At 44.1% G+C, this 72,089-nt stretch overlaps 1 protein-coding gene across 1 annotated transcript; it reads left to right on the forward strand.

The window, feature by feature from the left end:
* Nucleotides 1–19,418: 19,418 nt before the first annotated feature.
* Nucleotides 19,419–42,655, forward strand: LOC140905811 (uncharacterized). Its single transcript, XM_073329316.1, has 8 exons — nt 19,419–19,485; nt 22,911–23,006; nt 25,186–25,284; nt 28,637–28,780; nt 35,164–35,307; nt 36,917–37,068; nt 40,344–40,447; nt 42,514–42,655. The coding sequence occupies exons 1-8, from the start codon at nt 19,419–19,421 to the stop codon at nt 42,653–42,655; spliced, it is 948 nt and encodes a 315-aa protein (XP_073185417.1).
* Nucleotides 42,656–72,089: the final 29,434 nt, after the last annotated feature.

The raw sequence follows: 72,089 nt of genomic DNA on the forward strand, positions 1-72,089 counted from the left end.
CAACTTAACAGTCACTTGCACGACAGCAAATCTCATCTAACAGAAAAAAATGTAGGAATCCACTGATAATGCTCTAATTCAGCACAACTGCACCTATTCAATACCAGTTACAACTAAACATTTCCTGTTTGATGTCCTTTGAAAAGTCTGTATTTCCTGACTAAAGCAATACTTAAGGTTAATTAGTTTACTTAGTGGAAAATGAACACATTTTTTTGCTTTTGTTTTCTTCCCCCCATTAATTACACAATAAGCATGGGAAACTCAAACAGTGACAGCAGGGGACAGGAGACAGAATTTATATTCTAACCATGAAGAATTGATGTAAAATGTCCTACACTTTGATTTCATCTTCATTTTGTGTGAGGTCAGATCATTTTGTTGGAAAACCCTGGATGCTGTCAATTATAATCACAATGGCTCTGATTCTGTTACACTTCTTGAATGGAATAACTCACTCCATGACTTGACTCAATTCAATCAACGGGACAAACTGTCGATGAAAAGACTGTGCTTTCATCATGGAGCTCGTATTGCGGGTTTAGTCATGGTTCGCTAACACAGTGCTGAACGTGGTTTGTTCTTCTCCATACAATTCCAGAAACTTCTAGTTGTTGAGTGTTACTTATGCATCTACCTAGCAACAATGACCCAGACGCAACTCACTCCCCAATAGATCTCTTAAAGAGATATCTCCCGATTAGGCATGTGGGTTACAATAGCACAGCTTGCTAATTCAGCACACCTCAATGTTACTCATAAAGAAAGACCACAGGTACGGTTAATTGACAAAGGCACTCGGCCAGGTTTATTGTCCTCATGGCACAGTTCTAGTGCCCTGCCTCCGTGGTTACAGGTACACTAACACACGAGTTCTCCATTGCAAGGAATGGCTCAGTCAGCAGCATGAATCTCTGCTGTCCCCTAGGCCACACAAAGGGTTATACTGAAGTACCCTGACATTTATAGACTACAACTTAGGTACCCCCTCATGTCTTTCATGATGTCTGCTTGTTACCTCCTCTTGTATCTTGCTCCAGGTGTCTTGGGCTAAATATCCCTAGTCATCACTTCAGTGAAACCATATTATTTTGTGTTAGGTCAGGAGGTACCTGGGCTAATCTTTTGGAGTGTGTTCACACACATACCCAATGTCTGTTGCTTTTTAGGAGCACCTGCATTTTGGCAACACTAGCAAGACCTTTGTCAAGGTCATGTAAAATTGTAAGCATCTGCTTTAATACATGCCCTGACTTTGGTTCATGGCATGACCTGATTTTGCTGATATGCTTCAGGCCTCAGATCTTTCCGCAGGCCTAGTGCTCCAGGCGCCTCTCTCTCTTTACTACAGTAGTGAAGACAAAGTCCACAAACAAGTCCTTGTCTCTGCACTGAAGAGCATGGTATTGCTCTTACAAACCATGTCGTCCAACAATATGACAATCCCATTGTGACATACCAGGCTACAGTCTAGACTAATGAGCAGCTGCGTCACCCTTCCCCTGCAATCTTGGGTGCCTTACAATGTCTTGTTGAAAGAGTTCCACTTGTGCCTCTCACAAGCAGCCTTCCAGCATGCAAGCCACACCCTGAATGTGTGTGTGTGTAACTGCAGCCTGCAAGCCACACTTGGGTTACATTCTGGCTCTCACCAGCCTTGGTTATACTGCAGGGTGACCCCCAACACACCCTCTGTCTTAAATTTACCACCAGAAATGTACGTCCTGTTCTGCCCAGCCCAATCATGAACAATACAAGTTACAATAAGTCAATTATTTCTTTAATAGAAATAATATACTGTGGTACAGCATGGCCACAGGGCAGCAGGAGAGTGTTTTTTGAAGCAGAAAATAATTCTATTTGTGTAACACTTACAAGAAATCACCAAAAAGGATAAAGCAAAACTATGCAACAAAACAAAAGCAAACACAAGGTATAACACAGCAGCCTTCAGGAGGGAGAAGTGTTCAGGCTAGCCTGGGCCCAGAGCAGGGGGGCTTCCTCGACACTCGTGGTCTTCCACCCTCCTGAGTTACCTGGTGGCCTAAAGCAGGGGGGCTTCCTCGACACTCATGGTCTTCCATCCCCTCGAGTTACCTAGTGCCACGCCCAGTGTCACCGATTATCCCTCTCCTGAGCGTGCCCGACCAGATGGGCACGGCTGCGGGGTGGGCGGTTTGGGGGTGGGGGGGACGTACACCACCTGTGATAGGACCCCTCCTAGATGACAGTGATGATGGTAACCACAGCGGCAACGGCTGGGGCTGGGGGTCTCTCGCTCTTCCCCTCAATCAAAGGGTCAGACGGAGGGAACCGGACGGGGTCACCGAGCAGAGAACCTCAGACAGTGCCCACCGCTCCTCGAAGGCGTCAAGGGAGTCGGTGGACGCCACCCAGAGGAATTCCGCCCGGATACGTGAATGTACTGAGGATTGGAAAACGGCCCTACAATCGCAGGACGCTTCATTAGCCAACCTCCCATCTCTGGTTTTATAAATGGCTGTTTTAGCTAGGGCTAGGAGGAGGTTAACCAGGAGATCTTGCAATTTTGTGGGGCCACGGATGGGGAGCGTGTAGATAAAAAGGTGAGGGGAAAAGTGTAGCCAAAAGCGTAATAAAATATTTGTGAGGAGCCGGAAAAGGGGCTGCAGCCTGGCACTCTCTAAATATACGTGCGCCAGGGTTTCCCTCACGGTGCAAAAAGGGCAAGTATCCAGGATGGGGGTGAACCATGTCAAAAACACGCCCGTGCTTACAGCTCCGTGAAGGAGCCACCAACTAATGTCCCCAACGGGCCTCGGGACCAAGGTGGAATACAGGCTGGCCCACCGGGGTTGCTCACCCTCCAAAGGTGGCAGGAGGTCCTGCCACTTTGTATCGAGACGGGACACCAGGGTCTGGGCGTGAAGGGTGTGAAGCGTGAATGTGTATAGATATTTCCGTGGCACGATTTGGAAGCTGACTGGCTGCAGTTCATGCAGCTGGCTCGCAGTAAAAGGGTGAGGGGTTTGTTGGGATCTACGGGGTAGGGGCCCAATTGAAAGGTCCGATGGGCCTGGGGTAGAGGGTGGGCATGGTGCGCCCTCGTGCAGGGCTCGGTTGAGATAAGCCCGAGCAGCGGGCGTCAAGGCGGTCTTCACCTCCTGAAGTACGCACTGGGGGGTACGAGGACTGGAGAGCCCCATGCGCTGAGCGAGCGTCAGGGGATCCAGCCAGTCTCCCCGGTTGCAGTCCAGGAGGTCTCCGACTCTTGTGACTTCCACCAGGACCAAACTCTGGCGCACCGAGCGGCACTCTGCCACCTGCACACGGAGCTGGGGGTTGTGTAGCAGGGGCTCCACAAGGTGATCTGCTCCCACGGCCGCCTCGGACCTGGTCGTTGAAAACAGTTTCCAGGTCCAGAGGAGGTCCTGGTAGAAGACTGGCAGCCCGGAGAGGTCTCGCGGAAAACCTCTCGGACAAAGATAAAAGAGCTGCCGGTCGTACCGGAGCCCTTGGAAGCAGCGCAGGAAGGTGTGCGCCAATATGCTCCACGTCGAACTACCAGCACTATAAAGGAGCCTCTGCAGGGCCTGGAGGCGGAAGACACGGACCTGAGTGTGCAGACACTTCAGGTCCTGCCGTCCTTCCTTCAGGGGTAGATGAAGAACCCCAACAGGGGCCCAGTGCATTCCTGACCAAAGGAACTCTAGAATCGATGTCCGGAGGTTGGTCAGGAAACCCAGGGCCGGGACCAGGGTGTTGAGCCGGTACCAGAGTGTGGACAGGACTAGTTGGTTAAGCACCAGTGCTCTCCCTGGGAAGGAGAGACATCGGAGTAGCCTCGTCCATTTCCGGAGCCGCTCTATCATCCCACCTTCTAAATTTTGCCAGTTCTCCGGCAGAGAAGGGTGCGTGGCAGAAAGGTAAACGCCTAGGTAGAGCAGTGGACCCGCGCTCCACCGGATGGTCTGAAGCACGGGTGGGAGGGAGCTCACCTGCTGCCAGTCCCCCACCGCCAAGCCAGAGCTCTTGACCCAGTTGACTCGGGCGGAGGAGGCTGCTGAATAGATGGCCTGGCAAGCCTCCACCTGTGCCAAGTCCCCCGGGTCCTGGACCACGAGGAGCATGTCATCGGCGTACGCCGACAGGACCAGCCGCAGCTCCGGCTCCTGCAGCACCAACCCCGTCAACCTCCTGCGGAGGAAACAGAGGAAGGGCTCGATCGCCAGAGTGTACAGCTGGCCCGAGAGGGGGCACCCCTGCCGTACTCCTCGCCCGAAGCTGACCCGTTCGGTCAGGGTCCAGTTGAGCCTAACCAGACACTCCATGGAAGAGTACAGCACCTGGAGAAAACTCAAACTGGGGTCCGAATCCAAATGCCTACAGAGTGCCCAGGAGGTACCCATGGTCCACTCTATTGAACGCCTTCTTCTGATCAAGAGACAGGAGGGTGAGCGACAGACTCTCTCTACGCCCAAGTTCCAAAAGATCTCGGACTAGAAATAGGTTGTCAAAAATGCTGCGACCCAGGACAGTATAGGTATGGTCTGGGTGGATCATGTCCGCCATCACGGACCCTAGCCGCAGCGAGATTGCTTTCGCTACGATTTTGTAGTCCGTGCTAAGGAGTGAGACAGGACGCCAGTTTCGTAGATCGCGGAGGTCCCCCCTCTTCGGCAACAAGGAGAGCACTGCTCGCCTGCACGAAAGAGGAAGGACCCCGCCCTGCAAAGACACAGCCCAGACAGTGGCTAGGTCTGGGCCAAGGATGTCCCAGAACGCATGGTAGAACTCCACGGTCAGCCCATCCATGCTCGGAGATTTATTGGTGGGCATGTGACAGAGGGCTTCTGAGAACTCGGCCAGGGTGAGAGGCAGCTCTAGTTGGTCTCGGATGCCCACGCTGACCATGGGGAGTTCCTCCCAGAGCACCCCACAAGCGCCAGGATCGGTCGGATCCGGGGAGAAAAGGCTGGTGTAGAAGTCACGGGCCCTCCCACACATCTCCACCGGATCCGTGAGGGGGGCGCCGTCTTCTGCTAGAAGGCAGGTGACGTGTTTCTTGGCCCCCCTCATTTTCTCCAGGGCATAGAAGAAACGGGAGCCACGATCCATCTCCCAAAGGAGGCGGATGCGGGATCGAACAAAGGCACCTCGGGTCCGATGGTCCTCGAGGGCCTGGAGCTCCTCCCGCTTCTCCTGGCATGCTCCGTAGAGAAACGGGTCCTCGGGGCTGGCGGCCAGGCGCCTCTCCTTCTCTAAGACCTCCCGTTCCAACTGCTCTATCGCTGCATTTCTCAGTCGGCTGGTGCCCCGAGTGTAGTCACGGCAGAAGAGCTTGGCGCGCACCTTCCCTAGATCCCACCATCGCTGTGCTGAGGGAAAGGCACGCCGCTGCTCTTGCCAGGCCAGCCAAAACTCCCGGAAGGACATCACAAAGCCCTCGTCCTCCAGCAGGCTGTTGTTAAAGTGCTAATAGGCCGGTCCCGGCCTCTCTGCACAGAGGGAGGCTGTTATGGTGGCTAGATGACAGTCTGAAAATGGGGCCAGCTGAATGTTGGAGGAGTGGGCCTGTGATAGATGGAAACGGGATAAATAAATACAGTCCAACCAAGAGTGGTGTGACCGATGGGCCTCCACCTGGACAAAGGTGAATGTGGAAGTGTCATCTGGGTGGTGGTCACGCCAGACGTCTACTAGGGAGTGATGTTCGATTATTTCTCGGAGAATGTTTGCAGCGGCCGGGCTCAGCTCGGCCCCTGAGTGGTCCTGTTCCTCGAGGGTGGTGTTAAAGTCCCCTCCCAGGACTAAGCACTCGTGAGAATCTAGGGTGCTGAGAAAGTCGGACACCCGCTGATAGAATTGCGGCCGCTTCGGGCTCGTTTTTGGGGCATAGATGTTAACGAGATTGACCACGAGCCCCTCCATACGGACTCGGAGATGCAGCAGGTGGCCCGGCATGGCCTCAGTGACCCCTAGCACCTCGGGCCATAGGTTGGGGGAGAACAGGGTCGCCACTCCAGCTTGTCGAATCGTGAAGTGGCTGAAGTAGACCCCGTCCCCCAACTCCAGCCGCCAGCTGACCTCGGCGGTCGGATCTGTATGGGTCTCCTGCGGGAAAACCACAGAGTACCCCCTTCCCGAAAGTAAGAGAGCACCTGGGACCTGCGGAGAGCCATCCTACAGCCCCTGGTGTTCAAAGTTGCAATAATGAGGGGTGTCATGCGGAGGGCTGGGGGGTGTTATTGAACACCCTTATTGGCGGGGGTGTTCGCAGCCCCCGGCGGGTCGCGCAACAATCTGTGACCCATCCCATAAGCGAGTAAATCGTCACACAAGCTGCGGGCCCTCCCGTAGGCCGCAGCACCGTGCCTTCCTTTCCCTTTACCCTCCTTTATAAGGGCCCTTGTGGCCTGGAGGATTTGATCAAAGTCCCCCCATACCTGGAGAGCTAGCTGTACCCTGTTGCGGGAGCCACTGATGTCTTCTAAAAACTCTCGCAACGCTTTTCGCAGCTCATGGGGGGGTGGGGTTGCGATTTCCAGGTTATTCCCTGGTGGGGCTCTTGGTGCAGCCTCGTGGTTCGCTGAGGCAGGCAGGCAGGGTGCAGACCACCGACGGAGAGTCTGACAGGCTAAAGTTATTAGGTCCGTCTCAAGCTTTGGGGTAGAAGAGGATAGTGGAGGGAAAATTGCAGCTCCTAATGGGTCGCATCAGGAAAATGCAAAGGCTGCTCCTTGGGGGGGAATCCGCAAAAAACAGGAAAGAAATAACCGCAGAGGCGGCAATAGCATTGCAGGAGGAGGTGGATTGGGCAGGGACAGGGGTGGGGGTGGGGGCGGGGGCAGAGGCGAGGCTCTGGACTTCGGGAGGCAAGCAGCTGAGAGGTGGTGCCTCCCGAACAGATTCAAAGGTTAAGGGGGTGGGGAGGGGGCTCCCAGTGATACTAGGCGCAGGCTCTGTGGTGGATTTGGCAGCCATGGAATCAGGTGGTGGACCACCTTCTGCATGGTGCTCACCCAGGAAGGCGGTTAGGGGGAGGGAGCATGGGGAAAGGGGGACTGGGGTAAGGTTGCCCAGATCGAGGCCAGCCAGCAGTAGGTCATTCTCTCCCTGGGTGACCAGGGTCAAACCTAGGACCTCGATCTCCTCATACATGGAGGAGAGGTCGTCTTCTGCCACCCTGGGGGTCTCCCCTTTGGCGCCCGCTACGACGGTCACTTTGGGGTTCGTGGGGGGTTCGGGTGATATTCGGGCAGAAGAGGCTTCCTCAGGGGCCTCAGAGGGGAGGGTCTCCTGTGGAGGGGAGATTCTACCTTCCAGTGCTATTTTGTCTTCCCCTCCTGACACCAGCGGATGGATCTCACTTGTGGGCACAGCGGAAGGCTCAGTGCCTCCCTTCCTGGTCTTCCGGGGGGCCTCCGCATCGGATGGGTGCAGCGGCGCTCGAGCCTTCCGCTTGCCTCGCTTTCCCTGGGCTAGGGTCCAGCCCTCCATCGTCTGGGGGCTGGTTAGCAGGGGTCGTGTTGGGGGGCAGAGGCAATGGTTCAGGGGCTCGGGGGGGTAACAGTGAGGCAGCATGGGGGGTGGTTCTCCTTGGGCGGGCCCTCTCCTATGCCCGGTAATATCCTTGCTGCACCCTCCTCCATAGGCTCTGCTGGATTGTTAACAGCAAGGGCGGGGCTCCCTTGCTCGTCTGGGCGTTGTAGGGGAGGTGTCTCTTGGGCCTGGGCAGGAGCAGCGGTGGATCGAGTAGGAAGCGAGGTGATTTCAGATGTCGGGCGGCCAGGGGTGTCGGCAACGACAGAGTTGATGTCCTGCTGGGTCTCAGGGGTCTCGGGTACCCCTCCCTGCCGGGCCAAGGGGCAGTCTCTTCGGACATGCCCCGCTGATCGGCAGAGGTAGCACCGGGCCTCTCCTGTGGAATAGTAGACCCTATAGCGGGCTCCCTGGTAGGGGACTAGGAAGGACCCCTCGAGCGCCTCTCCGTCACACGCCGGCGGCGGCGGTAGAAGCTGCACTTGCCGGCAGAACGAAAGGACGTGACGGAGGGTGGGGTCCTTGCAGCCCAACGGGAGAGGGCTGATGACAGAAATGGGTTTCCCCAGGGTGGAGAGAGCGGGTAACAGGGTGGCACTGGGTAGAAAAGGAGGGACGGAGGTCAGGACTAGGCGGACGCCCAGGTCTTCTAGCAGCTCCAGGGGGACAAACAGCCCCCCACCGCCAGGCCCTTCTCCACCGCCTCCTGGGCGGCAGCCTCTGATGCTAAGAAAAAGACGACCTTCCCTTACATTTTGGAGGCTGCCACAATAGCTGTGGGTCCTACCACCTTTGCCAATGCCTGCACGTATGTCTCCACGTGGGGCGAGGCGGGCACCAGGAGGCAACGGATGCCGTGCTTCCTGGTCATGGTGGGAAAGGGGCTCCAGCCGCTATTGATGGTAGCGGAGGCGGTGGGTGGGCGAGATGATGAGGCGGCAGGCGGGGGGGGGTGCCACCGCCCGGGCATACGCCCTGGGGGCTGGGGGAGGGACGCTCGCAGAGCTGGTGGAGGGAACAGTGGGGAGGGACGCCATGGTCGATGATGAGGCCACAGTGGTGGGGGCAGCCCCTGCCATGGAGGGCTTGGTGGTGGTGGCAGGGCCCTTCCCCTTCTTCTAGGAGCTTTCCTAGAATCTGGGGGGGGCGGAGAGCATAGCAGCGGCAATAATCGCCCCGGTGCCTCTGGCTGCCGATGCCCCAGCGGGGGCGATGGCAGGTATTTTGGCAGCAGTAGTGCGGGGGGAGGCTTGGGGGTTGGGCAGGGGGGTAGGTGGAGGAGGGGCAACTGAGGTTATTAGAGGGGCCTCACCCCTCTCATTCCCCGCCATCGTGAGCAGGGAGAGACGGGGAGACACCAGGAGGAGGGGGAAACAGATTAACCACTTCTCCCTGTTTGGCTGCAGGTGGTGGAGGGGGGGGGGAGGCAAATGGGTCGGATTGGACAGGGGAGGGAAACAGGAGTTGGGGTCAGGTAATAGGGACAAACTGTGGGGTGGGCAGTTCAGGGGGGGAGGGGGGGACGTGGACCCAAGCCCGTTTGTCCAAAGAGTCTTGTTTGGTCGGTTGTTGTGTCTGATCTTGACGATGGAATTCAGGGCAAGCAGTTGAGTCTAGAGGCAGATGGCAAGTTGCCAGCAGGGACGGACGGCGGGGGGGGGGCCGTGACGGTTGTAGTAGTGTTGGGGGGGGGCACCGATGGCTCGGGGGCAGCTCCATGCCACACCCCCTGTGCCCCTACAAACGCAGTTAAGACACAGTCAAACTCCCCCCACACGAGAGTACAGTTCAAAAGTTACTCAGTCTTACAGCCCCCTCCACGATGATTTGTAGCTTCCCTGGGTGATGTCTCTGTCAGCTGTCTTCTCTCCCGGTCTTTGTGGAGCATTCCAAAAATGCCAAGCAGATAAGAAGACGATTAATTGCGGGTCCACAAATGAACAGCAAAACGGTTGGGTCTGGGGGCGTCCACTCCCCTCCTCCGGGAAGCGGGTCTGCAGTCCTCCCCCGCTCCTCCGGGGGTTGCAGCTGAAGCAGTAGCAGCATCTGAGGGCAGGCGTGCGGGGGCTGGCAGGCAAGCTGGCAGCCGACCAGCACTCGAACGGCAGCAAAGATAAACAGCAAAAAAAAAAAAAAAAACAAAGAAAAAGCATCTGGCCCGGTCGTGGCAGGGGGGAACTGAAGCAGGGGCAAGAAGCACGGAAAGCCCAGGCCAGAGGGCAGCAGGAGAGTGCTAGAAGGGAGGCTTCTTCCCTGTAAAGGGAAGAAAGTTTGCTATAGATTAATTAAAACACCTGAAGCCAATTAAAGCACCTGAAGCCAGTCACCTGAGAACCCTCCCTCCCCCCCACTTCAATCAGACAAGGGAAGGAGTTGAAGCAGAGTGGATTGGTGTTGGAGCAGAGACCAGTTTGGAGGGAAGCAGAGGAAAGTTTGCAGAAGTGTTGTGGTGGGCTAAGAAGACCAAGACCCTAGGTAAAAGGACACCTGGTTTGTGCAGAGGGGGTGGGGAGGAAGCCCCACAAGCTGAAGGGCAGGAGAGGGAAGTAGCCCAGGGGAAGGACCGCTAGTTCAAGCTGTTTACCGCTATCCCTAGGGCCCATGGGCTGGGCCCGGGTCCCTCCCTCTCCACTCCCCTCCTCTAGGACACTAGTGGGGCAGTTAATACCCCAGTTCAGGGGCGAGAAACGGTGACCTGAACCCTCCCCAAGAAGAGAAAGCACGAGACCCATCAAAGTGGTGCCAGCATTTTGCCACAATACACACAACTTGTCATCCCAAATTGAGTTTCCAAGACATTTCAATTTAAACACACTGGATTAGATAAAACAATTAAATGAATTTATTAACTATAAAGAGAGATTTTAAGTGAGTACAAGTAATGAGGCATAAAAAGCCAGAAAGTGTTACAAGAAAAAATAAAGATAAAACATTATTGGTACCTAACTTAGCAAAATATGTCAAATTCAAACAAAGTTTTCTCACCACATGCTTTCAGCAGTCTTACCTACCACACTTCTGTGGTCAGGACCCCTCCCTCAGTCCAAGAATGGGCAGAGAGAAAGGGGTACCTTGAGGTGTTTGTTCCTCCTTTTTATAGTTTCAGTCCCCCTCTTGAAAACATTTCCTGCTGGGTAGTAGAATACAAAGAGTCTATGTTGAAGGATGTCCCCTGTTGCTTTTTTCTCACCTGTTTGAGCTTCCTTTGTTTCCCTTCATTCTTCATGATTCTGTTTACTGCTTAAATGCAACTTAAGCAGAGCACACATTCCTTTGTCTGAGACAGACCTGCTTGCCAACCTCAGTTTGCAACATGTATTAATAGCACCATAAAGTGGAATCTTTTAACTTCACATGCAGGCTGCCACACACATGTTATCAGGATGATACAGATCAACAAATTATGATATTAAAATGATAGAATTATGATTAAATTAAAATGATACTTTACAAGGCATACTTCTGTACAAAATTTTTTACAATAGTGTGTAGGATATGAATACAGGTTGTCGCAGGGTCACTCGCCACACTGGCGCTTCCTGCTGGCCATTTTGGGAATTAGCTCTGGTCAGCAGGTGTGCCCTCTAGTGGTGCTGGCTCTCCCATCCTTGTCTCCGCCTTCAGATTCACTGTAGTTCCAGTCTCACTGCCTCTGCTTTGTGGCACAGCCGTCTGACCGTGTCACAATCCGGGTTCCCCCCTTCTTCAGGGACTCCTTCCGCAACCATCTAGCTGCTCCTTGCAGTGGCTTGGCAGTCCATAGCCTGTCTGCTTCTTCAGTGGTGAGTGTGGGTGGGTGGGGGGGTAGACCCAGGTCCACCCACTACTCTGCTACTCAACAGCTTCCTGCTGGTCCTCCTTTCTTTCTCCACCAGTCTGTCACAACTCCCTGGGCCACTTCCATGCAGCCCCAGCATCTTCGGCTCCTGCCTCTTGTTCCTTCACAGGGGTATATTCTGTCACAAACATTTGACCTTGAGTCACATCCAGAGTTGCTTATGAACATTGGAAGATGGGAGGGATGAGCAAGGAAAGCTACCTAGTAAGCTTCAGAAAGCGTAGGAATAAATTGATAACTGCCAAAAGCCAAGCAGTGCTGGACGTTGCAAAGTGAATTAAAACCAATAGTAAAATGTTCCATTGCCATATCATAGAATATCAGGGTTGGAATGGACCTCATCTAGTCTAACCCCCTGCTTAAATCAGGACCAATCCCCAATTTTTGCCCCAGATTTCTAAATGGCCCCCTCAAGGATTGAACTCACAACCCTGGGTTTAGCAGGCCAATGCTCAAACCACTGCTCAAACCACTGAGCTATCCCTCCCCCCCTAAAGAAAACAAGGAAAGAAGAAATGGGATCGCTAAGCACTGAGGATGCGGTGGAGATCGAAAATAGTCTAGGCATGGCCCAACACCTAAATAAATACTTTGCCTTCCTTTTTAATAAGGCTAACACAGAGATTAGGGATAGTGGCAGCGTGGCTAATGGGAATGAGGATATGGAAGTAGAAATTACCACATCTAGGTGGAAGTCAAACTCACACAGCATAATGGGACTAAATAGGGGGACCTGGATAATCTCCATCCAAGAATATTAAAGGAACTAGCACATGAAATTGCAAGCCCAGTAGCAAAGATTTTTAATGAATCTGTGAACTCGGGGCTTGTACCCTATGACTGGAGAACAGCTAATATAGTTCCTATTTTTCAGAAAGGGAAAAAAGTGATATGCAAAACTATAGGCCTGTTAGTTTGACCTCAATTGTATGCAAGGTCTTGGAACAAATTTTGAAAGAGAAAGTAATTAAAGACATAGAGGTTAATGGTAATTGAGATCAAATACAACATATTTTTCTAAAAGGTAGATCTTTGCAGATCAGCCTGATCTTCTTTGATGACTGATTTTTAGACAAAGGAAATGCAGTAGATCTAATCTACCAGAATTTCAATAAGTCATTTGATACCGTTCCACATGGGAAATTATTAGTTAAATTGGACAAAATGGGGATTAATAGGAGAATTGAAAGATGGATAGGGAACTGGTTAAATGGGAGACTACAATGGATCATGCTGAATGTTGAATGGTCGGACTGGAGGGAGGTTACCAGTAGAGTTCCTCTAGGATTGGTCTTGGGACCAATCTTAATTAACATTTTTATTAGTGACCTTTTCACAAAAAGTGTGAGTGTGCAAATAAAATTTGTGGGTGACACAAAGTAAGGAGGTATTTCCAGTACAGAAGAGGATTGGAATATCATACAAGAGGATCTGGATGACTTTGTAAACTGAAGTGAAAGAAATGTGGCAAAATTTAATAGTGCAAAGTGCAAGCTCATGTATTTAGGGACTAACAACAAGATTTTTTGCTAAAAGCCAGGGACTTATCAGTTGGAAGTGACAGTGGAGGAGAAAATCCTGTGTGTATTGGTGGATCACAGGATGGCTATGAGCCACCAATGAGCATTGGCCATTAAAAGCGCTAATGAAGTCCTAAAATGCATCAGGTGAGGTATTTCCTGTTAAAACAGGGAAATGATAGTACCATCGTATGTGGTACTGATGAGACCTCATCTGGAATGCTGTGTGCAATTCTGCTCACCCATGTTTAAGAAAGAAGAGTTTGAATTGAAACAGGTACACAGAAGGGCTAATAGGACAATGCAAGGAATGGAAAATGTACCTTATGAGAGGAGACTCAAAGAGTTTGGCTTTGGGGAGGTGTGATTGCTCTCCATAAATACATCAGAGGGATAAATATCAGAGAGGCAGAGGAATTATCTAAGTTCAGTGCCAATGTGGACACAAGAACAAATGGATATAAACTGTCCATCAACAAGTTTAGGCTTTAAATTAGGCAAAGATTTCTACCCATCAGAGAAGTGAAGTTCTGGAACAGCCTTCCAAGGGCAGCAGTGGGGGCAAAAAGCCTAACTGGCTTCAAGACTGATCTTGATAATTTTATGGAGGGGATGGTATGATGACCCTGCCTACAATAGGAGCAAAGAGTCCTGTGGTGCCTTATAAACTAACAGACATATTGGAGCATAAGCTTTCATGGGTGAATGCCCACTTCGTGGCATGTAGCTGATCTGCAGCTGCTAGAAGTATATATCTCCGACGGCCAGTGATGTGACACTAGATGGGGAGGGCTCTGAGTTACTTCAAAGAATTCTTTCCCAGGTGTATGGCTGGTGGGTCTTTCCCACATGCTCAGGGTCTGACTGCTCTCCATATTTGGGGTTGGGAAGGAATTTCCCCCCTCGGGTCAGATAGGCAGAGACCGTGGGGGCTTTCTTCTTTTGCACCATGGGACATGGTTTAAACTTGCAGCTTTAAACTAGTGTATATGGTGGATTCTCTATAACTTGAAGTCTTTAAACCATGATTTGAGAACTTCAGTAACTCAGTCAGAGGTTAGGGGTCTATTACAGGAGTGGATGGGTGAGGTTCTGTGGCCTCGATGTGCAGGAGATCAGACTAGATTATCATGATAGCTCCTTCTGCCCTTAAAGTCTAAGAGAAATACTACATATTTTAAGTGTATGCAACAGGTTGCCTTTTCTCTTAGAATAAGTTTTCCTGAATAATTATAATGTAGGACTATCAGAGAGTCAGCCTCTTCATTTCCTTGAGGGGTAAAATTACACACTTTCACCTTTGATCAGCAGGCCTGTTCTAAGGGTTCATATTGTTTTCTACAACAGTTGCCATAAATCTCTCTTAGCCAATCGTCTAGGGCAGTGGTGGACAACCTGCAGCCTGGGGGCTGCATTCAGCCCATTGCGGTGATCTGCTGGCAGGCCACAAGACAGTTTGTTTACATTGACTGTCCGCAGGCACGGCCGCCCGCAGCTCCTTATTACAAGTAATAAGTTTCTAGTGCAGTTTTCTTTTAGGCAAAACTTTAAAAAGCAAGCTAACATTACTTTTTTAGAAAGCTGGTGTATTTATATAAAAAACTTGTGTTATGTACAGAGTTTGTCTTTTTATTCAGTTGCTTAAACAGATTCATTTTTTAAACAGGTTAGTGGTCAAAAGCTATGCCTCTTGGGACATTATGGCTGGTTCAGGAAAATGAAATTCTATGACGTGTCTAAGGAATAGCTTCTGATTGGCTCAGCCAAGTGTCATGACTTGTACAAGGCTGACTGTCCTGGAATTACTGGCATTTGACTTGTGGCAGCTGCAGGAGGAAGGTGCTTTTTTCTTTTCTCTGCTGCTTGGTCAATGACACAGGCCTTCTTCCTTTCCTATTGTTTCAAAACTTTCTCTGTAGCCTTTCTCACTTTATTTTCTCTCCCTGTCTGTAACAGGCTGAAAGTCTTTTGCTTTTCTTGGCTGTTCTACAGCCTCTCTCATTTTGTGTCTTGTTTAATCACCACCCCTCCCCCCTGTGTTCTCTAAAAACATATGTTGTATTACTAATATTTAACGCCTTTATTTTAAAAAAAACAATTATAGCTCTCTAAAAATGTTTGCCATTTAGACTTTATTTTGAAATAACCTAAATGCATAAAAATTCTTTTTTTTTAAAAAAAGGATGTTCTGTTACTAACATTTAATGCCTTTATTTCAAAAGACATACATTGTTTCTCTAAAAAGGTGTGTCATTCAAACTTTATTCAAAAATAAACTAAATGCATTAAATATTTTTTCTCTAAAATGCCAATTAACATATTTACATCTTCACTCGTTATTCCTCATCTTACTAAACTTTATTGAAAAGGGCTTAACTGTGTAAAAGCCTATTTTTTTCTGAAAAAAAAATCTTTTTTCTTCTAACCTTAAAACTTTTTAAATGGCTCTCAACGTGAAAAAAACACACACAAGCAGTCCTAATGCTCCCCATAAAAAAAAAAATTAAAAATCAAAATGACTGCCACACCAATAATGTACATGTCCAAAAATGATACCAGAGAGTGGTACATAAAGCAAAAAGGGGGGTGTAGAAACATGTCATAATTTATATGGGGATGTCATTTGAAATAATTATGTGTGAGTCCTAATGGGCCAGCCAATCCATAAGGAAGGGTCAAACCAGCTGGTATATAGGATGCTAATAAAAGCAGCCACTCCAGTCTGCTTAATGGTGCTACCTTATTGGGGATGCTCCCTGCTTTTTGGCAGTTCTGACTGACTACTCCTGCTCCAGCTTGCTGCTGCCTCTGCTTCAGTCCATGCCTATTCCTGTTATGGTTCCTGTTCCAGCCTGTGCCCTAAAACCACGAGGTAGATACTTAACTTCTTCAAAAACGGTAACATTAATAGGTTAAAGAGAATCAACGAGCAAATCAAATCATATAATACCATAGTAACACACAAAGACACACTACTGCTGATGTCTCATGTGTGGCAAAATGAGTTTCAGAGCAAGATTTGAAAACATAAAAACAAAACACAATTTCCCAAGTAGCAGCCGTGTTAGTCTGTATCCACAAAAAGAACAGGAGGACTTGTTGCACCTTAGAGACTAACCAATTTATTTGAGCATAAGCATATGCATCCAATGAAGTGAGCTGTAGCTCACAAAAGCTTACGCTCAAATAAATTGGTTCGTCTCTAAGGTGCCACAAGTCCTCCTTTTCTTTTTTCCCAAGTAGATCTTTCTTCACATTATTTAGGAAGGCAAATGTTTATGAACAACGTTTTCAAACAGGACTGGGAGCCAAGAATTGTGCCCACGTCCAGTCTCTTTGAATGGTTCTGCACCTGTTCACCAGAGGGGAAGGCTGAGGCAGAATGGCTTGTGGACCAACACAGTTGTTTCTCCAAACAGGGGTCACAGGAGCCATTAACAGCTGGTTTCCCAGAACTCCTGCAGACCTAGCACTGTCCTCCCGGTTGGCCAGGTGTGTGTGTTCAGATGCAGAGCTCCTGCTGTAGGAGCATCTGGGTGGCCAATGAAGAAGTAGCAGGAGGAGGCAGTGGTGGATGAGGGTCTCAGGAGCAGGTAGGCACTGGACTCTGTCAAAAACCAGTCCAATTTGCCAGTCCATGAAGGTATGTTCTCATTCTTGATGCAATCTTTCATGCTCTAGGAACTGCTCCAGAATTCTCTCCTCTTGCTGCAGAGAGTGCTGTTAAACTGCTCCTGGTTTTTCTGCTGCACACCTGCAAGCAAGTCCCCATGGCCCTTCTATGCCTTCCTCTGCCCTCTCTCGGGTTCTGGTCCTGCCCTCTGGCTGGGAAGCTTTCAGTGTCAGAAGCTAATGTATCTGCAAAATCAATGAGCATGAAAACATTATATGTTTGGCCTTGGGAAAAACTTGAGCCCACCCCCAATAACATAACCGCTGTAGAAGGCCAGAATGTTGATACTTTTAAACACTCAAGAAATTTAACTCTCTCTACACTGGGTGCCGTGGTTCTCAGAAAGCTGCTACACCCCATAAGGAAAGACCAGCTGAATATAAGGTCTAACTAGAAAATCATAATGGTCCCTTCTGACCTTAAAGTCTATAAATCTATAATGAAAAGGAGTACTTGTGGCACCTTAGAGACTAACCAATTTATTTGAGCATAAGCTTTCGTGAGCTACAGCTCACTTCATCGGATGCATACTGTGGAAAGTGTAGAAGATGAATCTTCTACACTTTCCACAGTATGCATCCGATGAAGTGAGCTGTAGCTCACGAAAGCTTATGCTCAAATAAATTGGTTAGTCTGATCTTCTACACTTTCCACAGTATGCATCAGATGAAGTGAGCTGTAGCTCACGAAAGCTTATGCTCAAATAAATTGGTTAGTCTCTAAGGTGCCACAAGTACTCCTTTTCTTTTTGCAAATACAGACTAACACGGCTGTTACTCTGAAACAAGTCTATAATGGTGATAGAAAAATTAGTAGTGGTTTTAATCATTTTAAAAGTTCATCTTATCTCAAGAGGTTGGAGGATAGTGTGGAGATTTCTTCCAAGGAATATGTTACCAGTTTCAATTTTCTTCTTTGAGACTGGACACCCATTAGAGGATGGTATTTCAAGAACCTCAGTGGAAAAAGGAAGTGGCTTTTCAGTCTTCACTCTATGCCAGGGAAATGTTTCTGAGAATGGGAACCCCACTACATATCACTGAATGGAGGGATCTGGTTTTGCAGACCCCAGGAATCTAAAAGACCAGCTGTTCATGCTGTATGAAAAATTTGCTGGAATATGCTTCCAGGATTGGGAGAAGAATGGAATGGAAATCAATACAATTCTGAGCTAGGATGGAGAGATTTCATGCAAAAGGAAATAGGCATCATGAACCCAGTCCCTGCCTGACCCTGAAAGACCTGCCTTGTGCCCCTCTATTGGCTGCGAAATGGACAGGGAAGGGGAGACATATGGCAACTTCAATATCTTTCCTGGGATGCATGCACATTGTTTCAAATAATTTCTTCAGATAACTTTAATGGAATGCTGCATTGTTCTCTCTTTCCACACAAAACTGGAGCTGCTACCCACCCACTTCTCCTGATCCACTCACCCTTGGCAGCCTTCTTCTCTGCCAGGAGACAAAGGTTAAAGCAGGGAGAGTCACCCCAACCTCTTTAACTCTCCTGGGACCCAGGAGAACATTACAAACATTTTCTTCGAACAAATTCTAAGGAATGCTGCCCTGTTTTCTCTTCCCCTCTGAGACCAAACCTGCCCTTTCCCTTACCTTGCTTTGCATGGTCCCTGCAGCCTGCCTCTCAGCTGGGAGAGAAAGCGTGAAGCTGTTACAAATGCTCCAACTTCCATAACTTCCCTGGGACACAGCAAAGCAGTACAGATATTTCCCTCAGACAACTTTAAAGGTGTGATGAGCTGTGTTTTCTTCCCCCAACGGGGCGACACCAACCCCCAGGAAGAAGCTCTGGGTTGCTCACTGCCGCAGAATGCTCACTGTCTTATAGGCAACTGAGGAAAGGGCAGACACAAGACTACACTGGTATTTTGAAACACCACTTAGGACCGAGTGTAGACTCAATTTAATACATTTAAAACAGACTTTTGGTCAGATTTGGGTGGGAGAGTGTTGGTACCTCCAAACCCCATCTGCTCTGGACCCCAAATAGCTAATTCAGTTATAAAGGTGTTAAATGCATCTGCATTAGTGGAGTTTCAAATGGAGTTAGCTGGCAATTTTTTAAAAAACATCTTTTTTCTTGGTTAAGACAAGGTCACTGATGGGGAGCCAATCCCACAAAATCCAGTGAGGTAATCCAAGATCCCCAAACAATCAGTTCCCCTTCCCTGCAGCAACAGGGCCCAGATCTGCTCTGGTGGTTGCTGGAGGGGGACAGGTGGCTTTTCCCCTGGTTCTGATGGTTGCTGCTCTTACCTCTTCTGGAGGCTGTCTGCAGATTTATGTAGAAGTCACTGCATGAGTTATACTTGGCTCACATTTCCATCCTTTTCTTTGCAACCATAAGAATTAGGAAAATTCATATTTTCATGAATACTTAGACTCTGATCCCAGCACACAACTCTGGGAGCTGTGGTCCTGGGCATATGCATATTACCTCTGTGCCTTAATCTGGCCTTCTCATGAGTGTTTCTCTGAGGGGGAGCCAAGCCTGAAAAGCCAAGCAAAGCCCACAGGATAATATATGAACATCTATGCAATGTGCTGTGAATTTGTGTCATATTTTCATATCTCAAATGAGGAAAATTTGGTTTGTGGGTGAAACCTGGAAGAGTATCACTAATTTTGTTTTTTAATTTGACCGCTGGTCAAAATGATGCTTTAACCTATAAAGGTGAAAATCCTTTTGCTCTGAACACTTTGTGAGGGGGCAGCTCACTTCAAACCAGTTATGTGCGAACTTCCTGTGCAGTTGTAGCCGGAACACCACAGCAAATAATTTTTTCCTGCCTTGTTTTATGTTGACTCTCTACTAACACGATAGACATACTCTCTCTCATATTTTTATGCCATACGAAGGTATCAATACGTCTATTCCAGGACTCCAGCCAAGGATCTTTGACATCCACACAGGTATCATCACCAAACATCTTTGTAGCTTTTGATATTAGACTAGATAATTGAAGTAGGTTGGTTTTTAACTCTAAGTCTTCTCTTTTCTCTTATAAATTTAGTACAAGTGGTTATAAACATTACTGTTGCATTAATCAGCATTAATATTAGCATTAGTATGGGCTGTCCCTGCAGTATGTGAATTTGCATTTGTGCTCCTTTTGCCTTCTGTAATGTATTTGGTTGTTTTACCATTAAACACCAAGGGTAAACATTTTCAAAAATGGCTAAATAATGTAGGCACTTTTGAAAACTTTACATTGAAGCTATAAGATCTTTTCCAACCCAGGAAGCCAGTATATGGGGCTTTAGAGTTTAGAAAAGCACTGTTTACAAACATTCAAAAAATCCTATTTGAAAAAAAATAAATTGAAGCTGGTTGGGAAATGATTCTAGTCCTACTGATTGAAAAATGGGTGAGGGTCCAAAACTGAAGTGTGATGACTAATGTTAGTGTATTAAATCAGGAGTAGGTATGATTTGGGTTGCTGTAGATAAGATTATACTGAACTAGATGATATTCTGAACCCTATAGAAGTCAGAGAAAAAAATACAGAAAGACCTGGAGAGGTTAGAAATAAGGGCAGGAAAAGGGCAAGGTACTATTTTTATGCAACATAATCACACTCATGTTGCTTCTCTTAGCAGTTTCTTGAGAGAACTCTGGTGGTCTCTGACCCAGGAGTTTTTGGTATAGGGTGCTCACATTAAATTGCTCACATTAAATTGCTCTTATTATTTTGGTGGAGCCTGGGTTTGTTGACCTTCAGGGCATTGTGCAAGACTCATCTTTTCATTGTTGCATTTTCTGAGGATGGAATATGACACATTGCTTGCCCAGAGCTGGAGCTGGGATGCTGATTTTGAGTTTTGCTCTCTATCATAGAATTGAGTGTGTTAGAAATTATGTAGTGAGGGTCTGGCTATGGACGATACCAACAATAGGTAGCATATTTTAATTTTTGTTGGTAATAGGTTTGTAGATACAATTGATTGGAACTTACTAAGCAATTCTATTCCAATTGGTGATACACAAGTAGAAATAGACCAGTTCCCTCTGTCTGAGCTATATTGGCTCTATGAGACTAAAAGGAATTTTTTAAAAAAATCTAACTTAGTTTTACTTGTGGCACCTTAGAGACTAACCAATTTATTAGAGCATAAGCTTTTAGCTTATGCTCTAATAAATTGGTTAGTCTCTAAGGTGCCACAAGTACTCCTTTTCTTTTTGCGAATACAGACTAACACGGCTGTTACTCTGAAACCTAACTTAGTTTTGACACTAAGCTAAGTCAGCAACTATGATCTGAATATGCACAGAGCACATACCCGCTGGGTAAGAGGGTATTAATTTTACATAGTTATTTTTTTCAGAGTAGCATCTCACTTTAAGTTTTTCTGGAGTCTGTGTTCCCATATGTCACAGATGCAGCTCTAGAAGAGTACTGTGTGCTGGACACTCCCCAGGCTGCTGTGTGGAGTCCCAAACCACTGGATGCATGAGCTCTGAAGCTTCCTTGGCTATCAATAGAGTGCAGAAGTGTTTCCCCTGCTGGCTTCTCTGGCACATCTCATGGGTGTAGGCTGTCATAGAATCATAGAATATCAGGGTTGGAAGGGACCCCAGAAGGTCATCTAGTCCAACCCCCTGCTCAAAGCAGGACCAATTCCCAGTTAAATCATCCCAGCCAGGGCTTTGTCAAGCCTGACCTTAAAAACCTCTAAGGAAGGAGATTCTACCACCTCCCTAGGTAACTCATTCCAGTGTTTCACCACCCTCTTAGTGAAAAAGTTTTTCCTAATATCCAATCGAAACCTCCCCCACTGCAACTTGCAACTGTCTGTTATCACTTCATGGAAATGTAGCCACATGGCCCAATTAACATAGGCCCCTAGGACCAGTGCTAACCCGTCTTCTCCCTCTCCCCCGACTCTCCTGTAGCTTAAACACACCCTCTCGCAGAACTCCAGTCTTGTGGGAATTCTAGATTTACTGTTTTAACTGCCGTGATAGTGAAGGAAACAGACACATTGGCTTCATAAGAGTTTTTAAACACCATTACTCTTTACTAAGATAGCAAGAGACATACACAGATCTAGGCAAAACAATCATTTTGTCTACACTTCTCCCTGCCTCAGGTTCCTCACCACTTGGGAGAGCAATTTGGGCTTGGGCAGAACCCTCTGGGGCGTCCAGGATCTTTGTCTCCTGCACACGGTTTCTCTCCAGAATCATGGATTCTTGTTCCCTCACTCTCTCTCTCTCGCTCTCTGTTCCAGGCCACTGGACAGCTCTTTTTGTTTGACCTTGGCTCGTGCTGCAGGTAAACAGGACACCTTGCTACAATAGCAGGCCCCTCTCTTGCTCTCTCCTGTCCAAAGCTTACTGTTCCTTCCCTGCTGTATGAGTCCCTCAAGTTTATATGTCTCACAACCAACACCTGATTCTTTTGTTCTGCTGCTGGGGATATTCCACTCTCCAATCCCAAACCCCTGCAAAGAAGTTTGAGCAAACTGGCTTTTCCCAGTCTTCAGCTATCCTATTTTTCTGTCTGGACCAGGTCTGTTCACTGCTTAATAGCTCTTAATAACTGTCTCTTTCGAAGACTGACTTGTAGGCTCCATTTCCCTGTGTCACTACCCATGGGAATTTCTGTCCAATGTGGAGGTAAAAAGAGGAGGCACCACATTCAAAATTGTATTTGCTGCTTGATAAACATACATACAGAGACCTCAAAATCTCAGATAAAAGATGTCCACTGACAGGTTCCCAGACTGTCAAACCATACTTTTCAAGTGGGATTTTAAAAGACACCTAGGAAAATTCACTTCAATTCACTTTGAATTTCAGTGGAAGCTGGATGCTTAACTCCATGAGGCCCCTTTGAAAATTTTGCCCTTCAAATATATTTTTTAAAGATTAAGTCAAAACCTGACTTTCTAATGTTTGTTTTTATAAACCTTCAGTGTTAACAAATTGATTTTTTGTCTTTTGTTTTGTTTTTAATTTCATTGTTTAAATTACTAACATGTATTGACAGCTCCGGTTTGGGAAATTTTATTCTCTGGAAATATAAATAGAGGTCAGATATTAGAACAGCTTAGTAAAGTTTTGAAAACTGAGCCCCCTTTCAACTATTTTTCCACACTGTATTAGAAAAAGTGATAAGAAATTCACACTGGACTGATTGCTCTAGTATATGATTTCTTTTCATCACAAGAACCTTGATTGGCTTTTCTAAAAGACAGCTCATTTGTGGCATAAAATAGGTACTGGAGCACTTTGTTTGCTCTGAGGGCAGTTTCATAGATAGGTTATGTCAGTTATTCATCATGTCCCATCTCAATACACTTGAGTCTAAACTCTCTGTTCTATAACCCACTAGAAATGAGTGAGCAGGATGTGACCTACTCAGAGCTGAAATTTCATAGTCCTAATGAACATCAAAGCAGACAGAGAGCTGAGAAGGCCAAGAATGCAGGTACTGTGCTTTAAAAGCTTCTAATTCTATATATGCTGGTGTTTTACTGTAAAGAATCAAACCTCTTCCTCCAATAACTAACTTTCTTCTAGTGTGTTTGTTAGAGGGCTGTCCTTTCACCCCCTCCCCTGGTTCTTGTCACGCAGAGAGCAAGCAGCAACAGACCAGAAGTCCAAAGCGCAGACAATGCAATGTTTGCTGGGGTTAGTTTCCAAGCAAGCATATTCCGAAGCCCTTCACACCAGTCAGGCTTATCTCTATACGCCGATAGAGTCTGTCCCCCAGTGTCCCCCTTCCCAGCTCTGACACCGCAGAGCCTTGCCTGTGTCCCTGTTCCCGTTCCCCCCCCCTTAGCAATCATGATTCCAATTTCCCTTCCCCCCACTTCCTGTTTGACCCCAGTTTATATAGTAATATTCTAGCTATACCTTAACCAATCATTTTACTGAAATTGAACTAACCAATCCTAACATATTGTAATATAATTCTCTAACCAATTCTATCCCACTATCCTAATTAACTTACACCTAGCAAAATTAATTATACAGCAGACAGAAACAATTAGAGAACCAGACAGATTAACAATAGAAAAGTGGGGGCCATAAATATAAAACAAGACAGAAATGAGGGTTTCACATCCGATGAAGTGAGCTGTAGCTCACGAAAGCTTATGCTCAAATAAATTGGTTAGTCTCTAAGGTGCCACAAGTACTCCTTTTCTTTTAACCATTGATAAGTGATTTCTTGCCAGACAGGATGCTATCAAACTACGTTTTCCTTAACCATCTTAAGATCTGTTTCTTTATCTGGTGGTGATGGACACTATCAGGACAGGATTGTCTTCCTAACAGCCCAATACCACCTTATTTCAATTGACTGGTTTGGAATCTGAGGATGTGACAATACACTTCCCAGCTTATAGCTGCCCCTGCGGCTTAGCCAAAGGCCTTAGCCTAAGAACAAGGCCTCAGACTATCCTAGTGAGAGAAGGCCCATATGCAGGCGAACTGTGATTTTGATTCTTTGTTTTATACCTCTATAACTAGCTAAGTGATAAAAATACACCTAAGTTCTTAAAGTATAGGCCTTTACTGGCAGGTTTGAATATGTCCTGTTACTGGAAGCTGATAACAAATCTGTGCCCAAATTGTCTATAGCAGATGGAGAGAACTTAACTATTGTTGATCAAAAGTGTTTCATCAAAAAGTTTTTCAACAAAAATGGCTTTTTGACTAAATCATTTAGATTTTTTGGTTTTGGTTGAAATGTTTCATTTTTTTTAATTTAAAGCATTGAAAAGAAAAGTTTTGTTTCACTTCAAAAATGTTGTTTAAGTTAAAGGTTTTGGGTTTTATGTTTTGTTTTGGTTATTAAACCCACTTTATCTCTCAAGGAGAGGGGAGATAAAAGGTGACAGAAAATAGGGCAACCCTTTCCCCACCCCCCACAAAGCAAAATGCTTACACTTTTTTTTCAGTTGGAAACTAACTGAAAATTGTTAATTTTTTTTTTCAATTTTTGTCATGAAAACAATAAAAATAATGAAACATTTTGAATGATGTGAAAAATGTTCATGAACTTCTATCTTTCAGTAAGTGCTAGTCACAAATCTGCCACCAACAAAGGTGTCTATTTGCTACAATCACTTTCATTAGCTATATAGCTAATGAATGGAAACTATTACTGGGTTTTTTTTTGGGGGGGTGGTTGGATACAGCCTTCAAGTTGCAGAGCATAAGTCAATCTTCAACTACGTGAGGTTAAGAAGAAACCTTTTCCACAGGGATGTTTTTGCATATTGTCCTTTATATGGGATTTATACCTTTCTCTGAAATATTAGGTACTAGTAGGGTGACCAGATAGCAAGTGTGAAAAATCGGGACGGGGGTGGGGGATAATAGGTGCCTATGTAAGAAAAAGCTCCAAAAATCAGTACTGTCCCTATAAAATCGGGACATCTGGTCACCCAGGTTCTAGCCACTGTTGGAGACAGGATGGTAGACTAGAAGGACAATTGTTCTGATCCAGCATGGCAGTCCCTGTGTTCTTATTTTAGTCCTGGTTGGCTGGATTCTGTCCATGTGTCACTGATACTGCCTAAACAAATTTCAATCTGACACCAGATTCTAAGGATGGGGGGCTCACTTTATTTGATTTTCTCCCTTCTCCTTTCTGTTAGATTCTTCCTCTCTGTCTCCACACCTGCAGCTCATTTTAGTGATTCTTGGAATCTTCTGCCTGGTTCTGTTGGTAACAATAGGTGTCCTGGGTGCTAAGGGTAAGTACTTGCAGAGAAGACACTAAGTAGGCCAGATCCTCAGCTGGTGTAAATCAGCATAGCTCCATTGTTTTAACACATTTACCTGTATATTCTCAGATAATGCATTCTGTACTCAAAGAGTAAGTGCTGTAAGATTAGAGAGATACACTGTATTGTTCATTCAAAAACTGTTCTTTACCAAAGTATGGAGCCCTCAGTTCTACCCTCAGTAGTCAATTATGGCTTGGTACCTCTCTTCCCAATTTATACCCATTTGATTCATAGACTGATAGATTGTAAGGTCAGAAGGGACCATCGTGATCATCTAGTCTGACCTCCTGCACATTGCAGGCCACAGAAACTCACCCACTCCTGAAGTAGACCCCTAACCTCTGGCTGAGTTACTAAAGTCCTCAAATTATGGTTTAAAGACTTTAAGTTACAAAGAAGCCACCATTTACACTACTTTAAACCTGCAGGTGATCCATGCCCCATGCTGCAGAGGAAGACAAAAAAACAGCAGGGTCTCAGCCAGTCTGACCCAGGGGAAAAGTCTTTCCTGACCCCAAATATGACAATCCGTCAAACCTTGAGCATGTGGGCAAGACCCACCAGGAAGATACCTGAGAAAGAATTCTCTATAGTAAATCAGAGTCCTCTCCATTAACTGTCACATCTCCAGCCATTGGAGATTTTTGCTACTGGCGGTCACCAATAGCTTACATGCCATCATAGGCAACCCCATCATACCATCCCCTGAATTAACTTAATTTAATTTAAATAACTCCTCTCCCTCCCTGGTATTTAGCCCTCTGATGTATTTATAGAGAGCAAACATATCTCCCCTCAGCTTTCTTTTGGTTAGGTTAAACAAGCCAAGCTCTTTGAGTCTCCTCTCATAAAGTAGTTTTTCCATTCCTTGGATTGTCTCACTAGCCCTTCTCTGCACCTGTTCCAGTTTGAATTCATTTTTCATAAACATGGAAGACCAGAATTGCACACATTATTCCAGATGAGGTCTCACCAGTGACTTGTATAATGGTACTAACACTTCCCTGTCTCTACTGGAAATACCTCACCTGATGCATCCTAGCACTGCATTAGCTTTTCTCATGGCTGCATCACATTGATGGCTCCTAGTCATCCTGTGACCAAACAATATAGCCATCATCCTTTGTCGCTTCCAACTGATAAGTCCCCAGTTTATAGCAAAAATTCTTCTTGTTAGTCCCTAAGTGCATGACCTTGCACTTTATACTATTAAAATTTCAGCCCATTTCTATTACTCCAATGTACAAGGTCATCCAGGTCTTCTTGTATTATATTCCAGTCCTCCTCCATATTGGCTATACTTCCCAACTTTGTGTCATCTGTAAATTTTATTAGCACACTCTCACTTTTTGTGAGAAGGTCATTAATAAAGATGTTAAATAAGATTGGTCCCAAGACCGATCCCGGAGGACTCCACTAGTAACCTCCCTGCAGCCTGACAGTTCACCTTTCACTATGACCCGTTCGTAGTTGCTCCTTTAACCAGTTCCTTATCCACCTTTGAGTTCTCATATTAATCCCCATCTACTCCAATTTAACTAATAATTGACCATGTGGAACTGTATCAAATGCAATGATTCTTTTCTATGGGAAGAGCAAACTAATCACAGATGATGTAATCAAATAATTTTATGGGACACTTGGTGGAGATTAATTTAGAGACACACTCTAAAGGAAATGTTGTTAAACTATGACTACTTGGAAATTTGCATGAAGTATTAATGCACAAAAGAATTTAACATGATGACACTGGAAAAAGATAAACTCATCAGCAAGACCATATCTACACTAGAAATGGTTTGCCAGTATAGATATACGAGCAACCTGTGCTAGAGTAGATGCAGCTTATACTGGCAAAATGGTGATTTTGATGGTATAGTTTGATGGTATAGGTCCCTGAACAAAATTAGTTGTTTTGGCAAAAACACTTTTTTACCAGTATAAGCTTTGTTTACACTAGGGTTTTAGTCAGTAAAATAATATTACAAAAATCACACCCCAAGCTGACATTGCTAAACTGCCAAAAGTTTCTACTGCAGACCTAACCTATGGAGAGAGAGATTCACAAATTCAAGAGACAAATAAACTTTACTACAGAAATACCTTCAAGCTCCCCCCTCTCCACAGCACTAACAGGCAATGTGCTACTTTGTTTATCTTCACCATCAACACTATCATTTCACAGACAATTTGAAAACCATACCCTACAGATGACTCAGATGTAAGAAACCACATGTTCAGATATAATAACAAACTTGCATCTTCAACTATCTCCTATGCTTAGACTAGATCATTTCCCATCTCCTGTTCTGCTCAGATGCGTTCCCTAATCCTTGACGTCTTCATTTGCCCACTCTGACTAAAACAAGGTTGTGGTTTCCTTTCAGCAGATTGTTGTGCTTCCCCTCTTGTAGAAGTGCTTATTTGTGAGGAGGACAATGCTGTGCAGATAGTTTCCCATGTCACTATTGTGCCCTCTCATCTGAATGGCCCCTAATGATTTTTTTTAGATGATGCTATTTAGTTTTGCAGAATCCCAGCTTTCATTTGTAAAAAGTGAGTCTATTATTACGGTTGCAAAGAAAACCTCAAAAATGAATGGCAGAGCTGCCTAAGTGATTCCTGGAACAATAGCCCTGAAAGGGATGAGCTGCCCCATTCCTCTCAGTGAGGTGTTAACTCAGATGCCCACTGATAATAATTTAAATGCTAACATTAACTATTTAATTCCTCATGTAAGAAATGAGAGGGAGGATCACAAATCAGCACAATCTGCTTTGAGAAACAGCTCATTTTGGTGCTCAACATGACTGGCATTTCGGAGATAATACCTTTAAAATCCCCCCTCGGACAAAAAGGAGCCATGCCAAAGAATCCTAGGACAGCCCATGGGCATATTCAGGCTCCACTGAGGAGGAGCCCAGTGGACCTCAGAGCATGATCATATTTTGAAAACAATCTGTATAAGTTGTGCCTGATTTTGATGACTAACATGGAACAAAACTTATTCTGTGTGTTGAGCTTGGGATAGTAGCACTACCCTTTCCCCCAATTTAACAGAGATTAAAAATCAGTGTGGGTTATATATTATGTTTCTGCACATGGTCTGTTAACCAGATTACAAAACCACAGTCTTTTTCTTTTACTATTCAAATAGTGCTGTACTAACTTGCGAGCTCCTTAAATACCAAAATAAATCTGAAGAAGATAAATATTTCCCTTAGAGAACCTGTAGAGCAAAAGACAATTGATTTAATAAAGGCTACTGCAGTTTCAGTTTTATGTGGCACACTTTTTGTTACTTTATTGTTAATTTAAGTTCTCCAGAATGAAAACCTCAACAAACAACATGAATTATTGGAAAACCTCACCCAACTGCAGAATACTCTGGAAATCTGCCACCAGCAAAAAGATGATCTCCAAGCAAAGAACACAAACCTCACAAATATGGTGAACATTAAAGGTATCAGTTGAAGCTCACTATTCTGTTATAGCCCTCAGAGTAACATTTTTGTTTCATTAGAATCTTCATTTCCCTTGTCCTTATTAACATAAGAGCTTTCTCAGGGTTCTTCTCTCCCTGTGCACACATTGCCCCAGGGCCTGAGCTAATTGTAAATAGAAAGGAAAGCCACAAAAGAATCTTTGCGGGAATTGTTGGGCACCCAGCATGGGTCATACTCAATGATCGTTGGCTCACTAGTGTCAGGGTTTTGAGACATGGGCGTATCCATTCCCAATAGGCATCACCTGATTCCTTCCTGTACCTTTGGGAATTACAGGAAATCACCCAATAATGACAAACTAATCATAGATGAACTGGTCATATAATTGTATGGGACACCTGGTGGAGAATAATGAAGTCATGCACCCTCTTAGGGAAAGGCTGTTAAACTATGGCCACTGGGGAAGTTGCAACAGGAATCCGTGAACAGCAGACCCAAAAATGATGGCACTGAAACAAAATAAACTCACATATAAACAGAAGAATATGGCAACAGACAAATAGGCCCAGATATACTGAGCACCTTGCATCCTCCTCAGCCAATTCCTATGATTAGACTAAAGCATTTTCTACTTCCTCTCTCCTCCAGCAGACCCCTTTTCCCCATCCCCCATGCCTTCCTGAATTTCCCACTCACACTAAAAAGGCTGCTGTGGTTTCATTGTTGCAGAAGCACTTTGTTGTGAGGAGCACAATGCTGTGTTATGACTTGCAGTGTTGCTTTATGTTTATGTGCTTGTTTGTTTGGTGTTTCTTGCTGCCTTTCCCAGATGTATTTCATTTTCTGCATCTCCTCTGTTCACGACCCACAAACCACCGTACAAAAAATCATGTTCAGGATCTGTGTAGAGTAGAGGGCCAGGAGACAGAGGATTATGGAGAGCACAGATTATTGTCCTTGTCTAGATTGGATTTTTTGGATATGTGGTGTTCATTGATTGTCAATCAACATATTTTAGTGAACACATCCAAAAACTGTAGTCTAGACAAGATCACTGAGAGTTTTACTTGGGTCAGTAAGCAGCCAATGATCAGTATCTGACTTTAAACACCAAGTCATTAGTAGCTGAGTTCACTAAGCTCCACAACAACCCATTGCAATCTTAGCATGTCACTGAAGATGTTCCAGGTACATGGAGCAGTACTAGATGTGTTTTTTGCTCCAGGTGAACCAGCAACAGAAAAATGGCTATTTGATCTCATCTTCTTCTATGCTTTCATTAAGCATAATTGTGTTTATCTGCCTGTTTCATCCACATTCCACTTTGCTGAGTCCTTAAATTCAGTTTACTTTGCTCCCTTTTCCCATAGAGAGTTTCCTCCCCTAGAGATGAAGCACATATTGTTAAGATGGGACATTTTCATGTTATAAGTGGTTGGATTCCTTGCCAAATAACCCTAATTTCCCACCCTCATTGAACCCTGTTCCCACAACTCTTGTCACTTATTTGTGGCCATTGACTCTGTCATAAATATAAAGGGAAGGGTAAACCCCTTTGAAATCCCTCCTGGCCAGGGGAAAGCTCCTCTCACCTGTAAAGGGTTAAGAAGCTAAAGGTAACCTCGCTGGCACCTGACCAAAATGACCAATGAGGAGACAAGATACTTTCAAAAGCTGGGAGGAGGGAGAGAAACAAAGGGTCTGTCTATATGCTGGTTTCTGCTGGGGATAGACCAGGAATGGAGTCTTAGAACTTTTAGTAAGTAATCTAGCTAGGTATGTGTTAGATTATGATTTCTTTAAATGGCTGAGAAAAGAATTGTGCTGAATAGAATAACTATTTCTGTCTGTGTATCTTTTTTGTAACTTAAGGTTTTGCTAGAGGGGTTCTCTATGTTTTTGAATCTAATTACCCTGTAAGATATCTACCATCCTGATTTTACAGGGGGGATTTCTTTATTTCTATTTACTTCTATTTTTATTAAAAGTCTTCTTGTAAGAAACTGAATGCTTTTTCATTGTTCTCAGATCCAAGGGTTTGGGTCTGTGGTCACCTATGCAAATTGGTGAGGCTTTTTATCCAACATTTCCCAGGAAAGGGGGGGTGCAAGTGTTGGGAGGATTGTTCATTGTTCTTAAGATCCAAGGGTCTGGGTCTGTAGTCACCTAGGCAAATTGGTGAGGCTTTTTACCAAACCTTGTCCAGGAAGTGGGGTGCAAGGTTTTGGGAAGTATTTTGGGGGGAAGGACGTGTCCAAACAGCTCTTCCCCAGTAACCAGTATTAGTTTGGTGGTGGTAGCGGCCAGTCCAAGGACAACGGGTGGAATATTTTGTACCTTGGGGAAGTTTTGACCTAAGCTGGTAAAGATAAGCTTAGGAGGTTTTTCATGCAGGTCCCCACATCTGTACCCTAGAGTTCAGAGTGGGGGAGGAACCTTGACAGACTCCATGCTGAAATCTTCCCCACTCTCACTATTCCTCCTTCCCAGTGCAGAACCTTGAGGACTTCTTCAAAGAGAAGATTAACTCCTCCTTTTCTTCTGTCCTCTTCTCCCTCCCCTGTACTCTGAAAATGTGTACTCCTTCCACCAATCCTTCCTTTTTTCATCAATTAATTTCTTCCTTCTTTTGTCTAGTGTTATAGTTAAATGTTTTCACTTTTCATCTTTTCTTCTGAACCTTTTCCTTAGTGGATTTCAAAGTTGCCCTCAAGATTATTCTTCTCAGTCTCCTTCCTTCCTTCCTTCCTAGAATCATAGAATATCAGGGTTGGAAGGGACCTCAGGAGGTCATCTAGTCCAACCCCCTGCTCAAAGCAGGACCAATCCCCAACTAAATCATCCCAGACAGGGCTTTGTCAAGCCTGACCTTAAAAATATCTAAGGAAGGAGATTCCACCACCTCCCTAGGTAACGCATTCCAGTGTTTCACCACCCTCCTAGTGAAAAAGTTTTTCCTAATATCCAACCTAAACTTCCCCCACTGCAACTTGAGACCATTACTCCTTGTTCTGTCATCTGCTACCACTGAGAACAGTCTAGATCTATCCTCTTTGGAACCCCCTTTCAGGTAGTTGAAAGCAGCTATCAAATCCCCCCTCATTCTTCTCTTCTGCAGGCTAAACAATCCCAGCTCCCTCAGCCTCTCCTCATAAGTCATGTGTTCCAGTCCCCTAATCATTTTTGTTGCCCTCCGCTGAACTCTTTCCAATTTTTCTACATCCTTCTTGTAGTGTGGGGCCCAAAACTGGACACAGTACTCCAGACGAGGCCTCACCAATGTCAAACAGAGGGGAACGATCACATCCCTCGATCTGCTGGCAATGCCCCTACATATACATCCCAAAATGCCATTGGCCTTCTTGGCAGCAAGGACACACTGTTGACTCATATCCAGCTTCTTGTCCACTGTAACCCCTAGGTCCTTTTCTGCAGAACTGCTGCCGAGCCATTTGGTCCCTAGCCTGTAGCCGTGCATGGGATTCTTCCATCCTAAGTGCAGGACTCTGCACTCGTTTTTGTTGAACCTCATCAGATTTATTTTGGCCCAATTCTCTAATTTGTCTAGCTCCCTCTGTATCCTATCCCTACCCTCCAATGTATCTACCTCTCCTCCCAGTTTAGTGTCATCTGCAAATTTGCTGAGGGTGCAATCCACGCTATCCTCCAGATCATTTATGAAGATACTGAACAAAACCAGGCCGAGGACTGACCCTTGGGGCACTCCACTTGATACCGGCTGCCAACTAGACAAGGAGCCATTGATCACTACCCGTTGAGCCCGACAATCTAGCCAGCTTTCTATCTACCTTATAGTCCATTCATCCAGACCATACTTCTTTAACTTGCTGGCAAGAATGCTGTGGGAGACCGTGTCAAAAGCTTTGCTAAAGTGAAGGAACAACACGTCCACTGCTTTCCCCTCATCCACAGAGCCAGTTATCTCATCATAGAAGGCAATTAGATTAGTCAAGCATGACTTGCCCTTGGTGAATCCATGCTGACTGTTCCTGATCACTTTCCTCTCCTCTAAGTGCTTCAGAATTGATTCCTTGAGAACCTGCTCCATGATTTTTCCAGAGACTGAGGTGAGGCTGACTGGCCTGTAGTTCCCAGGATTCTCCTTCTTCCCTTTTTAAAAGATGGGCACTACATTAGCCTTTTTCCAGTCATCCGGGACTTTCCCCGATCGCCCTGAGTTTTCAAAGATAATGGCCAATGGCTCTGCAATCACATCCGCCAACTCCTTTAGCACTCTCGAATGCGTGCATCCGGCCCCATGGACTTGTGCTCATCCAGATTTTCTAAATAGTCCCGAACCACTTCTTTCTCCACAGAGGGCTTCTTCCTCCCCATGCTGTGCTTCCTTCCTTCATTCCTGCCTTTGGGACTGTCTATAAATTATATAATGCATTAGGTAGGTGAGTCCTCATTTGTGCATGTTTTTCCAGTGTTACAAAGTGTTACAAGGGAGTGGGTAGGTCTTGAAAATTACCAAAAGATGTCATGTAATTTATGGACAACTCCCTCCTTCCTTCCAGTGATTTCTCCATCTCTTTTGATAAGGCATCAGATTTTTCAGGTTCTCTCATCCAGCGCAACATGGGCTTGTTTGGATTTCATGGTAGCAATGTTGTGTGCTGTGCCTCTGAGTTACAGCAAGATTTTAATGGATTTTATCTCTATTTAGGTTTTTTTTTTTTGGAGCACATCCATGTGTAAGCGGGGGAATAGTCCCGCTATTGTGGGGAACTTTCCTGGCTTCTGCACTACCCTGGTGAAGTGGGCTAGCGAAAGGATCTAAGTTCTCGCTCCCACTTCCTTTACCCAGTGGCCTCCCTGCCCTTGAGGACTCCCCTTCCACTCTCCTATCTGGCAGAGTTCTCATAACCCCAACAAGGCTGGGCCCAGGATTCCAGGGGGGTCGACCCCCAACCCTGCTGCGATCACCTAGGATAGGGGCTAGGGTGTCCCCACTCCAGGGTGTACTCTCTGCACTGGGCACTTCTCTGACCCACTGACCATTACATACAATTTAAAGCAAATGCAAGTTATTTAATCAACAATTAATTTTAAAAAGAATAAGGGAAAATGGGAAAGGTTAAAGGAAACACATCAACCCGCTCTGTGGCAGGGAACATCACAAACAGTGTCTCTGGAATGTCAGGGCAGTTCACAGTCTGCTCCTTGTAAGTCTCAGGCCCTGGCTGTGCTGTAGGGATGCTATGGTTGGACACTTGCTCTGGTGGTGGCCACACGCTCTCAGGTTCTAAGTGGTAGGACCCTTCTTCCCAGTGTCGCCCCCGCCCTGTCGGGGTTATAATCCAAGCCTGGCCTACAGAGACTCTTGGCTGAGGCATCTCCCTGTGCTGGGCCCGCTGCCCAGGGTCCCCCTCGCTCTCCCCAGCTGCTCACCGCACCCAGCTCCGGACTGCTCCAGCCCCAGCTCCACCACTCTGTCTCTGCACCACTGCTGCTGCTCTGCGTCCAGCTCCCTGGGCTGCTTCTTTGGCCCCTCTGGCTCTGGTTGCTGCAGCTCTGCTCCCAGGGCAAGTCTGCTCTCTCTGGGCTGTGCCTCTGGCTTTGGGGCTGCAGCTCTGCTCCCACAACAGGGTCTACTCTCTCTGGGCTGCTTTTCTGGTCCCTCTGGATCTGGCACAGCTCTGCTCCCCAGCTTAGCTTGGGCCCCTGCTTTCTCCTTAGCTCTGCCCCACTCGGTCTGACCCAGGCAAGTCCAGCTCACATGGAGGATGGGACCTCCCTGGCCTCCTGACTCCCTGATTAGCCTGCTCGCCCTGTCATTCAGGTTGACCTGGAGCACTGGCCTCTCCCCATTGTTCCTGGGGACTGTCAGTCTCAGGGTCCTGATTCCCCATCGACCCTTCCCCCGTTTTAGTACTGGGAGCTAGCAACTAAAACACCCCCACTGAATGTTAGTAAGGGGCTAACAGTCCCCTTACACATGTGCACTCCTGTTACTTCATTCTACCTAAATCTCTAGCTGTTTTCCTTGCTACTTAGCTTGGATATTGACAGCACCAGTATATCTAGTTTTGATTTCATTGGAGTGATGATGACACAAAACTGGAGTAACAGAGTGGTGAATCAGCACTTAAGAACTGACAGTCTTTCAGTCTCTTGAAATATTCACTGCCTCCATCCCAGAGATTAGAAATCAAACTAAATTGTCAATTGTTTTTGCATATGTTCCATTTTAAAACCACTCAGTGCTCTTTTTAATATCCAAGTAGCATTTACTATTTTGCTAACTCCTTAAGTACCAAAAAACCCTGAAAAATTAAACATATCTCTAAGCAGACCTATAGAACAAAAGGCAACTTATAAAAACTTACAAAATTTACACGTGGTACAGTAAGTGTGAATTTATTCTGAATTTTAGTTCTGCAGAACAAAACCCTCAACAAGCAATGTGAAATTGTGGACAATATCACCCAGCTGCAGAAAACACTGGAAATCTGCCACCAGCAAAGAGATGATCTCCAAGCAAAGAACACAAACCTCACAGATATTGTGAACATGAAAGGTAGTGTGACTCATGTTCACTTTTCTGTTATAGCCCATAGAGTAACATTTTTGTTTTATTAGATTCCTGTTCACCTTGTCATTATTAACAACAGAGCTTTCTCAGGGTTCCTATCTCCCTGTGCACACACTGCCCAAGGGCCTGACCCAATTGTTGTTAACACTGAAAGCCACAAAAGGATCTTTGCGGGAAGTGTTGGGCATCCAGCAGGGGTTATACGCAATGATCCCAGGCACTCTAACTTCAGGGTTTTGTAACATGGGCATTTCCATTTCCAATTTACGTCACTCAATTCCTCTTGTTCCTTTGGGAGTGACAGGATGTGACCCACAAATAACAAACTGACTCATGTCTCATTCATGTAACCTATGTCATATATGATGTTTCCTTCCTCCCTGGGTGCTCTCATTTCCTCTCTTGTTCATGGGGCCCACAAATAATTGCAATTTCTGTGACCATTGATAACAGCAATTCACTGACGAGACTGGGTCAGCATTTAAGTGGATCAGCATTAAGTCAGCACACTAGCAGGATGTAGCATACATCTGTTCAAATTTTTCCCTAAACCCCTGATCAAGCTCTTCCATTCTAGGACTATACTTGCAGACACACATGCCAAGGACTGTGCTAGAAGGTGACAGATGAGAGAAATCCTGGTGTCTTTCTTTAAAAAATAATAAAATAAATAAGTTGCAGGCTTATGCCCAGTTTTTCCTTTTCACTTTTTAATGGAAAAATCTTTATCATTCCTGATAATTTGGGGATGTATCTCACTTGCACCTCCCCATATGTTGGACCTTTGAGCAGACAGTGACTCTGCAGTTCAGCCTCTTCTCTGTTACATTGGTTGCACGTATGTTCTTCTCTGGGGCAGATGACGCCTGGCCTAGTTCCATTAATGGTGCTAGCCTCCTCTAAGTAAGGAGAGTGAGGCTATGCTGGACTAGGGATGCTACCTCTTGGATTTTCCATGTTTGTTTTCTAATAGTCCCAAATTCATGGCCAGCATCAGCTGAACCTGATGGTCTGTGATGGGATGTTAGATGGGGTGGGATCTGAGTTACTACAGAAAATTCTTTTCTGGGTATCTGGCTGGTGAGTCTTGCCCATATGCTCAGGGTTTAGCTGATCGCCATATTTGGGGTTGGGAAGGAATTTTCCTCCAGGGCAGATTGGAAGAGGCCCTGGAGGTTTTTTGCCTTCCTCTGTAGCAAGGGGCACGGGTCACTTGCTGGAGGATTCTCTGCTTCTTGAAGTCTTTAAACCACAATTTGAGGACTTCAATAGCTTAGACATACGTGAGAGGTTTTTCGCAGTCGTGGGTGGGTGAAATTCTGTGGCCTGCGTTGTGCAGGAGGTCGGATTAGAAGATCATAATGGTCCCTTCTCACCTTAATATCTATGAATCTATGAAAACCTGAGACACACAGACTCAGCAGCAGAATTAATTACTTTTAGTTTCAAATCACAGACTTGTGCCACTTGAAGACTCTATTCCAGTTTAGAATGGTGGTGCATAAACATGCCAGCACAGCCAATACATTATGACCCCTCACAGGAAACTGCATCACACAGAAATGTGATGGACCTATAATGTCTCTTTTTCAAGGACATAAATGCAGACCTTGCCCAGAGAGCTGGATACAGCATGGAGAGAAGTGTTACCATTTTTCTAAACAAATGAAAACATGGCACACGAGTAAAGAATACTGTTCTTCTTGGGGATCCCTACTGCTTAAAATAGAGAACAAGGAAGAGCTGGTAGGGAATTTTCCCTGTTTTGTTTCCTGTATATTCTAAACTATACCTGCATATATCCCTGTGATGGGGAAGTAGAATATGAATGGTCATGTTGTCAGGATAATGTGACTCTCTAAACTGTCCTGTGTTGCATTCCATGCTAAATTTCCTAAGAGAGCTTGACCAGACTATGGGAATGAATGAATAAATATTCTAAAACTACCTGAAGGGCTTAAATGAAGTGTGATGACAGCAGGTCTAGGGTTTAATGCTCAGTACAGCTACGTGGGTGGGGGTGTGGCAAGAGACCAAAATGCATTTCTAGTATCTCACTAACAGGGCCCAAGATTTCTCTTGGGCTGGTGCTCTCGGCCCATTGAGAAAAGAGTGTTTCTTCTCCTTCCACAAAAAGAAAAGGAGTACTCGTGGCACCTTAGAGACTAACCAATTTATTTGAGCACGAGCTTTCGTGAGCTACAGCTCACTTCATCGGATGCATACTGTGGAAACTGCAGAAGACATTATATACACAGACACCATGAAACAATACCTCCTCCCACCCCACTCTCCTGCTGGTAATAGCTTATCTAAAGTGATCATCAAGTTGGGCCATTTCCAGCACAAATCCAGGTTTTCTCACCCTCCGCCCCCCCCCCCCCGACACACACACAAACTCACTCTCCTGCTGGTAATAGCCCATCCAAAGTGACCACTCTCTTTAAAAATGTGTATGATAATCAAGGTGGGCTATTTCCAGCACAAATCCAGGTTTTCTCACCTCCCCACCCCTCTCCAAAAACCACACACACAAACTCACTCTCCTGCTGGTAATACCTTCGAGACACCACTGACTTCCTGAGGAAACTACAATCCATCGGTGATCTTCCTGATAACACCATCTTGGCCACTATGGATGTAGAAGCCCTCTACACCAACATTCCACACAAAGATGGACCACAAGCCGTCAAGAACACTATCCCTGATAACGTCACGGCTAACCTGGTGGCTGAACTTTGTGACTTTGTCCTTACCCATAACTATTTTACATTTGGGGACAATGTATACCTTCAGATCAGCGGCACTGCTATGGGTACCCGCATGGCCCCACAGTATGCCAATATTTTTATGGCTGATTTAGAACAACGCTTCCTCAGCTCTCGTCCCCTAAAGCCCCTACTCTACTTGCGCTATATTGATGACATCTTCATCATCTGGACCCATGGAAAAGAAGCCTTTGAGGAATTCCACCATGATTTCAACAATTTCCATCCCACCATCAACCTCAGCCTGGTCCAGTCCACACAAGAGATCCACTTCCTGGACTCTACAGTGCTAATAAACAATGGTCACATAAACACCACCCTATACCGGAAACCTACTGACCGCTATTCCTACCTACATGCCTCCAGCTTTCACCCTGACCACACCACACGATCCATCGTCTACAGCCAAGCTCTGCGATACAACCGCATTTGCTCCAACCCCTCAGACAGAGACAAACACCTACAAGATATCTGTCAAGCTTTCTTACAACTACAATACCCACCTGCGGAAGTGAAGAAACAGATTGATAGAGCCAGAAGAGTTCCCAGAAGTCACCTACTACAGGACAGGCCTAACAAAGAAAATAACAGAACGCCACTAGCCATCACCTTCAGCCCCCAACTAAAACCCCTCCAACGCATTATTAAGGATCTACAACCTATCCTGAAGGATGACCCAACACTATCACAAATCTTGGGAGACAGGCCAGTCCTTGCCTACAGACAGCCCCCCAACCTGAAGCAAATACTCACCAACAACCACATACCACACAACAGAACCACTAACCCAGGAACCTATCCTTGCAACAAAGCCCGTTGCCAACTGTGCCCACATATCTATTCAGGGGACACCATCAAAGGGCCTAATAACATCAGCCACACTATCAGAGGCTCGTTCACCTGCACATCCACCAATGTGATATATGCCATCATGTGCCAGCAATGCCCCTCTGCCATGTACATTGGTCAAACTGGACAGTCTCTACGTAAAAGAATAAATGGACACAAATCAGATGTCAAGAATTATAACATTCATAAACCAGTCGGAGAACACTTCAATCTCTCTGGTCACACAATCACAGACATGAAAGTTGCTATTTTACAACAAAAAAACTTCAAATCCAGACTCCAGCGAGAAACTGCTGAATTAGAATTCATTTGCAAATTGGATACTATTCATTTAGGCTTAAATAGAGACTGGGAGTGGCTATTTCCCCTTGTTTTTTTCTACCCCCCCCCCCCCCGACGTTCTGGTTAAACTTGGATTTATGTTGGAAATGGCCCACCTTGATTATCATGCACATTGTAAGGAGAGTGGTCAGTTTGGATGAGCTATTACCAGCAGGAGAGTGAGTTTGTGTGTGTATGGGGGTGGAGGTGTGAGAAAACCTGGATTTGTGCTGGAAATGGCCCACCTTGATTATCATGCACATTGTAGGGAGAGTGGTTGCTTTGGATAAGCTATTACCAGCAGGAGAGTGAGTTTTTGTGTGTGTTTTTTTTTTGAAAAAAAGGGGGTGGGGGGGTGAGAAAACCTGGATTTGTGCTGGAAATGGCCCACCTTGATTATCATACACATTTTTAAAGAGAGTGGTCACTTTGGATGGGCTATTACCAGCAGGAGAGTGAGTTTGTGTGTGTGTGGGGGGGGGGGGGGGGCGGAGGGTGAGAAACCTGGATTTGTGCTGGAAATGGCCCAACTTGATGATCACTTTAGATAAGCTATTACCAGCAGGAGAGTGGGGTGGGAGGAGGTATTGTTTCATGGTCTCTGTGTATATAATGTCTTCTGCAGTTTCCACAGTATGCATCCGATGAAGTGAGCTGTAGCTCACGAAAGCTCATGCTCAAATAAATTGGTTAGTCTCTAAGGTGCCACAAGTATTCCTTTTCTTTTTGCGAATACAGACTAACACGGCTGCTACTCTGAAACCTCTCCTTCCACAGTAATTCCCCTGGATAATTAATGACATCATAGTAGCAGTTTCCCTAGAGAGTCCCCATCATTTTTACCCAGCCAGAAGGAAAGTAGGCAGGATGCTGAACCTGAGGAGGAGGAAGGAATTACATTTCAGAAATATTTTCTGTAAAATGTACTCAAAGGTCTTCTGGGGAAAAAGGAGAATGTGTTTGACCAACATCCGGGGACCTCAGCATTCTGGCTGTGACCATGACTCACTAGCTTCCCTCCCATCCCTTATATCCACACACTCATACCGTGATTTGAGCTGATTTGCTTTTGTTTCCACACAGGATTTCATAAAGTCTCAGGCCTCATTTCACTGGATTGGATTATCCCGTAAGGCAATCGGTCATGGCTGGGTGTGGCAGGATGGCACAGCCCACTCCACTGTCCTGTAAGTCTCAGGCACACCTAGAAATAGTTCAGTTTTTTTTATATCCTAGTGTATTTCTTACAAAATTTTTACTATGTCAATGGGAAGGGGAATAAAGATTATTCAATACCCTAAAGTAGGTGCCACAGCCCTGACACACCTGGGCTGATGTTGCCTGTAGAAAGAGGCATTGAGTCAGACAGTATGGGGAAAGAGCTGGTTAAATCCCTCCAAGGGGTTTCAGAGTCCAAGCCATCAGGTGCAGCTGAGTCTAGGTAGGCTCAGAAAGATCATATATATGGGCTGAGCTCCCTCTTGGAAGTAGAGAGTGGGGTTTGCTAATTGGAAGCAGGACGGGGGTCTCTGGACACATTTGACTTGTCCTACATATGTTGTTTTGTTTTGATTACAGAGCTGAGTTTTTCTTGTTGAGAGGATTTTTTTGTTTTGTTATTTTGTGGATAAAAACACAAAGATTCAGACTGAGCTATCTAGATCCATGGTTTCACGGCACAGACTTTTTGAAGGACAGAGTTATCACTGATTGAATTTCCATCAGAGTTGTTTATTGAGTTTCTAGAAGTGCTATTAATGAATGCTCCAAACTGAGCAGGGTTTAAAGGGTCAAAGTAACAAAGTCACATGACGCATACACAAATACATTACAAGAATATTATTAGAGTTGCAAATTCAAGCACTCAAAAGTTAGGCAATAACAGACTTAAGGTTGCGTGTGCAAACTTAATTCAGCTCCCTTGTGCATAGTATTATGCAGAGGTAGTCAATTATTTTTTGTTAAGGTTCAAATTTCTTGGTCAAGGTATAGTCAAGTCCAGACTCCAGAGAAATATTTTTGACACCGCAGTGACAATAATGATAATTATAAGTAAATAATAAGATTTTGCAGTCTATTCAAAAGCATCTGGCGGTCCGGTTTTGGCCCATGGTCTGCCTATTGACTATGCCTGTGATACAGTCTTTAATTACATGACCACATACTATTGTATTTCCATAGAATGGCTGCCTCAGTCAGTGCACAGAATGGATGTGCAATATTTTGTTTTATACTCATAGTTCAATCCATGGCCCTAGGCTTTATTTACTGCATTCAGTGCCAGATAAGAAAGGAAGAATGAAGGCATTCATCACTATAGTATCCAAGTGTTTCACAAACATAAATTAATTTATCTTCACAACACTGCTGTGAGGTGAGTGGGAGGCATGATGCTCGTGTTACAGATGGGGAACTGAGGCACAGACATCAAGGTCGAAGTAGAACTGGTTGGATAATTTATCGCCAGAAAATGATTCTGAAGAAAAAAAGCTGTTTTTATAAGTGCCCTAGGTGGGTCAGACTGCTAGACATACTTGTCTGAAATAAGTTACATATAACAGATAAGGCTAAAAGCTCTGTCTCAGAGGAAAGTCTTTTTAGCCAGCACCAAGTGACTGATTATGACCCCGTGATTTACATTAGTGAGCAGTTACCCACATTAGTATTAATCCAATTAATATCTGCAGGATTACTGCTGTGAGTGACTACTCACCTATGTGTGTAAGGGGATCAAAATCTGGCCCTGAACAAGGGAAGTAGCCCACAGTGATACAAGACATGTGAGTAGCAGGGGGGCTGCAGGGGATTGGTCCTGCTTTGAGCAGGAGGTTGGACTAGATGACCTCCTGAGGTCCCTTCCAACCCCGATATTTTATGATTCTATGATTCTATGACTGAGGGGGCATTGGCAGAGCTGTGAGGGGAGCCCAGGACTGGGAAAGGCAGGGGGGCTGTCAGGCAGGATTGGGGTTCATTGCCAGAGTTGTGTGGAATAAATGAAACTTGCTCAAAACCAGCCTGCAGTCTGTCTAGCCCTAGTCAACTCTTTAGTCCCCCAATTTTCCTAAGTCCCAAATTAATTCACATTTTTAATCAATTCTGCTTGTCCTGGGTCCTGAATCATACCAAAGCTATTTCTTTCTTTGTATATATCTGGCATCTACCCCCAGGTTTTAGGCACATCGATTTTATAAATTTGTTTGTGATTTCACCAAGTCTGGTGTGTCTGACAGTAAAATGTTTCTTTTAAAAGTTTTCCAGTAAAGATACAAGAGCCTGGAGAAAAATGTGCACTTTTCAAAGCTGGGGAAGCCTTCTCCCAAAACTGTACAGGCCAATATCGCTATATTTGTGAAAAGAGGGCTACTCAGAAAAAGAAAACTGAACTGGCATAAAGAAGATTACAGTATCCATGGCAATCATAATCGATGACATTCCAAAGGGAAAGATAATTCACCCCTTGAGTTTGCAGAGTTGCCATTTTCAATGAGGAGCAGCAACTTCTGATGATAAACAATGTCCCTTTCAGAAATTTTCACAGCCAACCAAAACACTCCTACTGTGCATGCTGATTTATCAAACATGGCTGGGAATGGCAGAGTTTATTTTAAAGGATCAGTTAGTTCATCATGAAGATCAGAAACTGGATTTATTTTTATTTTATTGCATCCCATACTCCCTGTGTCATAAAGTTCTGCATTTGTAATTCCATGTTTTGTTTTGTTTTTTTGCCTCATGATAAATGGTTGTTTTACTTCACACTGAGTTTGCAAGATCAACAACCAACCAGGGAAGAGAGTAGACGGGAAAAGTCTTGATTTTAGCCAAGTGTGAGCTGCACGTAGATTCCCTCTTACATTCACAAAAATTACAGTGGTTTAACTGAAATTGGTTTATAATCACTTTAATTAAGCTTGGGGCACGATTCACAAGGGACCTAAAGAGGGCAGTTAAGCACCTAAGTCCAACATTTATGCAACACCAGCATTCACTACCCCCCCATCCCCAACGCTTAGCTGCTGCCTAATACCGTAGGTGCCGAGGCTTTTCGGCACCTAAGTCTCCACCATTAAGGCCTCCAAGGCACCTAAGTTTCTGCAGGGGGGCATGTGCAAAGCCTAATCATTGGGCTATTGGGTATTCTGGTTTCTCTCAATCTCTCCTAATGGACTTGTTCCACTTTCTATTAAACATTCATTGGCCAAGAAAAAGAATGACTTCATAGCCCAGTGGGTAGGACACTCACATGGGAGACTCAGGTTCAAATCCTTGTTCTGAATCAGGCAGAGTGAGGATTTGAACAAAGGTCTCCTAAGTGAGAGCTTTAACTATTAGTTATAAGGGGGGTACTACCTAGCAAGCAGAGCTGGAACCAGAATGGATCTCTGGGTAATGAGAACTCTCCCACCAGCATAATTAAACCACCCCCAATGAGCAGCGGTAGCTATGTCAGTGGGAGAGTGACTCCCGCTAATACAGTGCTGTCCACACTCATGCTTTTGTTGGTGAAACTTATGTCGGTCAGGGGTGTGTGTTCTTCACACCCCTGACCAGCAAAAGTTTTGCTGACAAAAGTGCCAGTGTAGACAAAGCCTTAGTCACCAGAATGCTGGCCCAGCTTTTGGCTCCCACCATTCTATCACAGTCTATTAAACTACATTCAGTAAAGGCATGGTTGTGCAGGTGGTGTTGGAGAGCGGGTTTTGGATTCTTTGGCCATGGGATGTAGTTGCAGGAAGAAGGATTGCTAGGCAGAGATGGGATCCACCTAACAAAGAGAGGGAAGAGCATCTTCACAGGCAGGCTTGCTAACCAATGAGGAGGGCTTTAAACTAGGTTTGCCGGGGGATGGAGACCTAAGCCCTGAGGTAAGTGGGGAAGTGGGATACCGAGAGGAAACACAAGGAGGAGGGTGCAACATGGGAGGTCTCCTGATTCATACTGAGAAAGTAGGGCAATCAGCTAGTTATCTTAGGTGCCTGTACATGAATGCAGGAAGCCTGAGAAACAAGCATGAAGAACTGGAAGTCCTGGCACAGTCAAGGAACTATGATGTGATTGGAATAACAGAGACTTGCTGGGGTAACTCACATGACTGGAGCACTGTCATGGATGGGTATAAACTGTTCAGGAAGGACAGGAGGTGGAGAAAAGGCTGGAGGAGTCGCACTGTATGTAAGAGAGCAGTATGATTGCTCAGAGTTCCAGTATGAAACTGGAGAAAAGCCTGTTGAGAGTATTTGGGTTATGTTAAGAGGCAAGAGCAACAAGGGTGATGTCATGGAGGTCATCCACCGTAGACCACCAGGCCAGAAGGATGAGGTTGATGAGACTTTCTTTGGACAATTAACAGAAGTTTCCAGATCATATGCCCTGGTTCTCATGGGGGACTTCAATCTCCCTGACATCTGCTGAGAGAGCAATACAGCAGTGTACAGACAACTGAGGACATTTTTGGAGAGTGTTGGGGACAACTTCCTGGCGCAAGTGCTGGAGGAACCAACTAGGGGCCATGGTCCGCTTGACCTGCTGCTCACAAACAGGGAAGAATTGATAGGGGAAGTAGAAGTGGGTGGCACTTATTATAATTCTGCCAAAGTAACCTAATTTCCTTATTTGACAGAGTTACTCATCCAGAAGGGAAGCAATAGGCATGATATATCTTGATATTAATAACACTTTTGATATAGTCCCACATAACATTCTCATAAGCAAACTAGGAAAATGTGATCTAGATAAAATTACTATGAAAGGGGTGTGACATACCGGTGTACAATCCAGACCAGTCGGGGGCTCTGTCACCCTTTTCCTGCAATCTTGGGTGCCTTACAATACCTTGCTGCAGTAGCTCACACCTGGGACTTATTATTGGAGGTACCTGGATTGCATCTCAGTGTTTGGTTTGAACTTGCTGTTGTTCAGTAACTAACATCTAAACTGTCTCAGTTAAGCTTTGCAGATAACACCTTGAGCTGGGGTACTGCATCTGTTAGAAGCTGATCTACTGTTGTTGTTTTGCAGTATAGCAGGTTAAGCAAGTTAACAAATATATTATGTTATGAAAACTCTTTGTAACACTCCCAGTTACAGTGAAGCCCATTTAATAGCTGCTTGTTAAATGGAAAATCTCCTCTAATAAAAAAAGAAATTCTGTGAACCAATTCATTTGGCTCTACTTCAGCATAATTGTGCCTATTTAATATGAATTATAATTAAGCATACTTTTTTTTAATGTCAGTTGAAAAGCTTTTATGTCCTGCACCAAGCAACACTTAAAATCAGTCACTGACCATATGGGAAGCTGCACAATATTTTCTTCTCTCAGTTAATTACACTGTCATTATATGTTCCCAGGCTCCTTGTATGCTTTGTGTATGTACTAATGATGTGAAACTGTAATAATGACAGCAGGAAGTTGCAACAATGATTTCATATTCTAGCAGTGAACAACTGAATTTTCTATATGTCTGTACAATGACTAGTACCCTGGGTCCAACCTCATTGACCTGCTTCAATATAAATGTTAAACTACATATACAAACAACTTCTTATACTGTGGAATAGTCTCTTCTGAGAAAAATGATGAAAACCCTACAGTCTGAAATATTTATGAATACGATTGGTCAATGTTAACATAATTACATATGAAAACTAAGTTAAAAAAATGTCACTGTGGTTGCAAAGTCAAGCATCCAGAGGTTAGAAAGTCCCCTATTTATAGGTGCCTTTGATTATGTCATTAAAGACTGCATCATAATGAAACACAAGGGGGCTGAATTAAGGTTGCACAGGCAATCATAATTTGGCATTTTCTAATTTGTGAGTGCTTCAGTTTGCAATAGAAACATTCTTTTAGCAAAAAGAACAGGAGGACTTGTGGCACCTTAGAGACTAACCAATTTATTTGAGCATAAGCTGTAGCTCACGAAAACTCATGCTCAAATAATTGGTTAGTCTCTAAGGTGCCAAAAGTCCTCCTTTTCTTTTTGCGAATACAGACTAACACGGCTGTTACTCTGAAACCATTCTTTTAGCAGTTTTTAAAAATGTAATTTCTTTTTTTAAAATGGAAAAAAAAAGTTATATTATGTATAATTACCACATCATGAGCAACACCTCAATCCTGAACTTTCAGCACTGCAGTACAAGTTGCTATCACATGAACTACAGGACTGACTACATTAGTTCGTAGCAGGACAAGGCTGTTACTCCAGAGGTGGGGGTGGTAGACTGCTGGGTCTGTAGAAAGAGTCTACAAAGGCAAGCACTCAAGGTAATGCCAGAATTAAGGTTGCTCGTACAATGAATGGACCTGTGTTTTTCCCTGTAGAAGGACTGACTTGTAGTACCTCATCATAAAGCAACTTTTTAATGGAAAATCACCTGAGATAGCAGAAAGTGTTAATCCATGAATACATTATCTTCCCATTGTATTTTTGATTCCTATAAATTCCTATAAATATCTTTCTTTCATGGATATATTGCTACATTTATAAAATCATAGAAATGTAGCTTTGAAGAGACCTCTAGATGCTATCAAGTCCAGGCCCCTGCATGGAGGTAGGACTAAGTAAACCTAGAGCATCCATGAGAGGTGTTCCAACCTGTTCTTAAAAACTTCCAATGATGGGGATTCCACAACCTCCCTTGGCAGCCTATTCCAGAATTTAACTACTCTTATAGTTAGAAAGTTTTTCCTAATATGTAACCTAAATTTCCCTTGCTGCTGATTAAGTCCATTAGTTCTTGTCCTACCTTTAGTGGACATGGAGAACAATTGATCACCATTCTCTTTGTAACAGCCCTTAACATATTTGAAGACTGTGATCAGTCCCCTTCTCAGTCTTCTTTTCTCATGACTAAACATGGTCAGTTTTTTTAAACTTTTCTTCATAGGTAAGTTTATCTAAACCTCTTAGAATTTTTGTTGCTTTTGTCTGAATTCTCACCAATTTGTGCACATCTTTCCTAAAGTGGGGTACCCAGAACTGGACTCTGCACTCCAGCGGAGGCTTCAACAGTGCTAAGTGGAGTAGAACAATTATCTCTTGTATCTTACAAATGATTCTCCTGTTAATAAACCCCACACTGATATTAGCCTTTTTTGAAACTGTATCACATTGTTGACTCATATTCAATTTGTGATCCAGTATAATGACAGGTCCTTTTCAGCAGTATTATCACCTAGCCAGTTACTCCTCATTTTGTAGTTGTGCATTTGATTTTTCATTCCTAAGTGAATTACTTTGCACTTGTCTTTATCGAACTTCATCTTGTTGATTTCAGACCAATTCTCCAATTTGTCAAGGTCATTTTGAATTCTAATCCTGTCCTTCAAAGTGCTTATAACCCCTCCCAGGGTGGTGTTATCCACAAATTTTATAAGCATACTCTTCACTCCATGATCCAAGTAGTTAATGAAAATATTGAACAGTAACAGACCCAGGAATGACCCCTGTGAGACCTCTACTAGATAGGTCTTCCCAATTTAACAGCAAACCATTGACAACTAATTTTTGAGTACAGTCTCAATCAGTTGTGGACTTATTATGACAGACTACGCCCCTGTATTCACATCCTGCACACAATTGTAATAATTTTTGTACAAGGTATACCTTGTGAGGTATCATTTGAAAACTCATAACTTGGTCAGTGTTGTCATGGTGAAATATATGTAGTAACACTGTACGTGAAGTTATAAGATTTCCCTGAATGTTGTTATTAGCACATGTTCCAAACCCCACAGCCTCGCCAGGCAGAATATGGCAAACAGGTCTGTCCTAAACAAAGGGATGTATGCTTCTTGTACTTTGCATTTAAACAGTAAACAACATCATAAAGCAGAAAAGAGAAAGGGGGGAACAAAAGAAAGCTCTCACAGGTGAAAAAAACCAGGCTCTCCAAACTGGTCTTTGATGAGAAGATTGAATATGGAAAAATGTCACAGGCAGCAAACGCTGACTCCATCTTAATCTGAAAACAATTTGGTTACATGTGGCTACTCTTTCCTGTTACATGAGACTCTCTGACTATACTCATAAAAAGGGGTCAATAGCAGCCAGCAATGGAAAGATGACTATCTATTGAGGACTATGGCTTATACCACATAAGAAGCCTCAGACTCACATTTCTAATGAAAATCCCTGCACCTGACCAGAGATCTCAGAGACTGGAAACTTTTAGAAGTTAAAGACAAGTTGGCTAAGAAAAGTGCCTCACCCTGCTAGAGTAATTTATATTTTCTTCCATGGTGCAGAGCTTTCAAGGTGTTACTGATGTTGCTAACCTGTTTACCTCACCTTGCAGGAAGCTGGCTGTGGTTAAATATCAACAGCTCAGAGTAACAGCTCAGTTATTCATGCACAGCATCTCATGACTTCAGGCTGCTTTAACTTGCACCAGGCTGTTTCCACACTAGAGAACTGAACTGTCTGCTATTGAATGGGTAGGCTAGGATTGGTTTAAGTGCATCCACTCTAGCCATACTGATTCATCCATACACAATAACATTGTGGTAAACTCTTTCAAATACAAAGGTTTCTTGGTACCTTGCCATATTCCCAACACAGCTCCCAAAAGATATGGATTTTTGGAGATTTTTGAAATGTCACCACTGAGGACTGGTTGAACCATCCAGGTCACACAAACTTTCTTCAGACTAAAATGGGTCAAGAGAAAAACACAGCATTAAACATTGCAGAAAGCAAGTCTACTTCAACTGGTATTTGTCATGCATTTGAAGTGCTTTTGTGAGTGGACACAAGATAATGATACTAGGGGGACCATAGGGTTCCTACCGTGGTACATTTCTCCAGTGTAGACAAGAGTGAGATGACCGGGTCATGAGCAGTAGAACCATCTAAGTCCTTCAGAACTGATTCCTTAAGGACCTGCTCCATGATTTTTCCAGAGACTGAGGTGAGGCTGACTAGCCTGTAGTTCCTTGGATCCTCCTTCTTCCCTTTTTTAAAGATGGGCACTACACTAGCTTTTCCAACTCATCCAGGACCTCCCCCAATCACCATGAGTTTTCAAAGAGAATGGCGAATGGCTCTGTGATTACATCCGCCAACTCATTTAGCACCCTCGGATGCAGTGCAGCCAGTCCCATGGACTTGTGCTCATCCAACTTTTCTAAATAGTCCTGAACGACTTCTTTCTCCACAGAGGGCTGGTCACCTCCTCCCCATACTGTGCTGCCCAGTGCAGTAGTCTGGGAGCTGATTTTGTTTGTGAAGACAGAGGCAAAAAAAGCATTGAGTACATTAACTTTTTCCACATCCTCTGTCACTAGGTTGCCTACCCCCAAGCAAAGGGCCCACACTTTCTCTGACCTTCTTCTTGTTGCTAACATACCTGTAGAAACCCTTCTTGTTACTCTTAACATCCCTTGCTAGCTGAAACTCTAATTGTGATTTGGCCTTCCTGATTTCACTCCTGCATGCCTGAGCAATATTTTTATACTCTTTCCTGGTCATTTGTCCAATCTTCCACTTCTTGCAAGCTTCTTTTTTGTGTTTAAGATCAGCAAGGATTTCACTGTTAAGCCAAGCTGGTCACCTGCCATATTTACTATTCTTTCTACACATCGGGATTGTTTGTTGCTGCAACCTCAATAAGGATTCTTTAAAATACAGCCAGCTCTCCTGGACTCCTTTCCCCCTCATGTTATTCTCCAAGGGGATCCTGCCCATAAGTTCCCCGGGGGAGTCAAAATCTGCTTTTCTGAAGTCCAGGGTCAGTATTCTGCTGCTCTCCTTTCTTCTTTGTGTCAGGATCCTGAACTCGACCATCCCATGGTCACTGCCTCCCAGGTTCCCATCCACTTTTGCTTCCCCTGCTAATTCTTCCTGGTTTGTGAGCAGCAGGTCAAGAAGAGCTCTGTCCCTAGTTGGTTCCTCCAGGACTTGCACAAGGAAATTGTCCCCTATACTTTCCAAAACCTTATTGGATTGTCTGTGCACTACTGTATTGCTCTCCCAGCAGAAGTCGGGGTGATCTAAGTCCCCCATGAGAACCAGGGCCTGTGATCTAGTAACTTCTGTTAGTTGCCTGAAGAAAGCCTCGTCCACCTCTTCCCCATGGTCTGGTGGTCTATAGCAGACTCCCACTACGACATCACCCTTGTTGCTCACACTTCTAAACTTAATCCAGAGACTCTCAAGTTTTTCTGCAGTTTCATACTGGAGCTCTGAGCAATCATACTGCTCTCTTACATACAATGCAACTCCCCCACCTTTTCTGCCCTGCCTGTCCTTCCTGAACAGTTTATATTCATCCATGACAGTACTCCAGTCACGTGAGTTATCTCACCAAGTCTCTGTTATTCCAATCACATCATAATTCCTTGACTGTGCCAGGACTTCCAGTTCTCTCTGCATGTTTCCCAGGCTTCTTGCATTTGTGTATAGGCACTTAAGATAACTTGCTAATCGTCCTGCTTTCTCAGGCCCTGAGAACCAGGGCCTGTGATCTAGTAACTTCTGTTAGTTGCCTGAAGAAAGCCTCGTCCACCTCTTCCCCATGGTCTGGTGGTCTATAGCAGACTCCCACTACGACATCACCCTTGTTGCTCACACTTCTAAACTTAATCCAGAGACTCTCAAGTTTTTCTGCAGTTTCATACTGGAGCTCTGAGCAATCATACTGCTCTCTTACATACAATGCAACTCCCCCACCTTTTCTGCCCTGCCTGTCCTTCCTGAACAGTTTATATTCATCCATGACAGTACTCCAGTCATGTGAGTTATCTCACCAAGTCTCTGTTATTCCAATCACATCATAATTCCTTGACTGTGCCAGGACTTCCAGTTCTCTCTGCATGTTTCCCAGGCTTCTTGCATTTGTGTATAGGCACTTAAGATAACTTGCTAATCGTCCTGCTTTCTCAGTATGAGGCAGGAATCATCCCCTCTTGAACTCTCCTGCTTGTGCTTCCTCCTGGTATCTCACTTCCCCACTTACCTCAGGGCTTTCGTCTCCTTCCCCCATGAACCTAGTTTAAAGGCCTCCTCACTAGGTGAGCCAGCCTGCTTGCGAAGATGCTCTTCCCTCTCTTCGTTAGGTGGAGCCTGTCGCTGCCTAACAATCCTTCTTCTTGGAACAACATCCCATGGTTTCCCTCCCCCTTACACACAGTTTTGCAATTTTTACAAATGCACCCTTAATTATCCTACCATAACAGCAACAATCTCTATCCTTATGAATACAAGAGCTCATAGCAGGACTCCTTCATAGCTCTCAACTTGTTCTTTATGCATCTGTAGCTCTGCTTATTGGTTTGAGAGGTTGGGATTATATTACATCTTGCATTATATTTTTTACATTGGCTGCCTATTTTGTAAGAGGCTGTCATAAACTAGCCCTACTGAGTTTTGAAGCTCTGGTTATTTTTCAGAGCTCCTCCTTCAGACCACCCTGATGGGTATTTTTACTCCAGTGAAACAAGACCTTTAGGAATCCCACCAACATCATGTCTTATATCTTAATTAACATGGCAATGGACACAAAAGGAGACAAAGAAAGTGTATACGGCAGATAATTATGATTTTGCTTTGATGGGTCCTGTGGCATGGAACTTAATTCCCTTTGATATCTATTTCAGTTCATCCTACTGAACTTCTAAACAACACTTTAAAGTGATTTCCCCAGAAATGTGTTTGTAGTGAGAGTACTGGTATCCTTGTATTTGAATGCATTTGTCTGTGCTCTTTTTCTGTGTTTGAATGAAGTATAACAAAGGAAACAAAAAGTAAATAACTAAATGAGACATTTAAAAAATATTTCAGTTCTTCTCATCTCTAGAGACTTATTATTATCAGTAGCATAGGTAGGAATTATTTGTACCCAACATTGAACAAATTTCTGCCATGTGAATGCCTTTTCTCACTTTCAGGGGACATTGTAAATAAGAAGCGGGCAGCTTTATTTCCTGTAAATGTAAACAAACTTGTTTGTCTTAGCGATTGGCCAAACAAGAAGTAGGACTGAGTGGACTTGTAGGCTGTAAAGCTTTTGTTGTTTTATTTTTCAGTTCAGTTATGTAACAAAAAAAATCTGCATTTTTAAGTTGCACTTTCATGATAAAGAGATTGCACTTCAGTACTTGTATGAGGTAAATGGAAAAATACTATTTTTTTTGTTAATCTTTTTGTAGTACAAATATTTGTAATAAAAATTATAATATACAGTGAGCACTGTATACTTTTTATTCTGTGTTGTAATTGATATCAATATATTTGAAAATGTAGAAAACATCCAAAAATATTTAAATAATGGTATTCTATTATTGTTTAACAGTACAATTAAAACTGCTATTAATTTTTTTAATCAAGTTAATTTGTTTTGAATTAATTGCTTGAGTTAACTGTGATTAATTGACAGACTTATTTACAATATAAACACAGACTCTGAAGAGAAAAAGTAAAGTGCATCCATTTCTCCCATTCATTTATAAGAGGATAAGTGATTGCCCAGGATAAAATTCTCATGGTTTCCAAGTTCCATTGTGTGATGATATGTCAGGTTTCACCAAAAGAGCCGGCTGCTCACAAATATAGCGCTTTTTATCTTTGCAGTCACCAGAAAAGTGCTCTCTATCTCTGACAACCGCACAGTCCCCATCCACGTATCCTTTCTTTACTGGAAACCTAAAATGGGGGGAGGGGGAGTTATTTCAGCAATTCTTGTAATAGATACATCACAATTTTAGTTTTTTTCTAAGGTGCCAAATCACTCTGGAATGTGAGTGCCATGGTATATGGCATTGCCAAATAGTTTTATTAATAACAGAACAATTGTGGAGAAGCAGAGGGAACATTATTAAAAGATTAATTAGTAAATTTGGTGGTTGTGAATATAAGGGAATAACTACATTGGCTAGGCAGGAGTAGTGCCCCAGATACTGTGTAAATTTTCTGTATAACTCTTGTATTGCACCTCTGCCATGACACACAACCACCTGTCTCCATTTTTCAGTCCTGAGTCCCACTGCACTCTCAGCTCTGTCAAAGTGCCTTATTCCTGATCTGCAGTATCCTCTGCTATTCCATTTCTGATGCTGCATCATCTATAGATTTCAATGAGTATATCTCAGTTTTGACTTGCAACCATTCTCTGCTGTCTTGGGCCACTCCCAGAATTCTGAAAATACAGTTCGGTGTTGATGTCCTGGTATTGCATCCTGGGTTTTTCTCCAATGCTATTCTGTCAATGATCTTTGGTCATGACTGTTAGGGGGCTTATTCCTTCACCCACTTACTTCCCTGGTCCTTCTCGCATGAACAGACAGCAACAATACCCAAAGTCCAAAGGTGCAAACAATTCGATGTTTATTGGGGTTAACTTCCAGCAAGCATGATTCTAGTTTCCTTCCTTAGTGTCCCACTTCCCAGCTCTGACACCACAGAACCTTACCTGTGTCCCTGTTCTCATTTCCCCCCCTTAGCAAAACATGATTCCAATTCCCCACACCTATTCCCTGTTCCCATTCCCCCCCCACTTACTTCCTGATTGATTGCAGACTATATTGTGTTGTCTGTGTAGACTGTGTTGGTGAGTATCTGAGTGTCTGTTGTGGGGACAGTTTGACAGTTTGACTGTGTGCTTGATTGGTTGTTTGAAAAGTATGAATTGGGAGTGCTTTGTTCCAGGTGAGCCTTGAGTGGGCCTGACTGTTATAAAAAGCCAGTCAGCTGCGAACCAGCTGAACAGAGAACAGCAGAGATGCTAACAGAGGGAGTTTGCCTGGGAGTTTGCCTGGGGAGAGCCCACTGAGGCTTACATCTTGCTGGCTTCTCTGAGTAGTCACTACAACTCCTGAGGAAGCTCGTAGAAGGAAGATAATATGGATGGGGAGTGTTCAGATGTTGTGACCTGCACTGGATGTGCCATGTTTGTCTTTCTTCCACAGGACAGAAGCGACTTTGTCTGTACAAAGTGCAAGCTGGTCTCCATATTGGAAGAGAAGGTTCAAGGTCTGGAGAAACAAGTATCGACCCTGCGTTGCATAAGAGAAACTGAAGATTTCCTCGGCAGACGTCAGGATATGCTTCTATGGAAACAATGTTCTGAAGATTCAGAGCAGGCTGCGCAGCGGGGACAGGAGGACGGTGAAGAAATTTGGCAGCATGTGACCTCCAGAAGAAGAAGGGGGAGCGTCCATGTACCAGCAATGCAGACAGAGGTAAGCAACCGTTTTCATGTGCTCTCCACAGGTACTAATGTGAAGAGTGAACTAGATGATACATCTGAAGGAAGGGAACAGAAGGAGACTCTGCCGATTGGAAGGCATGAGATGCACTGTCCTAGGGATGGGGGTTCCACGACCACCACTCCCAAGAGAAGGAGGCGGGTGGTGGTGGTTGGGGACTCTCTCCTCAAGGGGACTGAGTCATCTATCTGCCACCCCGACCGGGAAGACCGAGAAGTCTGCTGCTTTCCAGGAGCTAGAATTCACGATGTGACGGAGACACTGCTGAGACTCATCAAGCCCTCGGATCGTTACCCCTTCCTGCTTCTCCACGTGGGCACCAATGATACTGCCAAGAATGACCTTGAGTGGATCACTGCAGACTACGTGGCTCTGGGAAGAAGGATAAAGGAGTTTGAGGTGCAAGTGGTGTTCTCGTCCATCCTCACCATGGAAGGAAAAGGCCTGGGTAGAGACCGTTGAATTGTGGAAGTCAACAAATGGCTATGCAGGTGGTGTCAGAGAGAAGGCTTTGGATTCTTTGACCATGGGATGGTGTTCCAAGAAGGAGGAATGCTATGCAGAGATGGGATCCAGCTAACGAAGAGAGGGAAGAGCATCTTTGCAAGCAGGCTGGCTCACCTAGTGAGGAGGGCTTTAAACTTCCCTGACCTTCCCTAAGGCTCACCTCTGAATTTTGCCTAGTGAGGATATGGGGAGATTCTTTAGTAAATAAGGATAAAAAGACCAGTGTTCTAATTCACCCCAAATGTCATGATCTGTGTATTATTGATCAGTGTTGGAGATTCAATTTGAAATTATTTCAGTCAACAGGTAATGCACAGATAAAAAACACTTGTATTTTGAAGGAAATTTATCTATATCATTCCTGTTCAAAACCGATGGTAGGTTTGTAATCTCACCTTGGATAATTTCCATTTCTTTCGTGAGGTTTTCCAGCTGTCCACATGGTGGATCAGAGACCTGAAAAACTGAAAGCCAAAATAGCATAACAATATGATGGACCGCTTAAAACTAAATTTAATCATAGTGTTACAGATCAATGCACTGTGCCTTTCAGGGACACAATGGGCCCAATTGTGCCATCAGCTACTGTATATCTAAATATATATAATATATCTCATATATCTAATATACTGTATATCTAATACATATTTACAATAGTATGTTATCATGTTACTATTAACACATCGGGCAATTTTTAAGTAAGTAAATATTAATTTTAAAATAAACATCTTGAAATTAAAAATAAAAATTGTGTCTGGCTAAAAATCCTGACTCTGTGAAGATGCTGAGAAAAATGCAATTGGAAATATCCTGGTTTCTAACCTTCTAGTCACAAAAGTGATTGTTTGAAATTACCACAAAGCATAAACATGTCATTTTCCAAGTTAGGCACCCAAAGAAAAAATTAGAAATTTAAGAAGAAAATGGTAAGTGGAATCTTTGCAAGGAAGCCAAGAAATAACTACATTAGGAAGAGAAAATTGCAGAAGTTTCAAGACCTGAAGCTTCCTAGGAAGTATTTTATTGTTGGCCATAGGTTGCTTCATGTTGCAGATGCTGGGAGTTCAGACCCCAGATTCCACCAGAATGTCTGTGCTTTGCGTTGAGGACCAGGAACCTGTATGGATCTTTGGTTCCTGGGCAAGACAGCTACATAGTTGTTGTGATGTCAGGGACTCTCTTGCTGAAGCTGTCCCTAGAAAATCCTGCAGGGTGAAGAAGAACGTGTAGGAGCCCAGCTGGTTCCCCTGTCCTGTTCCCCAAATCCATAATTAGATAAATAAAGAAGTGATTTTCAGAAGTGCAGCACACACAATGCAATTCACACGCCATTGATTAAAGACTATGTCAGCTCAGAATTATTTGGCCTTTTAGTGAGTTCTTTGATCATACTTTACCTTTGACCAAGAAACCCACTGCTATCATCAAAGCCAGGCAGAAGATCCTAAGAATCACTACAATGAGCCTCCATACAGAAGATGGAGCAAAAGAACCTGTGAGAGAGAAAAGGGAGAAATCTTTATGTGGAGTTTTGCTTTTAATGTTCTCACACAGTTCAAGGAAGGTGTTAGACTATGGACAGTTAAACAGTAGTATGTGCAGAGTCAGCAGCATGTAGCTCACAGTACCTTTGCCCTGGGGGTTCATAGTCCTTCATCTCCTCTGCTGCTCAGAAGCATTCTGGCATTTCAGTTCTGTGTAGGTCACCACCTCCCGGTTTATTTCTAGTGGATTATAGCATAGAAATGCGAATTCCATTCATTGCACTGACAGAGTGGACAGCTCTGATTATAATCTATAGAGGTATAAAACTGTCATTGCAGTATGTGAAGCAGAACTTTTGTATGAAAAGGTTTTGTCCTACAGTACAATGGTCTTCAGTAACCTATCAGTGTACTGGGATCAACAAATATCTGTGAATTTGGCAGATGCAGCTAATCACTTTTTTCTGATATCTGACTCCTATTTAGAGTCTTACCCAAAAATGTTGCTTACTTCCACTTAAAAGTTGTTCAAGTGATTAATATAACCCTTTGCACATACTATATAACCAGAAAAGTACAGTTAGAAAGGTAAGCATTAAAAGTTAGGGAAATCACCAATTAAGATAATGTATCTACCCACATACCCCTACGATTCATGCATTTGGCTTATCAAAATCTTGAAATGTAAAATTTCATTGTATATACTTCAAAAGAGTAGGAGAGCAAAAGCTGGGAGACCAAGGGAGTTAGCCAGCTGAATTTGCCAGTGGAGACAGATAGGTTTGTGTGTGTTTCTGTTTTTTGTTTTTTTCATTCTGTTTCCTTAAACTTGCAGGTTTTGTATAAGGAAGAACCCATCAGGGCATGTTTCCATAACCACTGCTATCTCTTTGTCTGTCTACACTGGTGGGGTTTCCGACCAAACAGGCACCCTGACCCGAGAGATTTCCATGCAGGTTCTGGTCTTGACTTGCTGGGAATGTGTCCAGAATTTCCCTGCCAATGCAACCAAGCAGGGGGAACAAGCAGATGTAAGAGGTGTCTTCTGGAGGAGTCCCTTGGGAAACAGGTAAGAGAGCTGTAAGTGGCTTGTCTGCCTAGCATCTGGGAGCATGAGAACTTCATCGACTGGACACACATGGAGACATCTGGGATGGAGGATGCTGTGACCCTCTTCCTACTACAGATGCTACCCAGCTACAGATGACTGCAGCAGCTGCAGAGGAAATGGGAGAAAGGGAAGCTCTGCAAGGAGCTGACAGACTAGTTGGCCACCTCAGTCAGTAGACAGTGCTCCCTCCCACCCCCCGCTGGTTCCATGTTAATCAATGTCAAGAACTGGTGTGCTATACTGACAACAGGAGGTGAGGAGCAGATCCCAGTGGCTGAGGAGGAGCCATTTGCCCCAAAGCTGGAAGGCTCACTGCCACCACACATGGGAGGAGGACATATAGGGTGCTGGTGGTCGGGGACTCTCTTCTGAGGAGAATGAAGGCATCCATCTGCAGACCTGACATGATGTACTGGGGGGCTTGCCTGGTGCCTCTGTCTGAAACATTATGGAAAGTTTGACAATGCTCATCTGTCCCTCTGAGTGCTATCCTATGCTACTCATCCATGTGGGCACTAATGGTACTGCCAGGTCTGAGCCAGAGCAGATCAACATGACTACAGGGCTCTGAGAGCTAGGGTGAAGGAGTCAGGGGTGAAGGTGGTGTTCTCATCCATCCTCCCTGTCCATCCTCCCTGTTGAGAGTAAGGGCCCTAGCAGGGACACAAGCATCCTGGAGATGAAAGCATGGCAAGGCAAATGGGGTCGATGGTAGGGCTTTGGCTTCTTTTAACCAGGGGATGTGTTTCTGGAAAGAAGATCTGCTGAACAGAAATGGGGTCCTCCTGACCAAGAATGGGAAGAGCATAGTTGGTCATCGACTTGCCCACCTAGTGGGGAGGTCTTTAAACTAGATTCCATGAGGTCAGGTGACAAAAGCCCAAAAGTAAGTATAAAAAGGTGACCTTAGCAGAAGGTTAGATGTTGGTGGGGGGGGGGCATGGGAAATTTCATTAGGGCAAAGAAGCAACAAAGAAGAAATCATTGGGGCAATCGGATCAACATTTTAGAAAACTGTAAACAAGTGCAAGGAATAGGGGGAATAAACAGGAAGAACTGGAAGCACTGGTACATAAGCTAAACTGTGATTTAATTGGCATCACACTGGCTTGATGGGATAAGTCTCATGACTGGAATATTAATATTGAGAGGTATAGGTTGTTCAGAAAGGACAGGTAGGAAAAAAGGGAGGAGGGGTTGCAATATACATAAAAGATATATACAATTGTTTGGAGGTCCATAAGGAGGTGGGAGGCAGCCCAATTGAGAGTTTCTGGGTAAAGATAAAAGGGTTAAAAATAGGGGTGATGTCATAGTGGAGATCTATTATAGACCACCAAATCAGAATGAGGCAAATACAACAAATAACAGAAATAATCAAAACACAGGACCTGGTAATAAAGGAGGACTCTAACTACCCATTCACCTGTTGGGAAAGTAATACATTAAAACACAAAATCTCCAATAAGTTCTTGGAATGTATAAGGGACAACTTTTTGTTTCAGCAAGTGGAGGAAGTAACCGGGGACAGCCATTTAGACTTGATTCTGACCAACAGGAAGGAATTGGTAGTAAAGGTGAAAGGCAATTTGGGTGACATTGACCATAAATCGACAGATTTCATGATTCTAGGGAAAGGAAGGAGTGAGAGCAACAGAATAAGGATAATGGACTTCAAAAACTCAGACTAACAAATTCAGAGAACTAACAGCTGAGATCTCATGGGAAGAAAATAGAAGGAAAAAAGGAATTCAGGTGGGCTGGCAGTTCCGCAAGGAGACAATATTAAGCCATAACTACAAACTATTCTGATGCAAAGAAAAGATAGGAACAATAGCAAGAGGCCAATATGCCCTCCATCAGGAGCTCTTTAATGACCTGAAAATGAAAAAGGAATCCTAAAAAAAGTGGAAACAGTCAAATTGATAAGGAGGAGTATAAAACAACAGCAAAAGTATGTAGGGATAAAATCAGGGGCACAAATTGTGTTAAAGCTGGCACGAGACATAAAAGGCAATAATAAGTGATTCTTTAAATACATTAGGAGCAAAAGAAAGGCAAAGGAAAGTGTAGGACCTCTACTTAGTAGGGAAAGAGAGCTAATAAATGATGACATCAAGAAATCTATTGTGCTTAATGCCTATTTTGCTTAAGTCTTCACTAAAAAGGTTCATGATGACCAGATATTCAACACAATTAACATTTACAGCCAGGGAGAAGGAATGTAAGTCAAAATAGGGAAAGAACAGGCTAAAAATATTTAGATAAGTTAGATGTATGCCAGCTGTCAGGGCCTGATGAAATTCACAGAATCACAGACTATCAGGGTTGCTTCAGGAGGTCATCTAGTCCAACCCCCTGCTCAAAGGGGGACCAATCCCCAATTTTTGCCCTGATCCCTAAATGGCCCCCTCAAGGATTGAACTCACAACCCTGGGTTTAGCAGGCCAATCCTCAAACCTCTGAGCTATCCCTCCCACCTAGGGTACTTGAGAAAGTATCTGAAGCAATCTTGGAGCCATTAGCAATTATCTTTGAGAACTCCTGGAGGACAGGAGGGGTTTCAGAAGACTGGAGTAGGGAAAACACACTACCCAGCTTTAAAAAGGGAACAAAGAAGAACCTGGGAATTATAGACCAGTCAGACTAATTGCAATAACTGGAAAGATACTGGATTGTCAGTCAATATGTAAACACCTGGAGGATAACAGGGTTATAAGGAATAGTCAGCATGGATTTGTCAAGAACAAATCATGCCAAACCAACGTAACTTCCTTCTTTGATAGGGTTACAGACCTAGTGGATGTGGGGCAGAAGTAGACATGATATACCTTGATTTTTGTAAGGCTTTTTACATGCTTCTACATGACATTCTCATAAGTAAACTAGGGAAATGTGGTCTAAATGGAATTACAAATCGGGTGCACAACTGGCTAAAAGACAATACTCAAAGAGTAGTTATCAATGGTTTCCTGTCAAACTGGGAGGGTATATCTAGTGGCATCTTTCAGGGATCAGTCCTGGATCTGGTTCTATTCAATATTTTCATTAATGGCTTGGATAATGGAGTAGAGAATATGCTTTTAAAATTTGCAGATGATACCAAGACGGTATGGGTTGAAAGCAGTTTGGAGGACAAGTTTAAAATTGGAGAATTGGTCTGAAGTCAACAAGATGAAATTCAATGAAGACAAGTGCAAAGTACTTCACATGGGAAGGAAAAATCAAATGCACAACTACAAAATGGGGAATAACTGTCTAGGTAGCAGTACTGATGAAAAGGTTCTGGGTGCTACAGTGGACCACAAACTGAATATAAATTGTCAATATGCTGCAGCTGAAAAAAGGGCTAATCTGGTTGTGAGGGAATCAACAGGAGTGTTGGATGTAAAGCACTGGAGATAATGGACCACCTCTTCTCAGCATTGGTGAGGCCCCAGCTGAAGTACTGTGTTCAATTCTGGACATTGCAATTTAGGAAGGATGCGGACAAATTGGAAAGAGTCCAGAGGACATCAACAAAAATCATAAAAGGTTTAGAAAACCTGACCAATGTGGAAAGACTGACCAAACTGGGCATGTTTAGTCTTGAGAAAAGAAGACTGAAGAGGGACCTGATAACACTCTTCCAATATCTAAAGGGTTGTTATACAAACGAGGGTGATCATAGAATCATAGAATATCAGGGTTGGAAGGGACCTCAGGAGGTCATCTAGTCCAACCCCCTGCTCAAAGCATGACCAATCCCCAACTAAATCAGTGATCAGTTGTTCTCCATGTCCACTGAAGATAGGACAAGAAGCAATTGACTTAATCTGCAGCAAGGAGATTTAGGTTAAATATTGGGAAAAACTTCCTTATTTTAAGGGTAGTTAAACTCTGAAAGAGGCTTCCAAGGGAGATCATGGGGACCCCGGCATTGGAACCATTTAAAAAAAAAGTTGGACAAACGCCTGTCAGGGATGGGCTAGGTTTACTTGGCCCTGTCACAGCACAGAGGGCTGAACTTGATGACGTCTCAAGTCCCTTCCACCCCTTCATTTCTATGATTCTAACACAAATTTAATTCTGATCTACAATACACATTTATAGACTCATTGAACACATTTAGTGCTATTTCCTTAATTTAAAGCTTGCTCCTGCTGTTATTGAAGTCAATGGCTGTTTTACAACTGATTTCAGAGAAACCTGGTGCTTGGCATTATGCTCTTCTTGATGGAGACAATGTTTGCCTTCTTCTTCATCGTCTTTTTGAAAAGGAGCATTTTTAAATGTCATCTTCTCAAAAACTAACTGATCAATGTCTTTGATGCTCACTGGAATTCCTTCACAGGTCAAGAAATCCTCTGCTTGACAGGAATGTGTTTAATGGCTTTGGGATAGTAAATATAGCCAGTTAAGGATGAGTCATGACTTCATGATGTTGACTATGACAATCAGGCAAAGCAGAGACAAACTGGTACTTTATTGAGTATGAATATGCTTCAGAAAGGAAAGTAGAATTCAGACATCACCTCCTTTAGTCCTCCCACAATAAGGCATGACTTAAAGAGGCCATGTCTTCTTGAACACGGGGCAATTCAAACAATATTCTTTGACAAGGAATTGTTTGCAAAAACATAATCACAGAACTGTGTTCCAGAGTTCTGGAGGTTTGATGGTTTTTATTCCCCAAGTCCAAAGTACTGTGTATCATTCTTGGGGCATTTCAGTAGCTGAAAGATGTTAATAAATTACTAAAATAACTGTGCCTAACGATGAAGAAAAACCTAATAATCTAAGTAGATAAAGTCAGGTACAATGTGTACAGCTCACAGAAAAGATTTAACATGGACAATAAAATATCAGTAATAGCAGATATGGTCTCAGATGTTTATAAACATACCCACATCTTTGGCCCTGGTGTTCTTAGGTGTCTTTTTCTTCTGCTGCTTGGAAGGAGTTTGAAATTTCAGATCTACATATGTCACTGCCTCTTCACTCATTTCTGGTACATTCTGGGATAAAAAGGTTGGATTTAGTAGACTGAAATAAACAATGGGATCTCATGGAAACTGATACTTGTACTAAGGAACAACAACAACAATCATCATAACAGAATAACTGGGTGTTTTGGAAGAACAAAGCCTCTGTCCCATTGCACTTGGAATATGGCACATAGTTCTGAGTTCAGAAATGTCACAAGGGACAGGGGTCCTCTTTCCCACTAGCTGCTTGAGGGAGGGAGGATTATGATCACTGTTTTCATTTGAGTTATTTTTCTCATTTTTGTTTGTTCCCTTTCATATGTTTATGGCACAATTCTTTCTAGTGCTTTATCTAGTGTAATTTAAAATGTTTCTTGCAGAGGGATTTCCAACACTTGCCTTGGGAAACTTTCTTTTGTTTTAATTCCCTCCCTTTACACCAAGTTCTACAATTTCACACCACCCTAAACAACCAATTTTCCTCTTTGATAATGATACACTTTCAATATTTCTAAACAGTCATCATTCATCCCTTTTTAACCATGGTTTGTAAATTCATTACCTATGTTTAGTTCTTCAGGCTTTCTTTATAAGTCAATCCTTCCAGCCCCTTTAATAAAGCAAATGTCTTCTTTTCTGAATTCCTTCCAAACTGCCCACCACTTCCTGCTTCTTCTTTTTTTTTAAAGATGTGTTTATCTAAATCTTTGGGTCAGGGGCCATGACCAAAATGTTCAAAAACAGGTGCTAAAAATTAGGCTTCTAAATCTACGTGATTAGACTTCTAAGTCTATGCAGCCTGGTTTTCAAAAGTGCTGAGCACCCAGTAGCAACTATAGACTTCAGAGGGGCTGATGGATGCTCAATATTTTTGAACATAAATCAGTTTATGGAGACTAAAAGATGGATAGAAAGCTGGCTAGATTGTTGGGCTCAATGGGTAGTGATCAACAGCTCGATGTCTAGTTGGCAGCTGGTATCAAACAGAGTGCCCCAAGGGTCGGTCCTGGGGCTGGTTTTGTTCAACATCTTTATCAATGACCTGGATTATGGGATGAATTTCACCCTCAGCAAGTTCGCAGATGACACTAAACTGTGGGGAGAGGTAGATATGCTGGAGGGTAGGAATAGGGTCCAGAGTGACCTAGACATATTGGAGGATTAGGCCAAAAGAAATCTGATGAGGTTCAACACGGACAAGTGCAGAGTCCTGCACTTAGGAAGGAAGAACCCCATGCACTACTACAGGCTGGGGACCAACTGGCTAAGCAGTAGTTCTAAAGAAAAGGACTTGGGGATTACAGTGGATGAGAAGCTGGATATCAGTCAGCAGTGTGCCTTTGTTGCCAAGAAGGCCAATGGCATATTGGGCTGTATTAGTAGGAGCATTGCCAGCAGATTGAGGGAAGTGATTATTCCCCTCTATTTGGCACTGGTGAGGCCACACCTGGAGTATTGTGTCCAGTTTTTGGTCCCCCTACTAGAGAAGGGGTGTGGAAAAATTTAGAAACCAGCGGAGGACAACAAAAATGATTACGAGGCTGGAGTACATGACTTATGAGGAGAGGCTGAAGGAACTGGGGTTATTTAGTCTGCAGAAAAGAAGAGTGAGGGGAGATTTGATAGCAGCCTTCAACTACCTGCAAGGGGGGGGGGTCCAAAGAGGATGAAGCTCGGCTGTTCTCAGTGATGGCAGATGACAGAACAAGAAGCAATGGTCTGAAGTCGCAGTGGGGAAGGTCTAGGTTGGATATTAGGAAACACATTTCACTAGGAGGGTGATGAAGCACTGGAATGGGTTACCTAGGGAGGTGGTGGAATCTCCTTCCTAAGTGGTTTTTAAGGTCAGGCTTGAGAAAGCCCTGGCTGTGATGATTTAACTGGTGTTTGTCTTTCTTTGAGCAGTGGATTGGACTAGATGACCTCCTGAGGTCTCTTCCAACCCTAATCTTCTATGATTCTATGATCTCAGTTGTGAGTGTGTTGCTTAGAGACCAGTTTATTTGACTCAATTTAATTTTTTGGATCCTGCCCATATTTCTCATCTCTCTAATCCCTAAGTATCGTTTTTCAGACTTCTCTATGATTCCAAATGCCTTTCAATACAGTATCACCTAGAAATTTTAGTAACATTTTTCTTATGCTCTCTTCCAAAACATTTCATAAGATGTTTATAAATGAGCGCCTCTCATTCATTCCCAGTTAGCACCTGACTGGACAACTAGACCTGGATTCACTATACGGATGTTTACCATTAGCCTTATTTTTATGGCCCCCTGGCAAATTCTCAGTTAATAAGTGTAAGTTCATTTCTAAGGTGCTACCTTGTTTCTTGAGAGAGGACCAGACGCTTTGTTAATACTGAGATCTCTGCCATAAGCTTGCTACCCTACTTTTTGGCGATCTTGTAAACTTGGTGAATATGGCAAAAAGAGCATTCAGATACAAATGCAGAACCATAAGATACAGAGATTGACTAACATCATACATCTCAAATACATGTGTTGCTGCTTAGACTAAACTTTACCAGCAGTGAAAAGAACAATACAAAAGTAAGAGACGTCTAAAATCCTTTAAATAAAGATAGAGGGTGGGATTTCCAAAAGTGCCTAACTGACTGAGGAGTGTTAAGTGCCTAAAGTGGGGCACCACCCTCGAGCAAGGCCCCTTGTGGCTCTGCTTGGATCTTCAAGAATGTTGCTCTCTGATCTCCCTTAGTGCCTGAAATCATCTTCTGAGACTTGAGTACTTCAAACAGGTACCCCTTTGTGGGGTCTCATTTATTAACCTTTCCCACAGTATACAAAACCACTTCTTTAGCCCCTTGAACCCAGCCCTTCATCTAGACCTGGGTACTCATTCAGATAAATTCTGATATAAGCCAGCAGCAGTCCTCAGTCAGCTTCTCCCCAGCTGGCCCCTTTTTCCTCTGTCCTTTCCTCTGTCAGTGGGGAGAGGTCAGCAGGCAGCAGTCTTCCTCCTGCTAGAGTCTCCCTTTTGTGAGGGAAGAAGAAGCATATATGTGGTCTTCCTTCCCAGGAACCATCCTGGTTGCCTGGGAGAGAAGGGCACTTTTCCCCACCCTGCACTACAAGGCTCCTGAGCCCTTAAAGGAACAGTAGCATGGATTCTCCGAGCACTAACTATTCCCCCGAGACTGCTTCCTCCTCCCAATATCTGCCTCTGTCTCTTCCTAGGCCCTTGTGTATAACCAAATTCCCAAAACCTTGAAGAGACATACCAAAGAATAAGGGTTGACTGACCCCCAGTCCCTACTACCGTTAAAGGGGACAGACCACTTTTGCTAAAGTCCCATTTTGTTTCAACAAGAATTATGCTCTAAATTACTTAGGTCAGATTTTTAAAGGTATTAGGCTCCTAAATCCCATTGCTTTCAATCTGGCTCTTAGGTACTTTTGAAAATGTCACCTGTCATAAATATAAAGGGAAGGGTAAACCCCTTTGAAATCCCTCCTGGCCAGGGGAAAGCTCCTCTCACCTGTAAAGGGTTAAGAAGCTAAAGGTAACCTCGCTGGCACCTGACCAAAATGACCAATGAGGAGACAAGATACTTTCAAAAGCTGGGAGGAGGGAGAGAAACAAAGGGTCTGTGTGTCTGTCTATATGCTGGGTTTCTGCCGGGGATAGACCAGGAATGGAGTCTTAGAACTTTTAGTAAGTAATCTAGCTAGGTATGTGTTAGATTATGATTTCTTTAAATGGCTGAGAAAAGAATTGTGCTGAATAGAATAACTATTTCTGTCTGTGTATCTTTTTTGTAACTTAAGGTTTTGCCTAGAGGGGTTATCTATGTTTTTTAATCTAATTACCCTGTAAGATATCTATCATCCTGATTTTACAGGGGGGATTTCTTTATTTCTATTTACTTCTATTTTTATTAAAAGTCTTCTTGTAAGAAAATTGAATGCTTTTTCATTGTTCTCAGATCCAAGGGTTTGGGTCTGTGGTCACCTATGCAAATTGGTGAGGCTTTTTATCCAACATTTCCCAGGAAAGGGGGGGTGCAAGTGTTGGGAGGATTGTTCATTGTTCTTAAGATCCAAGGGTCTGGGTCTGTAGTCACCTAGGCAAATTGGTGAGGCTTTTTACCAAACCTTGTCCAGGAAGTGGGGTGCAAGGTTTTGGGAAGTATTTTGGGGGGAAAGACGCGTCCAAACAGCTCTTCCCCAGTAACCAGTATTAGTTTGGTGGTGGTAGCGACCAATCCAAGGACGACGGGTGGAATATTTTGTACCTTGGGGAAGTTTTGACCTAAGCTGGTAAAGATAAGCTTAGGAGGTTTTTCATGCAGGTCCCCACATCTGTACCCTAGAGTTCAGAGTGGGGGAGGAACCTTGACATCACCCAAAAACACCCCTTTCCTGATTTAGACAGAAGAGGAAAATCTTACAACTGTTACAATCCCTAACAATGAAAGACCCCAGGAGCACTTGGAGATGATACCTGTGGAGGTGTCCTCTGGTTGGTGAGCAGGAGTCCGGGAATAGAACTTGAGGAGGTGTACCCATCTAGTCCTGTCTCAAAATCCTCCGAGGAGTCAGAGAGAGACAGAAACTGTCTGTCCGGCTATGAGAGGGTCAGCATGATTGAAAGAGGAAAATTATTTGCTCTGTGATGTTCTGACTGCAACTGCACAGGAAGTTCTTGCTCTGCTAGTTTGATGGATGTTGCACCTCCACAATGCGCTCAGAGAAAAGGGTCTTTCATCTTTATGGGTGACTAGGCCTCAGGCATTAACTATAGAGCTTGGTTTGGACACTGACATACTTGAATTACTGCATGAAGCAACTCTAAGAAACAAAAGCTCAGCCTGTGTCTAAGCACTTTTAAAAGCCTGGTCTTACTTTCCCTGTATTACCTCCAGGATGAACTCTTTGCCAACCAATTTTCCAAAGGCTTGTCCTATGGCCTAAACCAGAGGTATGCTGGGGGATCTCTCTACTTCTTTGTACTTGGAAATTGCCTTTATTTTACTCAGTTTACGTCACCATCAATGCAACCAGTATCATCACCAGAAGGAGGAGAGGCTACAAAACCATTGGGCACAAGTAGTATTGGCATGAGTAGAGTGTGCATGCATGAGACTGAAACTGCATCATCATCACCAACATCATGAGAGACATTGAATCTGTCAGTTTCTGTTTCTACAGCGCTAGAAGTTCCTTTATTTATTTTTGACGAGACTCTGCAATACTGGAGACAAGAGTGGAAACAGTCCCAAGAAAAAGACAAGCTATATTTGGGTCAAAGGGATGATTTTGGGAAATGCTGACTGTGTGTTACATTGAAACCAAAGCAGGAATCCAGATATATCCCCAAACAACTCTAAAAATGGGGAGAGGGTTAGAATGAGAGATTATTTGGGGACTCTTGAGACATGTGGATGTCATTTTGGGAAAGGTTGGTTCTTTGAGGGGAAAAAATATAATCTCATTTATATCTATCAATGTGGTAACTAGATCTGGTCATATATGTTCAGTCAAAAATTTAGTTTTATCAAAAGTGAGGTTATCCATGGGAAAATGTTGATTTTAACATTTTTTTCAGTTTTATGAAGCAAAATTTTGCATTTGTCATTTTGAATTACATGTCATTTTAAGATGAAATGTCAGCTCTAAACATAACATTTTATATCTCATTGACATTCTATTTCCAAAATTCATTTTGGGATGACAAAATATTTCATTCTGATTGAAAATCTCAACAGTTTTCATTTCGGCATTTCCAAAACAAATTTTCTCAGATTTTGTCATTTTGTAAAAACTCTCGATATATTGAAATTTGGTCTCAATTCAGGAAAAAACAAACATCAACATATCAGAAGTTCCCATAGGATGGAAATTCCATTTTCCAGTTGTGATTAGATGTTTGGCTGCATGTGTGTGTTCTCCCTGTTTGCTGCCCCAACTCTGTGCAGACAGCTGGCACAGCAGAGCTCAAGTGAACCACCCAATGACCACAAGATCCATTAAGGTTCAAAGGCACCCAGCAAGGTTTATTGTCGACGAAGCATGATACTAGTATCCTGCAGAATCTACCAGAATACTAATATGTGTATGCCCGTAAGAACAGACACAGCTCAGTCAATGGTGGGACTTTCCACTGCCCCTAGGCTGGCCAAAGACACTCCCTCTGAAATCTATCTTTATACACAGATACAAACAAGTTACGCATTGCCTCTCCGATGTGGCTAGGTGCTATCCTCTAACGTATTTGGGTGCCACCCATTGCCTTGTACCTGCTGGTTCGATCAAAACATCTCTATCCATCATGCTGTCATCCTGACCTTATCTTTAGGATGGGTCACTGTGTTCCTGTTATCTTTGGGGAATGTGCTGGTATCGAGGTGTTCTGGTACCACCCTTCTGAAATGTGCTTGTGTGAGTGCTTTATGCCTAGCACCTCTTAGAAATATGTGCTTTTGCAATATCAGCCCTGTACTAGGTTTGCTCACAACCTGACTTTGCTTCATATCAGCAAAGTTTTGACCATTACTTTAGTTCAGGCTTCAGGCCTCTGATACGAGGTTTTATGTTTCAGGCCCTCTTCCTACTACACCACTCAGCTCTATTGGTAACACAAGGGGATAAGGGGGAGGTCTGAGTTTGTTGGGAGCAATATGCACACATCTAATGGAAAGATCAGGGTCTTTGCATTTATCTACTGAAAAGGTTTCTTGGTTTCTTACTGCATTTTATTGGCTTTAAAGACAAATCCCTATTTTCCTCCCAAAATGTCCTTGTTAAGACTTTCAGAATGTTGGCAGTGACTTTACTGGAAAATGAGTGGACCTTTCAAACAAGAGTCAATAGAGATAGTTATATGCACTACTTTCTTCCCTATATAACACACCTACATACTTTTCTGGGTTTCTATATAGCTAATCTAATTTAATTAATCTAGTTGCCTCAGTCTTATTGAGTAGGAATGCTGAAAAATGTGTACAATTCAATGAAAAATACATACAAAAACTAATAGCATCTAAATTACAACAAACTCGCACTCACTGTGGTTGGTTGTACCTGGCCCTTCGAGGACCCTTTTAGAAGTCTTGAGGTCCTATTGCACCCTGCCCCAGGAAAGGAGCAGTGGAGATGGGTTCCTGGCTGGATCAGAGGAGCAAGAGTGTGTGTACTTTGCTGGTTACAAACAGACAGCAGACAGCCAGAAGGAGGGTCTTGGTGGTAGTTGCATACAGTGAGGGCGATCTGAGAACTTCAGCCCTGAGGGAAGGGAGAGGAGAAGGGGGCTATGTGGGAAAAGGCCCAGGGAATCGCAGCAGCAAACTGTAGGGAGCAGTATGTGGCTGCTGTGTATAGGGTCCCTGGGTTGGGACCCAGAGTAATGAGTGGACCTGGGACCCCCCACCAGTGCTGGAGTGGCCTAACCCGCGGAAAGGGGACACAGCTAATTTCAAAGCCCAAGAAAAGGGGCTAGATAAAAGGGCCCAGAGATGGGGCTGAAGACCCTGGTGAAAGCAGGCCAATAGGTCCCGCTGGACTCTTTACTAAAAGCCTGAGAAAGGGGCTAGACTCAAAGGGCCCAGAGACAGGGCTAAAGACAAGGATAAGGGCACACTTACAGTCCTTGTTGGACTTTTTTACCCAAGAAGGGATTCATTCATTTATACTGACTGTGTGACTTGGACAGAGGGCTGAGCCATTGAAGATCTGCCAAATGAGGTCAACAACCAACAGGGGGCACCAGGAGAAAAAGGATTGTAGCACCACACCCAGCCGACAGGAGGCACTCCCGAGAGGTGAGTGTCCCTTGTCACAAATATGTATGTACAAGACTCTGTAGTCCATTGTTCTGTGGCTGTTTCATATGCTCTGGATTCCAGACCTTGCCTACCCCTTACTGATGAATTGTGCTCCAGAATAAAACTTCAAAAACAGACTTCAAAGAGAAACTGCAGAACTACTATTCATTTGCAAACTTACCACCATCAATTTGGGCTTGAATAGGGACTGGGAGTGGCTGGCTCGCTACAAAAGCAATTTTCCCAATCTTGGTATTGACACTTCCTCGTCAATTATTGGGAGTGGACCACATCCCCACTGACTGAATTGGCCTTCAGCATTGGTTCTCCACTTGTAAGGTAACTCCCTTCTCTTCATGTGCCAATATATATTTATATCTGTATCTGTAATTTTCACTCCATGCATCTGAAGTGGGCTTTTTACCCACGAAAGCTTATGCCCAGATAAATCTGTTAGTCTTTAAAGTGCCACCGGACTCCTCGTTGTTTTTGTGGCTACAGACTAATATGGCTACCCCTCTGATACTTTGTGCTCCAGAATGAAAGCTTTCATTTAAAAGAACAATTCTAACCCTGTGGGTTGTGCAGATTACCTTGAAACTGTGAACTGAATGTACACACTTCAATGTTATATTTGTGAGCTAGCAGACCACCTTCAATAGCTCTGACAGGTGTTAACTAATCCATTCATCTCAATGGGCTGTTGACTCTAAATCCTGAAGTGACAATTTAGGCTGAAACTTTTTTCTGACAGAAAATTTGGTAGAAATAAATATTGTTTTTGAAAATTCCTGTTTTTATAGAATATTAGAATCATAGAATATCACGGTAGGAAGGGACCTCAGGAGGTCATCTAGTCCAATCCCCTGCTCAAAGCAGGAACAATCCCCAACTAAATCCTCCCAGCCAGGGCTTTGTCAAGCCTGACCTTAAAAACCTCTAAGGAAGAAGATTCCACCACCTCCCTAGGTAACCCATTCCAGTGCTTCGCCACACTCCTAGTGAAATAATTTTTCCTAATATCCAACCTAAACCTCCCCCACTGCAACTTGAGACCATTACTCCTTGTTCTGTCATCTGCTACCACTGAGAACAGTCTAGATCCATCCTCTTTGGAACCCCCTTTCAGGTAGTTAAAAGCAGCTATCATATCCCCCCTCATTCGTCTCTTCTGCAGACTAAATAATCCCACTTCCCTCAGCCTCTCCTCATAAATCATGTGCTCCAGCCACCTTATCATTTTTGTTGCCCTCTGCTGGACTCTTTCCAATTTATCCACATCCTTCTTCTAGTGTGGGGCCCAAAACTGCGCACAGTACTCTAGATGAGGCCTCACTAATGCCAAATAGAGGGGAATGATCACATCCCTCAATCTGCTGGCAATGCTCCTTCTTATACAGCCCAAAATGCTGTTAACCTTCTTGGCAACAAGGGCGCACTGTTGACTCATATCCAGCTTCTCGTCCACTGTAACCCCTAGGTCCTTTTCTGCAGCACTGCTGCCTAGCCACTTGGTCCCTAGTCTGTAGCAGTGTATGGGATTCTTCCATCTTAATTGCAGGACTCTGCACTTGTCCTTGTTGAACCTCATCAGATTTATTTTGGCCCAATCTTCTAATTTGTCTAGGTCCCTCTGTATCCTATCCCTCCAGCATATCTGCCACTCCTCCCAGTTTAGTGTCATCTGCAAACTTGCTGAGGGTGCAATCCACACCATCATCGAGATCATTAATGAAGATATTGAACAAAACCGGCCCCAGAACCGA

This window comes from Lepidochelys kempii, chromosome 1 (genome assembly GCF_965140265.1).
Source record: "Lepidochelys kempii isolate rLepKem1 chromosome 1, rLepKem1.hap2, whole genome shotgun sequence".
Classification (NCBI taxonomy): Eukaryota; Metazoa; Chordata; order Testudines; family Cheloniidae; genus Lepidochelys; species Lepidochelys kempii.

What these genes read in the sequence shown, in the direction of transcription:
- LOC140905811 (XM_073329316.1), top strand. Translation starts at nt 19,419, where the DNA reads ATGCCATACGAAGGTATCAATACGTCTATTCCAGGACTCCAGCCAAGG. An exon ending in AGATATTGTGAACATGAAAG is followed by an intron (nt 35,308 to 36,916) that starts GTAGTGTGACTC and finishes CTCTTTTTCAAG; the next exon opens with GACATAAATGCAGACCTTGC. An exon ending in ACAGCCCACTCCACTGTCCT is followed by an intron (nt 40,448 to 42,513) that starts GTAAGTCTCAGG and finishes TTCTTTTAAAAG; the next exon opens with TTTTCCAGTAAAGATACAAG.